General features: G+C 33.3%; 3 protein-coding genes and 1 non-coding gene across 4 annotated transcripts; 1 reads left to right on the forward strand and 3 right to left on the reverse strand.

The window, feature by feature from the left end:
* The first annotated feature begins 1,023 nt into the window (after positions 1-1,023).
* LOC129899200 (uncharacterized) lies at positions 1,024-5,704 on the forward strand. The gene is made up of 10 exons (XM_055974064.1): positions 1,024-1,109; positions 1,238-1,487; positions 2,160-2,364; positions 2,678-2,768; positions 2,857-3,002; positions 3,665-3,908; positions 4,010-4,114; positions 4,201-4,383; positions 4,470-4,674; positions 4,918-5,704. The coding sequence occupies exons 2-10, from the start codon at positions 1,265-1,267 to the stop codon at positions 5,403-5,405; spliced, it is 1,890 nt and encodes a 629-aa protein (XP_055830039.1). The 5' UTR covers positions 1,024-1,109; positions 1,238-1,264; the 3' UTR covers positions 5,406-5,704.
* Positions 5,705-6,247: 543 nt separating this feature from the next.
* Positions 6,248-30,725, reverse strand: LOC129900652 (structural maintenance of chromosomes protein 3). Its single transcript, XM_055975666.1, has 31 exons — positions 30,620-30,725; positions 30,329-30,352; positions 30,197-30,239; positions 29,993-30,068; positions 29,858-29,896; positions 29,710-29,777; positions 29,542-29,613; positions 27,362-27,441; positions 27,203-27,281; positions 27,021-27,138; positions 26,777-26,952; positions 25,798-26,043; positions 25,591-25,712; positions 25,037-25,181; positions 16,065-16,237; positions 15,859-15,958; positions 14,749-14,885; positions 14,417-14,618; positions 13,148-13,235; positions 12,913-13,063; positions 11,588-11,738; positions 11,317-11,508; positions 11,053-11,236; positions 10,905-10,975; positions 10,680-10,831; positions 9,118-9,286; positions 8,869-9,015; positions 7,364-7,456; positions 6,987-7,161; positions 6,703-6,892; positions 6,248-6,499 (listed from the first exon to the last, which is right to left on the reverse strand). The coding sequence occupies exons 3-30, from the start codon at positions 30,209-30,211 to the stop codon at positions 6,708-6,710; spliced, it is 3,606 nt and encodes a 1,201-aa protein (XP_055831641.1). The 5' UTR covers positions 30,212-30,239; positions 30,329-30,352; positions 30,620-30,725; the 3' UTR covers positions 6,248-6,499; positions 6,703-6,707.
* A 15,368-nt stretch (positions 30,726-46,093) lies between these two features.
* On the reverse strand, positions 46,094-46,165 carry TRNAK-UUU (transfer RNA lysine (anticodon UUU)). The gene has a single exon. It is a non-coding gene; the product is annotated as a tRNA-Lys (tRNA).
* A 1,143-nt stretch (positions 46,166-47,308) lies between these two features.
* On the reverse strand, positions 47,309-49,632 carry LOC129901480 (40S ribosomal protein S11). Its single transcript, XM_055976674.1, has 6 exons — positions 49,535-49,632; positions 49,412-49,452; positions 49,207-49,307; positions 47,871-48,015; positions 47,708-47,797; positions 47,309-47,624 (listed from the first exon to the last, which is right to left on the reverse strand). The coding sequence occupies exons 1-6, from the start codon at positions 49,544-49,546 to the stop codon at positions 47,534-47,536; spliced, it is 480 nt and encodes a 159-aa protein (XP_055832649.1). The 5' UTR covers positions 49,547-49,632; the 3' UTR covers positions 47,309-47,533.
* Between the last annotated feature and the right edge of the window lie 7,533 nt (positions 49,633-57,165).

Consider the following 57,165-nt stretch of genomic DNA (forward strand, 5'->3'; position numbering starts at 1 on the left):
AACCATTTTAATTTTGAAATACGTCTCAATAAATAAATAAAAATGCAATTACAATCTTTAACCATCATTAACAATGTAATATTTAAGAATATTTTTAACTTTAAATATTACATTATACAAACACGTTGTGCCATAAAAACCTCAACAACCTTAATATTAAGTCATTTGATTAGATTTAATTTATATTCTTTATCTCAAATTTGATTAGATTTAATCTATATTCTTTATCTCAAATTTGATCCATCCAAATATTATCTAATTTATTCTTTTTCTTTCTCCTTAAACTATACTCAATACTCACAAGGACAACATAAAATAAGTTTTCTCAAAGAATACATAAAAAATGACACTTTTGTTTTAATTATAAGTTTAACTTGTTTGTCAATTTACTAATTCTTAGGAGCTCTATTGCTCTTTACGAAAATTTAAAGGACTTATTTGCAATTTTCCAGTCACATGATTGTTTTTTTTTTCTAAAAATAGATGCCTACCACGTTCCAACAAAAGGATCCCAATGAAATTTCGTGACAGAAAATGTTACTTCGAAAAACGTTAGCCGAAAAGTCGCACAAACTTTAGCACAAACAAATTTCTATTCCAATTCCTTTTTTAAAGATAATTTTTAGTGAAAAATAATTAATAATTGACGTCAAATCTGTTCTCGTCAAATATAATAAATGTGTAATCCGTTAATAGATAGTCAGATAGTATTCTTGTTATAACTAAAATAAGCTTAAAATACAACAATATTACTATTGTGCAATTAAATATTTCATTTAAACAGAAAATAGATTTAAACTTTTCACACGGCGGAGGCACAACTAACGTTGTCTCTAATTACACCCTACAAACCTCGGATGTGATTCGACTGAATTCATTAACTTTTATTCAAATAATTTATTTGCGTTAAAAAAATTACTAATTGAATATACATAAATACTAAATTTAAAACTCAATTATTAACGCTTTATGGTCATTTTAAAAATTTCCGTGCCTCCAACCCACTACCCTGTCACTCAATGTGCATGTGTGTGTAATGTGCATATATACTCACCAACGGCCTACTTATTCTCAACAAAATTGCCTGTTTCAAAGTAGAAGCTCAACAAGTAAGTTATCCATTTCTTGTTTATAGATGTTTTCCTTTTTCATACTTCTAAACAAACTTGTTTCTTGTTTGTTCACATTTTTTGTTCTGCTTTTCAATTTGTGTGCTATTTCTTGTGAGTTTTACCAGACTGTCCAAGCAGAAGACACAAAAACAATGGGGAGATTTTCAATACCCATGAAGGGTTTGGTGTTGTTGTTGTGTCTATGGGCAGCGATTGCAGAAGCAGAGTACCTAAAATACAAGGACCCAAAACAGCCGATGGTAACAAGAATGAAGGACTTGATGAAAAGAATGACTCTTGAAGAAAAGATTGGTCAGATGACTCAGATTGAGAGGAAAGCTGCCTCAGCTGATGTAATGAAACAATATTTCATTGGTAAGTTTTGAAAAACTCATTCGTTATGTATATATAGAGCTGCTATATCATATATCATGCAGTTTACTGAAAAGTGATCTAAATCAGACATCTATCCTAAGATGATGGAATCTTTTGTAATAACATTGATGTTTAAATAGGTGGAAACTTGAAGCAATGGTAAAGTTATTTCTTTCAGTGGCGGGGCCAAGTGTCATTTGATACCCCTTCACCCGAACTTTGCATGAACACGAGATACTTAGAATGTCGGAATAGCCTGTGTTATACCAAAAGATTTTATCTTTTAATCCTATTTTTGAAGAAAAAGAAGAAGAAGAAGGTAATTAAAGAGAACATGGAAAAGGGGGTGGCCTACTTTCTTTATCCATTGGTTATCCTGCATATTGGAGTTCATTTTATCTCTAGATTGACATTACCATTCTTGAATGTTTGCTTGTATATTCACGAGAGATTCCAGAACTTTGCTCATTTGGTGTTAGAAAAATCACTTTTTTGTGTGCATATTTGACTACATGTGTTATCTCATACTGCTAACATCAGGGTGCTTTATTGTTAAAAGGGAAGATATTTTGTAATAACATATGCATTTAAAGGAAACAAGAAAAAGGGGGTTGATCTGCTTTTTACTGTAGTGTATATTGGAATTCATTTTTATAAAAGTTCTTCTGTCAGGGAGTGTATTGAGTGGTGGAGGGAGTGCTCCTGCACCTAAAGCCTCTGCTGAGGATTGGATCAATATGGTAAACGAGATTCAAAAGGGTGCTCTTTCAACCCGCCTTGGTATTCCAATGATTTATGGGATTGATGCAGTTCACGGTCACAACAATGTCTATAATGCTACTATTTTTCCTCACAATATTGGGCTTGGTGTCACCAGGCAAGTATATAGATTCTAAGAACAATGCATCTGGTTTTTGTTATAACTATCGGAAGGTACTAATATGGTTGCTTTTTAAATGTGATGAGAGCTCATCTTTTTAATCTGATTAATAAAGATGCATGATTTGTAGTTTTCACTTGTCAATCATTTGATACCTTAGGATAAAGATATGATCTTCGGCATTGAGGTCAATTATGTTCCAAAGAGAAAATGATCCTGTTATGTATTTCCAACTTCTCCTAATGCTCCATGTATCTCCTGATGCTTGTCTTTCACCTATTTAAGTTAAAATTTTGCCACTTTAATGCAGGGACCCTGATCTTGTGAAACGGATTGGTGCTGCAACTGCACTTGAAGTTAGAGCCACAGGAATCCCATATGTCTTTGCTCCCTGCATTGCAGTAAGTTGATATGATATGATATGAATGAATTTTTTGGTGAAGTTGCATTTCTATTTCTTTGTTATCTGAACAACTGATTTATGGTTAGGTATGCAGAGACCCTAGATGGGGCCGTTGTTATGAAAGCTACAGCGAAGATCACAATATTGTGCGAACCATGACAGAGATAATTCCTGGTTTACAAGGAGATCTGCCAGCTAATTCTCGCAAGGGTGTCCCCTTTGTTGACGGAAAGTATGAATCTCTATCAATCTTCACATCTACTACTTTCCTGTTCCTATTAAATGTTTACACCAGTCGCATTCGTAGATATAAAAATGAAGATTACTTCATCAAAAAAGAAAAAAACAAATGATGATTATCTTACTAGCTCCTTCTTAAGCATATGAGAAGGCAACATGACTGGTGGGACGTAGTGATCTTTATTAGTATCAAAGTCATTTATTCACTTCACATGGAAATTCTCTGCCATACTGGGCAAATTTTGATTTAATGATCTAAGAATTAATTCTATTGGCCAATGCTCGTTGGTTACAACATATAACTGGTCCTATCATGGTCCAGCATAGTATTTATCTTGACAATGACCTTTAGCAAATCTGTGTATTGTTGATATTTGAATCAAATATAATTGAACTGTTTAAGTATTGTTTAAGATGATGTTAAAGTGAGTTTAAGTATTGTTTAAGATGATGTTAAAGTGAGTTTAAGTATTGTTTAAGATGATGTTAAAGTGAGTTTAATATTGTTTAAGATAATGTTTTTGGTATTAGAATAATTCTCGACATTTTGATTATTACTACTCTGAATTGCTTCTAACCACCAAACCTGATGTTTCTATTTTTATCATCCTTGGTTGTGGAACATACGTTTGATTGAACTCTCAACTGGTTAAGGTCAAAGGTAGCAGCCTGCGCCAAGCATTTTGTGGGAGATGGTGGCACGCTGAGGGGAATCGATGAAAATAACACAGTAATTAACTCAAATGGTTTATTTGGCATCCACATGCCTGCATATTATGATTCAATCGTAAAGGGTGTTTCAACGGTGATGGTGTCTTACTCAAGCTGGAACGGGGAAAGGATGCACGCTAACAGAGATCTTGTCACTGGCTTCCTAAAGGACAGGCTCAACTTCAGGGTAAGAATGATTAGCTCAGCTCATTCAGAATCAGTAAGTTAAGGTCAAGTAGGGATATATATCCATGTACAACACCACTTTTGGCCTTGTGTCTTTGCCAGGGTTTTGTCATTTCCGATTGGCAAGGCATTGACCGGATTACAAGCCCACCTCATGCTAATTACACTTATTCAGTTCAAGCTGGAGTTACAGCAGGAATTGACATGGTTGGTTTGTTATGTTTGATCTTGAATCATTTTTATCAAAATGATAGTTTTAGTTACTCTATATGATTGTTTCGTCTATGCTGCAGGTTATGGTTCCAGAGAACTACAGAGAGTTTATTGATGCTCTGACTCTACTAGTGAAAGATAATATCATTCCCATGAGCAGAATTGATGATGCTGTGAAACGGATATTGAGAATTAAGTTCACCATGGGTCTCTTTGACAACCCACTGGCTGACCTTAGCTTGGTAAACCTACTCGGTAGCCGGGTAAGTTTGGTACTCAGAAATTGTTTCAACTCTTGGGATCTTAGTCTTTTACGTGTGATCTAACATGCTTCACTGCCTCTCTACAGGAACATCGAGAGTTGGCAAGGGAAGCAGTAAGGAAATCACTTGTCCTTTTGAAGAACGGAAAGAGCATTAGTCAGCCACTACTTCCCCTTCCAAAGAAGACGCCAAAGATACTTGTAGCTGGAACTCATGCAGACAATTTGGGTTACCAATGCGGAGGCTGGACAATAGAATGGCAGGGCGTCCCAGGCAATGATTTAACAGTTGGTATGCCTTCTCATATTCTAGTTTCCACTTTACCACAAGTGACACTTTTCAGCACTCTTTTGATAAGGGGAACTACACACAGATAGCAGAAACATGTGTTTTTTCTGGTTTTACTAATTCCACTTTTCGTGGGCGATTAAATGTTGGACCTGATAATATGAAAATCCATTTACATGTCAGCATACAGAAGTTAAACTCTTGTAGCATTATGGAGGGAAATTGATAGATTTCTATATATGACAGGAACCACCATTTTAACTGCTATCAAGAAAACTGTGGATCCTTCTACCCAGGTAGTGTACCAGCAGAATCCTGATGCAAACTTTGTGAAGTCAAACGAATTCAACTACGCCATTGTTGTAGTAGGTGAAGTTCCATATGCAGAGATGTTTGGTGACAGCACAAATCTTACAATAACAGAACCTGGTCCTAGCACTATTAACAATGTCTGTGGGGCTGTGAAATGTATTGTAGTTGTCGTCTCTGGTCGTCCAGTTGTGCTAGAACCTTATGTCGATAAAATAGATGCACTTGTCGCTGCTTGGCTTCCAGGGACTGAAGGGCAAGGTGTGGCAGATGTTTTATTTGGTGACTATGGTTTCACTGGTAAACTTGCTAGGACTTGGTTCAAGTCAGTGGACCAGCTTCCTATGAATGTCGGCGATCGCAACTACAATCCCCTCTTTCCCTTTGGATTCGGACTCACAACACAGCCAGTCAAATTGAATTAAAAGACAGCATTGATACTATAATTTGTGTGACATTCAGCCTTTGGATAGAGTTTCAGAGCTGGATTCAGAATACTAGTCAAACAGAAGATAAGGTACAAAAAGGAACTATTAAATTCCTTATAGAAGTTATGGGGTAAGCATATCCTTATGAACACAAGGGGTAGACAATTGCAAGAAAAGCTAGCAAGTTATTATTCATTATTGAAACTGGAAGAGCGAGCAGAAGGTAGAAAATTGTATCAAGGGCTTCCCTTTGAATATGTATTATTATTATTATTAATTGCTATTAATTATGATTATGATGGTTTGTTACTGCTACAAAAGCATTTGTAGAGTGGTCAATGTGTCTTTCAATTTGAGAGTACTTAAGACGGAAAATACAATGTTTAAAATGTCCACAAATGGGGATGAGTCTTTATGCTAAATCATCTTCCTTTATTTTGTAATCTACTGAAAACTAACCAGCATTAGTACTCAACATGTTGAAAACTATTTAGGCTAATTCACTTTTATAAACTAAACTGAATACATGAGAAATCCCCTAATGAATGTCGGTAGGAAATATAGATATTGACTACTATTAGTTCACCTGGGAACCCTTGAGGACTTGGTTCAAGGCTATCCATGACTCTTGTTGATCCACACACCCACCCCCAACAAAACCCCTCCCTTGAGATCACTACAATAAGCAGGGACCTATTGCCTCTAGATAGAGATGGATCTGAGACAACGACAACAATGATATGTATTTCCTAGTTCTTATTTCAATTCCATTTGGTTGACGTGTCTAAAAAAACGCATGCTCTTTCTGTAGCACCCAACAATTTTTGAATATGATGGAATAGATGAATAATCAAAGCCATCACTGTTCATATATATTACACAAGTGTGGTTGTATCATTGTATGAAGTAAACGTTACATCAATAAAGTCGACAACATTTACAGAAATGATCAACACCCATTACTCATTAAAGTTAGCATCAGTATTCCACAAAACCGACGATTCAGCATATCCCACAACAAAGTATCAGCAATTACAAGCAGCGCAGTAGCAGAAAAGCTTCCTCACCTGCCATCCACACCTCCTGTGCCACTTTACCAGAAAACAAATTAAAGCCAATTAAATGATTAATCAAAAAACAAATTCAATAGCTTAACTAAACACAAATAAAAACCACTCTTCTTACTTTTCAATTTCGTAGTACTAGTTTTTTTTTTCAGGAATTTGGAATGTTGTTGATTCTGGTCGGTCAACCTCAGAGTAGAGGGAAAACTGTGAAAAGGAATAATGCTCACCTCAATCAATTATGTGATTGATCCTGCTCAATAAAATCTAAGGCTCCTTCCCTGGACACAACAGTGACCTTGCTAACTCTATTTTTGTGGCTCACACTATATATCTTATCAGCCACTTTCACAAGCTCTGGGCGAAATGTTGTCGTGATAAATTGTGTGCTACCCCTGTCTGCCAAATCACGAACCATATCTAGCAAATTACAGTCAAAGGAAACTAGGAGGTATACATGGAGACAGTAGGGGGAGAAGAAGGAATACAGGAAATAATTTCAACTCTAGGATACTACCCACAGCCGTTCTGTACTGAGGATCTAGTGCTGCATCTATCTCATCAAAAAGATAAAATGGGGCAGGATCACATCTTTGTATGGCAAATATAAGTGCCAGCGCTACCACAGTTTTCTGGCCCCCTGATAACTGTTTCATTGACTGTGTTTCTCCTTGTCCGGTGAATGACACCTATTGTAAGAACATTAAATTCAATTAAAGTACCAATTGAAAATTAGCTCAAAAGATGCAATTTGAAAATAATTGTGTAAACAGCACAAAACTTCCATGACTATTTTTTTGTGCGATTATTAGAACTATTGCTCCAAAATAGAATTCAATAATCATGAGATGATCACAAACAGCAGAAGATAAAATGGTAAGAAATACATGCCTTCACTTTCACACCAATATATTTCTCAACTCTTCCCTCTACATCAGCACGCGGCTCATCATCATCAGGATCATTGTCATCTTCCTCACCATCCTAGAAGCAACAACACAAGACTCTAGTGATCCTCATCATTCAAGAAAGCCAACTTACACAGACCCATGCACTTCCAGAAGTTCATCCATACAAAAGAAAATGTGTAAACTACTATTTTATACATGTGCAGTCTGATGACGATAACTAGCCAAGTATGTATCAGCTTAGTATTGCTTAGGGACAATGATATATGCAATACTATTAAAGGACGCCTACAGGTTAATAATACACAGATGTTTCTGGGACCATCAATTGAGTTTTCTTGACTTTATCCTGCAATATTCTCAAAAATCAAGCACCTAACACTTTGAAAGAGGCATCAGGTTGTTCAAGTTATGTTTATATCATGTATAATCGTTTTAAAGTCTATTATTGAGATAAAGATTAAAAATGATCTAAGAACAGGTTCCTTGTTAATCAGAGGCCTAAGCAACTTTATTGATTGTCATTACACTGCCTTAGAAACCCTCATAATCTGTCTATAGAAATGTTATGTCATGTTTTTAGCTTTCAAACAAAACAGGAAATAAAGAGGCGGCAAACAAATATTCCATCACCCATTTTATAATGGTAGAACTTCAATGATTTTAAAAAGAAATTAGAAAGCGAGAACAAGAAATGCCATTAGCCCTAAAAAGTCATTGAAAATGAGGAATAAACAAGCCACAGGTACGTAATCCAAAAGCGTATATTGCACTGGCATAAATACTTAGAAATTACAGCAAGAAGGTTAAGAATCAGGAATACCAACACTCGTACAACTATTACACAATACAGTTATGTCTGTCACTGTGTTTAAGTGCTACTCTATTTATTATAGCCTCTTACTCTCTCCATTTTTCATTGGATAAATTATTGGATTCTTCCTTTGAAGTTTAAGTTCTTGCTATATGTAATTTACTGAAAATAATTTCACTTTCTTATATAGCCAATTCTATTAGTTTATTGTTTTTCAAGTTTTTCCTCTTCAAATAATTTATTGAGCACCGTCTATTGAGTTTCTGTTTCTTTAGCTCACTTACATCAGTCAAATTCTGTGACAAGTTTCAAAGAAAAAGCAAATGGTTGTCATTATACTCACAATATAATATACCTTCCACTGTGGAGAGGCAGTTGGCCATATGTAACCATATTGATTACTCTCACTAAGACATTTTTATTTCCAAAATTTAAAATTCTTAAAGTCTACATTTGCACTTTGTTTAAACATATCTACATGACTTTTAGAATAACTCATTTGTATAAAATATGGTTTAATTTCCATGAGACTTGTCATATGCACATGGGGGATCTGTTTATTGCTAGTGTACCATAATGAGAACTCCGAACAGAACAAGAGGAAGTACGAAAATGAGCAAGAGACAGCCCAATGGAATAGACACATAATATGCTATGTGACAAACAAAACAAACCTTTTTCTTCATCATAACTAAGAACCCATGACCTCCTTGTACAAGCTGAGAGAATACTTCACGGAAATGTTTAGCCACGCCCTTGAACGTGCGCTCAATAGATTCATCTTTCCTCATATCCAAAACAGATATAAGTTCCTTGATTTTCTGAGAAGATTAATGCAACACAAATGAAGGAAGCCAAACTCAAAATTGCTATCAAAACAAAAATACACAAGTTCAAATCCACGAAATACACGTTTTATATACCTCATCCCCAGCATCCAGTTCAGCTTGCCTTCTTTGGAGTTCTTCTCTTTGCTCGGTAAAATTTACATATTGATCAAGTGCCTTTTTGTTTACATGGCTGAACTGTTGTAGCTGCTCGTTACACTTGTGCAGCATCTTATATAATTCTTTTACGTTCCTTCTTTTGTACCTAGAATTTATATTAATCACCAAAATAATGGCGTTAATTTTACATTTACAAACACCCTCAACTAGCAATTAAGCAGTTCCAACCATTATGTCAGAAGAACAAAAGCAAATGCACCTGTCTAAGGTAATATTGCATGTATACATATCACCACCTCTTTTTTTTAAAAAAAAGAATTTGTTCCTAGTCTAAAATAAGATTTTAGAGGTCAAAAGGTTTATAATGTGCACATATTTAAACAACTGAACACTTGAACACAGGTTTATACTATAAGGCATGCTTTAGAGTATCTCCACCTTTTCCTTCCTAAACTTTTTAGAAGGGGTAGAAGGCAACAAGGAAAAGATACAGGTCTAGAAGTTATTCCTGTCATGAAGCATATACATTAAAAAGGACTAAAAGAAATGTAATTCTAACAAGCAGATATAGGATGATAGCTTACTGTCTTACTCTTGAGTAATGAAATGCAGCAACACACAAGTATGAACAAGACCAAACTACATAGAGAAAGAGATGGAAACAAATGTTATTCTCTGAATTTTAAGATAAGACAGCAACCTAGACATTTTCCTCAGTCATACGGATGCCAAATTATCGCCTCACTTTCAACAACCATCAATTTTACAAGATTCCCTATCTTCGTCAATTATATAGCTTCAAATGGCACTCAGATGTATCAAAATATGTATATACTTGAATTTCAACATTCTGCTGCAAGAATAAGAGAGAGTTCACTTCTATGACGTGAATTAATTAATGCATCATTTTAACCACATGCAAACACTTGAACAAGTTCAAACTGGACTCATATGACAGTTTACAATGTTTTGATGAACAATGATTTGAAGCACTCATGAGACAATACCTTCTAATTAAGTTATTTGTCTTAAAGGCTCTTCTACATGCAAAAAGAACATACGCGAATCTAGGTCCAGCCTCGCTTGCATTCAGTTATCAAGGGGGATGTCTACTATACTTAAACAAGGCAATTTAGTCATTAGGTCTTATTCTAAGTTTCTAACATCCCATGGAAGCTCACCCAAACAAACCAAACATATGGAACAACTTAAGCTCCAACCCATTTTCTAGAGAATATTAAAAGAAAATATTACTGTGTAATTTTTTCCAATATGTATCACTGTTCCTTCATTGATTAGATTTAGTTGAATACCTAACGGGCATACCGTCAAGGGTCCTCTTCACCTTACAATTTCACTGTTTAAACAGAGTTTATGATCATTATAGTCACTCACAGTTGTATTTTTATCTGCATGTTTGTGACTTCTAGCACAGAAAGTTCTACCAAGATAAACAACAAAAGAAAATGAAAGCAAAATAGAGTTCTCCATATTTAAATGCCGAAAAGGATATATGCATATTTAGGGAAGAGCAATACGTCTCAAAGGCATCAGAAGATAAAGGACCCAGTTCCCGAATTTTCTTAGAGTACTCTTCTTGCTTGGCAAGATAGGTGTTCCGTCTACTTAGTAGTTGTTCCAGTTCTCTTGCTTCATCCTGAAGTGTATTCTGATACTTATCTTCAAGAGCCTGTAACAAAATTATGTATTAGCACAAAACTAAACAGGCCATGTGAAGTTGAAATAGAATAAAGAATATTTGCCTTCAGATTATCCTTTTCCTGTTTGATCTGCTTGAGCCTCTTGTTTCGTTCATCTATACTTCGAGAAACCCCTGTGCAGGCCATCTTTTGTATTAAAAATGTTGAATGTATATGATACCAAAAGCTTCAAATTCAAATAATGACTCACTTGTAAGCTCTTTAGTCACATGGTCAACTAGTGAGTCCGCATCCTTAAGTTCCTGATTCTTGCTCTCAACTTCAGCCTGTAGCATATCAACATCAACAGAAGAATTCATTGCCATCAACTCTTGTTTTCGTCTTTCAAGATTTGTTGACAGATTCATCTCAAGCTCCTCTTTTCTAGTTTCAGTCTACAAAAGCCAATAGAAAGTGAGAAATAAATTTGTATCAATGTCATATACTGACTTAAGTAATCTTGACATCAACAAACCTCTATCCGATTTGCCCTGCACACAATCAGCTGCTCCTTCAGAGCCGTGATTTCAGGGTTCAAACGTGACAAAGAATCTCGTTCTTCCGGCGTTAAATGATCAACAAGGTCTGTTCCCATTTCATCTTGTTTCATAGCTATATTAGCTCTGAGCTGATCTATTTGACTCAGAATATTACCAAGCAGTTTCTCCTGCACATATTGACAGTCTCTAATTGTAGAAGAAACACAATAGTGGCAAGAGATCCAAAAGTTTTTCAACAGGAGGCACCTTCTTTTGAAGAGCTTTTATGATGGATTGTCTCTGTCTTTCAGCATTACCAATGTCTTGTTTAAGCTGTTCTAACTCAGACTTGTCGTGACCCAGGCCAGCATCATTTTTCTGCTGCTCAGCCACAAGTTCATTAATTTTCTGGTCTATCTGTGGGAAAAGCTAAGTGAAAGCATAAAAGGTGAAAGGTATATATTAAACATCCTTAGAACACTGGATAAATAAAGCCCATGACACCAAGAAAGGAGAAATTATATGACCTTGTTGTTGCCTGTAACTTTCTAATCCACACAAAAATTGTTGGCAATACTTTCAAGAGTGAAAGGAAATAAGCGATGCATGTTGAATAAAACACAGAAGGGAATTTTTACTCCAATTTATTATAAAAGAAAACCCCGGAATTGTATACTATTAGTTTTGTACATATTGAAGTTCCATAATCTCAGTGCCCCATTAATTGATTTAATACATTCAAAGCTCAAGTGAGTAGACTTGTGTTCAAATTGTATTAGTTAATAGAGATCATGCAACACGCAGGCTGCCTTGGATAAGTTTTTGCCATTTCAGATTTTCCAGCCTACCTCCCAGTCCTTAACTTTTTGTGGTGCCTTAAAAACCAGAAGACTGATTTGATTAACAAGGCAGACTGGATGCCAACCTGAAAGTATATTCACACTGTTAATCCAACTTATAAAGCACTAACTCTGGTATTTTGGAACGTCTGTCTGTATATTTCAAATAAATAGCATTCATAAGTTGTGTTCCACAGTCCACCTAGAAGCCCACAAGTAGGATATCTTAAAATTATTCAAACAATTTAACTAAATGCACGTAACTCATTTATACACAGAATCAAATTCACATGAAAGTGAATAGACAATGGCGCGACAGCAGAGTTGCTTCCTCGATGAACTTACAAGTTGGAGGTCACATGTTTGAGGCATGGAAACAGCCTCTCTTGCACAAAAGGAAGGGGAAGGCTGTACATATACTCCCACCTCTCACTAGACAAGGAGCACTTCGTGCACTGTAAGCCCCTTTAGCAAATTAAAATGATGAGGAAAAAACACACATGCAATTATAACATTAGCGAGTAAAAGTTTCACAGGGAGTACTAGTTAGCTAAAGTTTCACAGTTGCTAGAAACCACTGGTCTTGTAACGTAGTCAAAGATGCGTGATGTCCAGCACGAAATGAGTGAAGTGTGTTCGGAAGTCTAGGGAATTACCCTCAGCAATAGTATTAGCAAGGATCAAAAAGAATAGCACACCAAAGTAAAAAGGGTACTGGACAATGATAAGATACAAAGAAAGCCAGTAAGGATATCTTGAAGTTTATATCTAACTTCCTCAAGCTCCCGCTCCTTCAGGTTGATGGACACTGTATTCTGTTTGATGGTGCTCATAAACCTCAATTTTGAGCGTCTATGATCATAAAATCCACCAGTCATGCCACCTTTTTTACTAACTTGGTCACCTGCAAAAACAAGTCAGGTCAGATCAGGCTAATGCAACTAAAAACCAATCAAAGTTGTCAGAATAAAGTGGCTCAAGAACAAACCTTCCAGAGTGATACAGTCAAGCCCATCAGTACGAGCAACCCTAGTGGCAACATCCAGATTTCGACAAATTACAGTTCTTGCAAACACCTAGCAGAGATAAATATATAAACTCATGACTGGAATAATAGGCGTGAAAAGTAGTAACAGCTTTGCTGCATATACTAAACTAAAAGAACAAAAATACAAATTGAACCGAGATGGTTACTCCACAATCCAGTCAAACTTTCAGTTAAAAGAGTAGAGAAGAAAAAAGACAGCCACAACTTAATTTTTTCCTTTTTTCTGATCATAAATGAAGCATATAAAGATCTAACAGAAAACTATATGGGGTCGCGTTTGGTAGAGTGTGTTAGCAAAAATAATGCATGCATCAAGTCTGTGTATTAGTAGTACCTTGTTTGGTACACTTTTTCATTGCATGTATAACTAATGCTTAGTTATACACTCTATTGTGTATTAAAGCTTGCATTACTAATATCATGGATTTTTAGGTATTAGTAATGCAAGGCATTTTAACACTTGCATTAGATTAGCAAATGACAAAAATACCCTCAAAACCTTTTTAAAACATTTCCCAATACTCCACCGTGTTGACTATTGATAAACCTTTTTGTCTTCTCCATACTTTGTCAATGGAAAATCAAGAGTGAGTTGATTTTTTTTTTGTGGACCTAATTTCAACACAGTTTATTGATGATGATAGCGCAATCAAAATGTTTACTATTGTGACGATAAGTTTGATAAAAAAACTCTTTGCCAATTTTTCATAAAAATATTCTGAACCAATAGTAACAACTAAAATTTAATTTTATTTTGGGGAAAAAAAAAGAGCTTATAACATTTTAGCAAAGAACTCTATTGTGATGTCTTAGCAAAGAACCTTGTGAAAAAAAGTGTAGAAAGAAAAAGAGTGAAGGATATTTTTGTAAACAACCATTTTCTAATAAAAATTATGCAAGACTTGTTATTTCTAATACATCAAACCAAATGGTGTATAAGAAATAATGAAAGCATAACTAATGCTAGCATTACTAATGCAAGTATTACTAATACACTCTATTTAACATTATTTTTATACACTCTACCAAACGACCCCTATATCTGTAATCTGTGTATGAACAAAAATTTAAATTGTTCTGATTCTAAACAGATTAGGCAAGTGAAAATCTACAACGAAAGCCCCAATGGACCAGCCACAAAAGGCTGGTTAGGTCATGACTGAAGTGATTGAGAATATTGCAATACTAAGTGAAACTAAAATTACAGACCTGCTCAAATGCCCTACAATATGAATCAGAAAATCTCAATTTCTTCAGAAGTGGAATCACATCAGAGCCCTGTGGATAATTAACATGTGGTTTTTTAACCCTGTTCAATGGAATAAACGTAACTCGTCCACCTTTTTGTGCATTGAGGTGTCTAATAATTTTAGTTGATGTTTCATCATTATCAACCACCACATGGAATAAGCTGCAAAGACAGAGAGAGCAAGTCATGTCAATATAAGCACCGAACAGATGCAAAGCAGTGTTGTAGCTTGACAAGCTGCATAAGACAATAATCAACAGCTTCTTGTCCTTGGCATAACTTTGATCAGTACCTGTTTCCAGCAGTAACTTCAACAGCTGTAAAAAACTTATCGTCACATTCAAGCAACTCAAAAATTGGTCCAAATACTCCAGAGATTTCATACTCTCTGCAAATCCTCCTTACTGAATTCAGACCCCTTCTGATATCCTGAGAATTTCAAAAAAATAAGTAGAATGAGAAATCCAGCATATTTATTGTGCAGAAATACATGTCATTTCGGGTAAGTTAGAATATAGAAATGACATGTTAATCATCCATCCCAGTTTTGTCTTCTATTCCCTCTTCCCTCGGAATAAAGATCTAACAACCAGGGACAAACATGGGAATGCTGTCTCAGACAATATCATGATAGAAATAATTGTAAGATGCTTTGAAAATGAGAAGACCCCTAATTCTGAAAGTCAAAACTGAAACATCTCAAAAGGTTTAGTCTTTGAGTTCACTTAGAATAATATAGAAGAGACTTAAGAGCCTATCCATTTTCCGGGCTAATTTGGCCTATCACAGTTTTTTGTTCTTTTGTACATTCCCTATTTCTATGTTAACTCTTATTGTAGTTGTACATATGGTACCACATGGGTAAGTTCTTTCCGGTGATCTTATCTCTTAACCTAATAATAGACATTATATAATATTAGACTTAGCTCGTCTCCCATGAATAGGTCTTGTGGGTGTGACACAAAATACCAATATTTTACTTATACATCACAGTTCCTAGGATCTTTGATTTCTTTCGCTCCAGAAAATTTTAATTCTTCGACTACCTCAACTTGTGATAACAAGCATTTCGAACTGGTTTAGGCACAAGAGTCAAAAAACCAAGGGATTTCACTGGACCATACTCCCCGGTGAATACATAATGCCTATTACATGCATTTATGATAACACCTACTGATAACAGGAGCAATTCAAAGAACCAAAACTAACCAACAAAAAGTTGAATAAACAAAATCACATAGACTTCATACCAGGCCATTTGGCAATCAGTTGTTAAATATTAGAAGACCAGATTACTATCATTGATGAAATCAAGGGAAATAAGAAAAGTACCAAGCTGTTAAAGTTGGAACAATATAGCCCAGGAATGTTACATAGATGAAATGTTAAACCAGTTACTCACCCCAGGAGTTGCATGATCTAGGCTTTTCTCTGCCTTCACAACTTCAGCCTTGAGCCGTTCAATTTCAGTATTCAGCTCAGTCTCCTTTGTCCACAGAGACCTGGGATGAACACAAATACGAAATTGCAGAGTTCAGATATCTCTAGATAACTAATATTGCTCGAAAAACACTTATAGATGCCTAAGATAACTGAAAATAATCATACTTCCGCTCATCATGCAGCTTGTCTCTATCCACTTTATACTGATTATAAGCATTTCGATAACCAGATATGAGGGATTCTTTTTTGTCCACTTCAACTTTACGAACTTTGATTATATCATCTTGATCTCTCATGTCTTTTTTGAGCTGATCAATTTCATCTTGAAGCTTTTTCTCCTGGGATAGAAACAAAGGAATTAAGACAATCAAGTAGAGAACCATAGTGATGCTAAAGAGTACTTATCTCTTCCTCAGTTTTGTAGTTAACATGAAGATTCTAATTTAACGAGAAAACAGAGACAAACAAAAACATGACAAGTAAAAAGATGAAAGGGAACTTAGAAAAGCCGCCTGTTAGATATTAATACAACAACAACAACAACCCAGTGAAATCCCACAACATGGGGTCTGGGGAGGGTAAAATGTACGCAGACCTTACTCCTACCAAGGTAGGACGGCTGTTTCCTGGAGACCCTCGGCTCAGTAAAAGCATAAATGCATAAAAAAATGTTAGATAAGAATAGAAAATTAAAAGCTTTGTAAGAAAACCAACAAACAAATAACGAATAGATAACAAATAAATACAAATACATAAATACAAATAACAAATAACGATTAAATAAATAATGAAAGCGTCACAGGTAAAATAGAGTAATCAAAGCATAGAAAGTAATAAATAATAACAGAAATCAGAAGTCAAAGCGCAAGAGATCGTAATGCACTACTACGCCTATGAATAGAGAAGAATAACGAGACTATGAACTAGCCTGTTAGATTAATCTGAAAGAGATATCAGCCTATTATGAACAATTCCTAATTTTTGGCTAAAGAATTTGCTTTTTCCCCTTTTTAAGTAAAAGGCAAGAATATTTAGATATTTTGGAAGAAATCTATTGTGCTAAGCTTTTTATCAAGAACTACTATGCTAAGCATAAAAAGAAGATATCTAGAAATTGAATCTGCCTGAATTTATCATCTGCAGGTCTAGAACCAATAGATAGTCGAATGTCGCAGCTGTCAAGCAGAAAAAGAAGCCAAAAGCTGTTCCTGTGTAAAACTTGCATGGATAAATTTGTTACAGCAGCTCTTTGAATGGCAGATTCTACAATCACCTATATTATTCAGGTTATACATAAAGAACATTCTATGGTCTCTGTAGCTGATTCTAACAATGGTATCACAGAGACTTTATTCTCAACAAAAAAAAATATCATCTTTGTCTGCATATGCAGGAAACTTTGCCTGCTGAATCATGCCATTATGAGTCTCACTTCATGTGAAGTTCTTAAGCTCTTACAACAACAACATACCCAGTGTATTCCCACAAAGTGGGGTATGGGGAGGGTAAAGTGTACGCAAACCTTACTACCACCTTGGAGGTAGAGAGGTTGTTTCGGATATACCCTCAGCTCAAACAAAGAAAAGTTCAAAGCAATATAGAGAAAGAAATAACAGAAATGAAGAAAGTCGTGGAAGTTTATAAAGCTTTTATGGATGGAAAATAGTTACTTCAGCCAGCTCCTTAGTATATAAAATTCCTAGCAGCACATACTCTTGCTTTCAAAGACCAAGCATGTTAAATAATTAATTGTTGGTGGCATCTAACTTGAAGTTAAGACATCCACTTTTGCTATAACTAGTAAACTTCTCCGCACTTTGCGCAGTCACGAAAATCGAAAAAAACCTCATTAAATATGAAAAAAACTGATTATTGAATATTAAAAATAACTAAAAATTGGATTTTGGAAAATCAAAAGACATCCTTAAATTTTCATTGAACATCAAAACATGCAAATTTTTATTTTTTATTTATCTCAACATAAAAAAATTCAAGCATCCTCATTGAGAAACCAAGCGTTTCCAGAAACCTAAGATTTTATATCGATTAAAAAAAGGGAACAGAATAACTTGACGATATTGCATTGAAATTTTGAATCTACAAATTCACAAAAGAATCTTTATATGTCAGTCGTCGTTATTCACCATCTAGAGTAGTCTTCACTTTACGAAGAACACGCATATATCTCTTGATGTTTCTTATTATTTTTCTTCTTAATGTTCATGCTTCTTGCAAATTATTTTCCTTGGGATTGAATAAATCCGTAGATGTTATACGACTAAACTATTTTATTTATCTTCATAACTCCTGAGATCTTGAAGAAAAAAAATATATAATTGCTTTTAAGTATGATAAATTCACAAATTAAATATTAGGATATGGAAAGGGCTTGATGCTAAAAATAAAAAATTTAACATTTAATAGATATCACTCCTAACAATTATAGTGGAAGGTGGAAAGTCAAGTTGTTATATTTTAAATAATTGGGATTTGAAATTAATAAAATGAGAAAGTAAGAGTAAAGAAGAAAATAATATACGATCACGTGCTTCAATTTCTTACGATCAAAATTATATTATTCAATAGATAGATAGATAAATAGATTAGAGATAAGAAATGTGAGTTCCTAAATATTAGATAATTATGTAAAACTATAATGCATAAGAAATCACATTACAAGTGCATCCTCAATTTAGTGTTTTTTTTTGGGTACACATATCCTCAAGTAACCAAAAGACAACAAACAAATAATATGATATAAAAAAAATCAACAAAGCTTGATTCTCGAAACCTTTATTTAGCTCTAAATTACACCTAAAATACAATGAAATAAAAAGATGAAAGTGCTCTATAATATTTTTCTCTCTTAGGAACCTCATAATTAATATTTCCCAAATAAGAAATCACATTACAAGTGCATCCTCAATTTAGTGTTTTTTTTTAGGTACACATATCCTCAAGTAACCAAAAGACAACAAACAAATAATATGATATAAAATAAATCAACAAAGCTTGATTCTCGAAACCTTTATTTAGCTCTAAATTACACCTAAAATACAATGAAATAAAAAGATGAAAGTGCTCTATAATATTTTTTCTCTCTTAGGAACCTCATAATTAATATTTCCCAAATTCCAAGTAAAATAGAAGTTGCTCTCCAACAACATAATTGTGATTTAGATACAGATTAGGAAATTATTTTTCAATTAAAAATTTGATACATACAGAGCTTATTTATGGGTTACAAAATTTAGATAGAAATCACTAAAAAGGATAAACAGAGGATCGCATACAAAGCTAGCTCCCGGCTTCGCCATGCTAAGATATACCAAGCTCTATTGCCTCCATATTTAGATCATAAATATTTTAGGATATAATTTTCAAATTAATCACTCCACAAAAAATGCAATTAGAGCTTATCGAAACTCTACATTGTTGTCTCCATGTTTATATAAGATGTATTGTTGGCTATAATTCTTTTTTTTTATGACAAGAAAATCCCGTAGCCGCTATCATTTGGGTGCGCATAGGGTAAAATCCCCACTTCTATGCAATAGCTCGCAAACCACACAAGAGAGGTAACCCGCACTAGGCAAGCCCGATGCGACAAGCTCGACCCAGAAGGTAAACCTCTTGCTTTCACTGACAAGGGATTTCGAACTTGAAACCTCCAACATGGAAATCTCAAGCCCAAACCACTGGGCCAACCCCAAAGGGTACTGTTGGCTATAATTCTTTCTATGCACAAACCATTTATTAGAAGATAAAGACTCACATATAGGCATGTGTCAAGCTTTGTGTATCTTTGTTCGTTGAATCCATTCCAAATAAATACTTCAGTACTATGTGGGGAAAAATTGCAGTAATTTGTTGATGTTTTCTGATCAAGTAAATTGTGAAGGAAATGGTAGAAAAGTTACAAGCTCGCAAAAAGGCTCTGGATTCTTGATGGTTTATGATTTTGAAATAGTTAATATTCTTAAAGTGCCTTTCCTTTTTAATTGAGCAATGAATGTGGACAATTATGGATTCATTAGTATGGTTTTTCAGCTAATATTTAGAGAAATATTAGAATACCAATGATGAACTAAGAGAGGTCATAACCTATTCAAATGTCTAAATTTACTATATATATGAAAAATAAAAATAAAAAGCCAAAAATAAATAGAAAACATATGTATTATGCTTTTTGGGAGGAAAAAACATATACTTAATAAGAAAAATAAAATTCCAAAAATAAATAGAAAACATATACATTTTGCTTTTTAGAAGGAGAAAAAGTATACCTAATAAGAAATATAAAATGCCAAAAATAAATAATAGAAACACTTTCAATAGTCCACAATTATTTTCGTTAATAATTGTTATTGCCGTTTCATTATTATTTTGCTTTCATGACTTTGTGGCCTTTGAAGTAAGATTAATTGGAATAATAAATTGGAGTGAATTGAGTGAAAAAAGAAAGGATGAAAAAAGGCCAAAACAGAGAAAAACAATTCCAAATAATTATACCACATCATCATGATATAGACCACAATTATAATATATATTGATAGATTGTATATTTAAAAGGTATATATATATATATATATATATATATTCCAATAAGTTTTATCTTAGTAACAAAATAATCAGTTGAAGACCATGTTTTGTTGCCTTTAATACACAAAGTGTAAAACCTCTAAATATAGCTTTGTTCTTGGGGGTACGTATTTTGTATTCAAAGAAATAACTAATTGAAAATACTAAAATAAGCAATCTAATCTATTGTAAATCATTCAAACTTCTGGTTTATCAAACTAATCTAACCATCTCTCTTGATGAAACTTCCACCGCCATTAAAATTTCTTCTTCATCTTGACGATCTTGTACCAAACTAATCTGACATTGCCATCAAACTTTCTTCATCATCTTGATGAACTTGTGTTCGGCTATTATGATACAAGAAGAAGTTCTGTTAAATCTATCTATGATCTTCATCAAAGTGGTGGTCACATTTCCACATCACCTTTTCTATCTCCTCTCTTTTGGATATTAAACACATGATTGATTAAAAAGTTCTATAACAGAACTTTTACTATTTAATATAATCTAAACTAATTGATTAGATATTAAATAGTAAAATTTCAATAATATTTTTGTTTAAAAAGTAAAAACATCTCATAAATTGGGTCTTTTCTACTACTACCAACATCTTATAATAAATTGAGTTTTTTCAACTACTCATAACATACAACAACATGCCCAGTGAAATTCCACAAGTAGGGTCTAGGGAAGGCTGAATGAATGTAGACCTTACCACTATCTCGTGGAGGTGGAGAGGTTTTCAAAAGTCCCTCAGCTCAAGTGTACCAAATCCAGATACAAAGAAGGAGACAGTGAAAAAAATATAGTAGGTAAATAAGGAAACACTGCAAAGTCTACCAGAAGAAAGCAAAAATAACAACAAAATAGTGCGATAATCGAAACACAATCAACAACATGCTAGAATAGATCATTGAAAACAATGATAAATATTAAAAAACGAAAGCTACAATAATACAACAATTACAATGGCAAACGCCAACCAACCTAAGCAAGCCAACACTACACTAACTACTAACTTTCTACCCAAATATGTGTCCTCCCCGCACCTTCCTATTTAGGTAATGTTCTCTGTAACCTGAAGTTGTGTCATATCCTATCTTATCACCTCTTCACAAAACTTCTTCGGCCTATTTCTGCCTCGTCTTGTACCCTCTATAACCAACCTCTTGCACCTCGTCACTGGTGCGTCTACATATCTTCTCTGCACATATGTTCAAACCATCTCAGTCTCGCTTCCCTCAACTTGTCCACCACGAAGGCCACTCTCACCTCCATCTCACCTTCATCCGAATATCCTCATTTCTCATCTTATCACTCCTAGTATGACCACATATCCACCTCAACATTCTCATCTCCACAACATACATTTTCTAAACATGAGAGTTTTTGATTGGTCAGCACTCCACTTTGAGTTTAAGTGATACCTTTTTATCACACAAGACTCTAGAGGCAATAAAGTGAGTCTTTTCTACTACTCATAACATCTCACAATAAATTGAGTTTTTTCTAATACACCTAACATCTCATTATAAATAGTCATATTCCCTAATGGTTTACCGTTTGGATGGTACTTTTCAATAGATAAGTGAATTGTGCTCAAGTAGTGGTCCTAAGCGATCGCCTTCGCCGTTGGCAGAATACCTTGATGCGTGCGTCTAGTTTGTTGGGGCTGCTTTTAGTTAGTGCTCATTTTTGAGTGATCGTGATAATGCACATATCTTCCATACTTATTCAAGGAGGACGAAGCGAAGAAAGATAGGAGAAGATAATGATTTGCATCTTCTCAAATTCCTAAAGGTTTCACATGGGGGGATTGAGCAATTTCTTACTGTTATTAGGAGTTATGGCAGTTCTTTATGGTTACTAAAAGTTATTTGTCTTTATCCTAAGTAGTTATGAAGTAATTTTAGTTGTTTATTATATAATAATAGATCCAGTAATGTGTAGGGGGTAATATATCTTTTATATGCAGAAGATTGTTCTAAGAGATACGAGATACTTGTCTCTCTTTATATTTTCTATTGTTCTAAGAGATACGAGATACTTGTGTCTCTCTTTGTATTTTCTATTGCTTTTATCCAGTATAAACTTCAGTTTCTATCATTGGTATCACAGCAGTAAGATCTGCCACAGTTAACACACGAACCAACGCTTCCTACAGCGAACCTATCATGTCTACTCCTGATCAAATCGGCCAACAATTGACCACTATAGCAGCAAAATTGGGAGCCATAGACACTTTGGTTGTTGATGTGGTTGCTTTAAAAGCACAAAACAGCCAAAATCAGCATGGAAAATCTAAAATTTTACTGGAAGAGGGTGAGGTTGATAGCACTTGGAGGCATCAAGAAACATATCGGCGTTCGCACACAAAGATGGAATTTCTGAAGTATGAGGGAGGAGATCCTCGAGGTTGGATTCTAAAAGCAGAGAAGTACTTCCAATATTATAAAACACCTGATGATTGCAAGGTTAATGTGGCTTCAATGTCTTTAGAAGGAGATGCATTGGATCTTTTTGCTTGAATCAATAGTGAAAGAACCATTTATTATTGGGATGAGTTGGTGAAAGTACTGCAAGAAAATTACGGACCCGCTGAGTCTCAAAATCCAAAAGAACATCTATGTGGCATCCAACAGACTGGATTAGAGTTCGAGTATAGGCAGGGTTTTGCAAAACGAGCAGCACGTGTACAAAATTGGCCAGAGCACTGTTTGCTTGGAGTTTTCCTTAGTGGGCTCAAAGAAGACCTTCGTGTGGATGTGAGGATTCACAAGACTTGATCTGTGTATAAGGCAATGAGCCTGGCCTTAGAATATGAAGGAAAACAGGGACCAAATCAGTCCGGTAAGGTACCGCTTGGCCTTCAGTAACACAACCTTCATCAATTGGAAATTCTTCTCCAGCAACTCGAGAGTCCTTTAATTTTCAATCATCCTGTCAACCAGTTACACACCCTTTTCAACATCCATCACTTCCAAACACTCGCCCGCTGAATTCTGAACAACAAATTCGGCGAGAAAAAGGCCTATGTTATCATTGTGGAGACAGGTTTGCCCCTGGTCATCGCTGCAAACCTAGGATATTTGCACATTTGGAGTTAATGCAAGAGGAGAACGATGTGCAAAGTGTTGAAGGTAATCAAAATGAAGACATACCCCCTACTGATTTGGGGGAAAATCACTTTTCATGCAATTTTGGGCAAAGAATCTGCTTCAACTTTGAAGCTTCAAGGCACTCTTTGAGGACGTAAAGTGTTGATATTGGTGGACAGTGGTTCGACGCATAATTTTATAGCAGAAGAAATTGTCAAGAAACTTGGATTGGCAGTTCAATATATTCCTACGTTCGGTGTCCAGATAGGCAATGGTGAAATTATCAAATACAATAAAGTTTGTCATGACCTTTCAGAAGAGGTTTCTAACTTGGTCATAAAGCACGATTTCTTCCCTTTTTCCCTTGGTGGTGCAGACATGGTGTTGGGTATACAATGGCTAGCATCCCTGAACACAATACAAGCCAATCGGAATGAGATGTTCTTAATCTTTCAATTGAATGGGAAAACTTATAAACTGCAAGGTGTTCCTCAAAAAACACTCACAACGTCTTTCCAATCAGAACTTGAAGAACAGATGCTGACTAGAAATGCTATGCTGACAATTTTGAAGGCCCAATCAAGGATGAAAGCACAAGCAGATTATAAGCACATAGACCTTTCTTCTAATGTTGGTGATGCTGCCGTTTTACATCTTCAGTCATATGACCAAAAGTCTTTGTTAGCTGCACAATTTCCTAATATTCGCCTTAAGGACAAGTCGTCTTTCCGGGAGGGGTGTACTGATAAGGCACATATCTTTCATTCTTATTCAAGGAGGAAGAAGTGAAGAAAGATAGGAGAAGATAAGGATTTGCATCTTCTCAAATTCCTGAAGGTTTCACACATGAGGGATTGAGTAGTTTCTTACTGTTATTAGGAGTTATGGCAGTTCTTTTATGGTTACTAGAAGTTATCTGTCTTTATCCTAAGTAGTTATGAAGTAATTTTAGTTGTCTATTATATAATAATAGATCCAGTAATGTGTAGGGGGGGTAATATATCTTTTATATGCAGAAGATTGTTCTAAGAGATACGAGATACTTGTCTCTCTTTGTATTTTCTATTGTTCTAAGAGATACGAGATACTTGTGTCTCTCTTTGTATATTCTAATGCTTTTATCCCGTATAAACTTTAGTTTCTATCAGATCACTTGCTATCTGGCAGGAAAAGATGGACTGAAAGCTTCCTAGCGAGAGAATCTTATAGTCATTTTCATCAACATAGCTGCAAGTGGACTGGGTTGTTGGGTTTAGGTTATGAAAAGCTTATCGAAAGAGGAGGAAAGAGTGTAAACTTGACTGTGAAATTTTCCCTCTCTCTGCCCTATTGATGAACAGCCAAGCAAAAGACACTTAATATACAACATGTAACGGAGAGTCCTTAACCATTCATAAATCAAAAGCTTAGAGAGTACAAAACAACAAAATAGCTCCATTTAACAAGGAATATTACCTGCATTAAATTTGAAGATAAAACTCGCTCATACTCATCAATTTCTTTCTGGAGCCATTTGTCCCGAGCAGCTTTGCTCGCAAATTGGGTGGCGCGGCCTTGTTTCTGATAAAGAATGCTAAGTCTCTTTTCACGATCCATAATCCTATTCAAGACACCAGGATTGTCAAATCTATAATAACAACCAGTGTATAGGAAATAAGAAACCAGAAATAAAATACAAGACTAATCACAATCACACACTATGAAACAACTTGACCACATATCTTGCATCTCTGGTTCACATATAGCTATATGAAAATTAACATCAGCCATTAAGCCAGAAAGGTACAAAGTTATGTATCAGAAGAAACCAGAAAGAAATAAGCAAACGGGCATTGGTTATTTTTCTTTTTATCCTAGATGAAATAGTTTAAGGAACACACAACACATAAAACATGTCTTTCTTAAAATCTCATATGCTCGGGGAAGGAAACTCTTTTTGGTGGCGAAAATAAAAGGTCAGTGTTTTTTCTGAAATTTGATCAAAAGTGTGCCTCATACAATTGGCATACCCTCTAGTGATGTCCTCCTCCTCTTTTACTTGTTTCTCATGCAAAGGCTTGATATCATTGAGTGCATTCTTTGTTTCTTGAACTTCTCTCTCCAGAATCATGAGTTGTTTCTGTGCATCATCCTGAATCAAAGAATCCTTATAGCTAATTTGACATTATATCTTGCAATTGGGAAGAACAATTATTTTTCATGCAATAAAAGACTACTTTAGCTTTAATATTTGTGGACATCTTCTCTTGAAGGTCTTTGTAATCAAGATCAAGCTTGGCTCGCTTTCTAATAGCCTCTGTCCGCTGTTTCTCTACTGCTTCTTTCTCCTTGCTTAAAATTTGAATTTCTTTAGTCAGATCTTTGGACAACTTCTCCAGCTCCTTGGACTTTTCATGAGCCTCCAGCACACTCTCATACATCTTAGTAGAGTTCTCGGCAACTTTGTTCCGAGCCTCTTCTACCTGCAATTGATGAAAGTAATTGTACATTAAGCTATATTTCTGCATAGCCAAGTAGGCAGATAGATCACAACCAATCAAAGTCCTGCATTAACCTATGACTGGTAACAAAGTAAATGCAGCCAAGAAACTGTGTCAGAAGACGGTCACATCAAAATAAAAAGACCCATAATAGGCCATTGCATGTATCACAATTATCTAGAATATGATCTGTTATTACTGACAAGAGCATTCACCATCATGGGACACTCAGGTTCCCCTTGACGAGATATAATAGAGAGCAGTTCTCCCAAGCCACGTTAATAGCATCAAATAAACTGACAAATTTGTGTCCTATTGAAAGGAGCTTCAAAAGCATCTAAAAGAAAAAGATTATGGGTGACCTCGCATTTAGAATAAAATGATAGGAGGAATACTTAAAGAACAGTTTCAACAATGATTAGGTTTATGAACACCTAATAAAAGGTGTAATGAAAAAGTCCATGAAATTAATGAGATTAAACCACAGCCTTAGCTCACTCTCATCATACGTGCACTAGAAGCAATATTTAATATCTCGGATTCTAAGTGTAACATTTTCAAAACTATGACACAATTTTTTTAAATTTTATTTTATTAATAGGTAATTAAGATTCACAATTAAAACACAGTCAAGGAAAACTCAAAGAACACTAACGTTAGAACTCTAAGAGCATTTTTTTGCGTTATCTTTCAACTCTGTTATTGGAGTACTTACCTCATTCAATTTCTGGCGTGCATCATGAAGTTCTTTGTCATAAATCGTGTATTCCAGAGATTTACGCTGCTTGTCAAGCTGTTGATATTGTTTCAGTTCCTCCTTCTCTTGTTCAAGCTCATTCAATCTCTCGTCCAAGTATTGTACAACTTGAATAATTTGCTTTCTCTTGTTACCTGATTATCAAAAATGTTAGCAACACAACATTGATATTCAAGAAGCATAAATTTCGACAATAACGTGCCAGTTTCCTGCATGATTTTTAAACTTTCTCGACGCCTCTCCTCATAAACACGTGTCCCTCCAATTTCCTTCAGCAGATCAAGTCGTTCCGAATCCTTCATTAATGTCAATGATGCTATCTGCAAGAGAAAATGAGGAGAATATAAGACATGAACAAGAAGCAGAAAAACAATATTAACGTACCTTTCCCTGCTGCACAACATAATAGGGATTAGACCGAGAGAACCCAGCACTTTCCAGCAAATTCTGGACCTCTGTCTTCCTGCAACATAAAAAGAGATTCTATCACGCAGCTGACAGTGGAGGCAAAGGAGTGATGAACAACACTCTTAAAATACTTACGTGATATGTTTTCCATCCAAGAAGTACTCATCCTTCTTGAGACCGATTGTTCTTCTCAGCCGCACTTCCTCCTTATCAACCTGTCAAAAAGTATACTGTTTCAACATCCACAAGTAGTGGAATAATGAAGCAATCATAACATGCCTTTCATCCCTGTTCCATTAAAGGAAAATCACGGGAACTATAGAGTTTCAAGACATAACAGAAATTATCCAATCTTCTCATTATTTTACACAAATATGGGCCCATTAACAGATCAATAATACCGCCTATAACAAATAAGAGAACTCCAACAAAACAATTAGCATTTGGCAAGCATAAAATATGGACTAAAGATTCCAATATGCATAGCATGGAGGATATGGTTGGCAAGAAATAGAAAATGCTTTCAGGAAAGTTGGGGGGGTAACTGTTGTTAAATTCAAATGTATAAAAAGAATAGTTTATTGGCACAAAGGAATATTTGCCACTGAGTTGTCTAATGACATGGACTTGTTGGAATCTCTTGCTCTGTAATCTATACAAGAACAGACTTACGAACCTGTCAGCACCAACTTGGTACCGAAAGTTGAATAAATATATTCTATACCATTATTAAAAAAAAAAAAAAAGAGGCTTACATAACCTCCATCCAACGGGCAGGTCATTTGAACCTGAGCTGCTAAAGGACAATGGAGGAGCAGACGCTTTATTTTCCAATTCCTTTAGCTACAACGATTCAAATAATTCATTTAATATAAATTAAGGGGGTAAAATTTAGTACCAAGCTGTTCCAATAACCATAGAAACGTTTTATGCTTCTTTCTACACCAAAGACATGATCCTAAATTACTCAAAAGTGGAAACCGGTCCTCATTTTTTAGAGGTGAGAACATAAGAGACCTTCCATGTAGCTCTTTTTGAGTAATTATTACTCAAGAGTATGTTTCTTTAATGTTCAGAAGTAACTAATTTACAAAAATTACAACTCCAACATTTGACAATAAATTATCCTTTCAATTTAACAGGGAAGAAACAGTTTCCCCTTCTTGTTCTTCTATCATAGCCGAAGTGTAAAGCCGCTAGAAACAGTTCCCGTGTTTCCCTTTTCCGATGGGACTGAAGGTTGCAGCATTCAATCTCCAAAACTTCCAAATCCAAGGCTATTCCATGCATAATCCTTTATATAGGAAACAAACCACATAATAATCATCCAAAATTCAATTTTTTGGGAACTGGTAACTGTAATCTTCCAAAATCAAATTTCCAACTGACAATTTACGAGGACCTAGCTCACGGAAATAGAGTCTAAGATAAGGGCCAAATTATTCATCACCGGATATTATTTCTAAAACAGAGCCCAGCTCCAATGTGAATACAAGGCATATCACTTTTTGGTTGGGCATCATATATAATTTCTTAAAAAGATTTTTCTGTTTTTTATCTACCAGTGTCTAATTATCTTAAATGGAGGAAAATACATTGATGAGGTAAAACGAACTTAGTCATTTATGAGTATGCATTATCTTATAAAACTCGCTTTACCAATATTTACTTGCATGTGGTCCTATCAATGCGTAAACATTGTGGCCACTTTTAATAAAACATTTATTAAGCCACATATTCATAACACCCCCCCCCCCAACCACACATTTTAGGAACCAAATGAGGAATCACATGCTCAACCACAAACATGTCTTCAATGTCCACCACCCATTAGAATCACAATCAAACACCAAACATTGTTCAAGAGATATGTTCTCCTTTACGGGAAAATATATTTCAATTTAAAAAAAATTGGCTAACCATCGGAGCTTAAGTTAATAGTAGTGTTTTTTGAATATTAGAGAATACAAGATCATATTCATACATTGTGTACTTTACCCTTTCTTTTCTATATGATAGGCAAGCGAACTGTGAGTCACAAAGAAGGGCTCACTGAGAGAATTGACCAAGCAAGTAAAAACAGTTCAAGAACCAACAGAATCCATCACATCTTAAGTTCACAGGCTATTCCTGCACACAAATGATTTTACATACTTTAGCCGAAGGAATGCAACAGAAAGTGGCCAAAATTATACTCCATATATCAGCCAACTACTGCAGATTAGAAACTAATGACAGCAAATATGGCGAGGCCAGAACTGTTTGTCCAGAACAAATGACATAAAGGTGTATGTATACCAAGTTCAACACTTTACCGGCATTCGATTGTCTGAATTATCAAATACAATTTCCACAAAAGCAGACAACACTTGATGACCTGCTCCTTCCTGTATGGAAAAAAGGGGAGATATCACAAACATTGTATACGTATTAAAGGACATGAACTACTTCAATTTCTAAAGATTATTAAATGTTGAACATACATGAAGCAAAGCCTGTCTTTCTTCACTGCGCAGGTTGTGAAAGAGGTCGCTTACGACAAAACGGATTGCTGCAGAATATAATAAATAAATAAACAAAAGTAGTGCGTACTCATCAAATTATGAGCCAGGAAACTTCAGGTTAACTCACCATGGAAAAAGTTAGACTTGCCAGATCCATTTGCACCAACTGCACATCAGAAAATTTTAAACATCTCTAAGTTGAAAAAAAAAATGCAACACAACTAAACTTCATGAATAATACCAAGGGCGTAGGTGACATTACCAACACAGTTAACTTTCGGACTGAAATCTTCAGTGGCTACTTGTTCCCGATAACTCTTATACCCTTCAATGATGACCTACAACAGAAGAAATGCCCCAATACGAAAATCACTAAGAAAAACCCTAGCAGAGTCAGCATCCAGAGAACATGAGTACATATACACAACTGTTGACATATAATTTAGGATCATAGACTTCTACTTACCTGTTTTATATACATGTTGAAAGAGTCCCTGACTACTCTATCTCTGCAGAAGCAAACAGCAACCAGGAAAAAAAAATTAAGAAAATAAAATTTAACAATCACCTAATCAGAGCTGAAGGTTACCCGTATTACTTCTAAGAAGAAAGCATGCATCACCTGACAAAGGGTTTCACATACGAAACTATGAGAAGCAGCAAAAAATTGATAAAATGAAATTCCTAAACTAGAATTCCCTTGATATAAACTCGTTCTGAAGTGATTTCAAGCGCGTATCTCTTCCTGGTTTGACAAAACAGAGATTCGAACTAGTAGTAGTTATTAAGCAGAAATTCGATGCTAGGGTTTTTGAAACGAAAGCGAATTTGAGTAATTGAAGCAAATTGAACATGGAAAATGAGAAGGAAGAAACTTCACAAAACTTACCGAGAGCGAGCGAGCAAGTCGTTAATGGAGGTTCTGCAACTGCGTATGGTTGGGACGACGGGGGTATATAAGTGAATTGGACTTTGGAGGGAATGGGAAGAGAATTGTATTTGACAAAGCTATCATGAGCCGTTTGTATAGGTTTAAAAAAAAGTATTTTTTTTTATTTACGAAGTGCTTTTAGAATTTTGAAATGTTGAAAGTTATTTTTATAAATAAGGAGTTGATGTTTAGATAAAAGTGTTTAAATGAGGAAAATGATGTGAATTTTAGGATTTAAAAGAATAAAAAGGGTATTTTGGGAATTTACTTAAAATATAAGGGATATAAAAGTAATTTATATTGTCAAAGAAAATGACTTTAAGTACTTAGAAAAAAAAAATTAGGAATCCTAACTTTTCATTTTTGACTGAAGAACTTTATTGCTTAAAATTAGCATTAGGCAAACACGTCCAAAACCTAAAAAGGGGCTTTAAGTTGGTTTTGACCAACTTAAAGCCCATTCAAACGGGCTCTATAAAATAAATTAACTTGTATTTGTGTCTATGTCTCCTTGTTTTCGTTGCCAAAGTTGGCATTATATAGGTAAGAAAAGGTGGGCAATTTGCCCAAGTAGACATACACTTGCGTAATAACCCCCCCCCCCCGAATGTTCAAGTGTAATTAAAAAAAATTACAAGAAATAATATACATAGTAATTTTGAACACCCATAGATGTTGTGCCTCGTTAAAATCTTACGAGAAAAACCCAGTGAAAAAAAGCTTAATGAAGAAAAAATAGTACACATATGGCAATACGACTTGATTGCTGCCTCATTAAAAAACTTACAAGGAAATACCAGTGGGACAAAACCTTAGTTACGGGAAAAAGAATGCAGCGCGTATTTTACTACCTTGATGGAAACTTTATTTGATATTTTTTGTGAATAAATCTGCATGATTATCGCTAGAACGAACTTGTTGTACATCAATATCACCATTCTTCTGGAGATCATGTGTGAAGAATAATTTTGGTGAAATATATTTCGTTCTGTCTCCTTTTATGAAGTCACCTTTCAATTGAGCTATGCACGCGGCATTGTCTTCAAATATAATTGTAGGTACTTTGACATCATTTTCCAGGCCATATCTCTCTTTGATGAACTGTATCATCGATCTCAACCACACACATTCTATATTTGCTTCATGAATTGATATTACTTCACTATGATTTGAAGAAGTTACAACAATAGTCTGTTTGAAATCTAGCTTTATATGGGTCTGATAAATAACTTGCATCTGCATAACCAATAAAGTTTGCACAACCTTTGTTAGTATAAAACAAACTCATATCAATGGTACCTTTTAGGTATCGCAAAATATGTTTGATATCGTTTCAATGTCTTCGCGTTGGGTATGAACTATACCTTGCTAGCAAATAAACAGAAAATGTTATATCAAGCCTAATTGCGTTAGCAAGGTACATAAGTACACCAATAGCACTGAGATATGGTACATTAGGACTAAGAAGTTCTCCATCCTCTTCTAGAGATCGAAATGAATCTTTTTCCACTTCAAGTGATCGAACAACCATTGAAGTACTTAATGGATGTGCTTTGTCCATGTAAAATCTTTTTAAGTTTTTCTCAGTGTAGGCAGATTGATGAACAAAAACTCCGTCTGCTAAATGTTCAATTTGCAGACCTAGACAAAGTTTTGTCTTTCCAAGGTCTTTCATTTCAAATTCTTTGTTTAGATATTCAATCGCCTTTTGGACCTCTTGATGGGTTCCAATGAGATTTTTATGTCATCAACATAAATGGCGAGTATAACAAACTTTGATTCTATTTTTTTAATAAAAACACATGGACAAATGACATCATTTATATAATCTTCATTTATCAAGTACTCACTAAGGCGATTATACCACATACGCCCTGATTGTTTCAGATCATATAATGATCTTTTCAGTTTCATTGAATACATTTTCCGAGACTCAGTACATGTTTCGGCAATTTTAATCCTTCTGAATTTTCATATAAATTTCATTATCAAGTAAATCATAAAGGTAAGCTGTAACTACATCCATTAGATGTATTTCAAGATTTTTATGTACAGTTAGACTGATGAGATATCGAAATGTTATTTCATCCATAACAGGTGAATATGTTTCTTCATAGTTGACCCCTGGTCTTTGAGAGAATCCTTGTGCAACAAGGCGTGCCTTGTATCTTACAATTTCATTTCTCTCATTTCGTTTTCGCACAAAAACTCATTTATAGCCAACTGGTTTTACACCTTCAGGGTTTGTACTACAGGTCCAAAAATCTCACGTTTAGTAAGTGAGTCTAATTCTAATTGAATTGCCTTTTGTCATTCTGGCCAGCCATATCTACGTCGACATTCTTCGACGAAATTAGACTCAAGACTTTCACTATCTTGTATGAGGTTAATTACAACATTATATGTAAAAATATTATCCACCGTAATTTTTGATCGATCTAAATACATCTCATCACCAGTAGAAATTATTGAAAGTTCTTCATTGATTCTCGGGTTCACTAATTTCTTTAGGAATATCAGGATTACTCAAATCTTGACCTTCTTCAAGAGGTTCTTGTATAGTATCATCTTTATTAATCTTGACGCTTCTCTTTTTAGGATTTTTATCCTTTGAACCCAATGATTTACCACGCTTCAGGCATGTTTGAGATTCAGAAGTTATGATACTAGTAAATGGTCCTTTTGGGACATCAATTCGGATAGACACATTCACTACAGGGATATGTGACTTAGTTATCTGTTTCAATTCAGTAAATGCATCTGGCATTTTTTTGCTATTTTCTGTAAGTGGATGAACTTCTGGACCTCTACTCACAGGTGCGGGTATGGGGATCAAAATGAGATAGTGATGAAACCTTCCACGCATTTTCTCTTGCGGGGTCCTTTTTCTCTCCTCCTAATATCGGGAAAGTTGTTTCATCAAACCAACAATCTGCAAATCGAGCAGTGAATAAATCTCCAATCAACGATTCAAGGTATTGAATTATGGAGGGTGAGTCAAACCCAACATAAATGTCCAACCTTCGTTAAGAGCCCATCTTTATAAGTTGTGGTGGTGATATAGGCACGTATACCGCACAACCAAAAATTCGTAGATGAGCTATATTTGGCTCATGATCAAATACTAACTGTGATGGAGAATATTTATTATAATGTGTCGGTCGGAGACGTATAAGTGTTGCTGTGATGAGTTGTTGTTCCTGGGATTTATCGTTGGTTTGGTGAAGAAAATGAATATGGGTGTGTGAGCGTGAGGTGAGAGTAAAAAAGATGAAAAGAAAGAAAATTAGTATTGTTGTGAGTAAAAGAGATGAAAAGAAAGGAAATTAGTATTGTTGTGAGGTGTAAAGTTGTGTGGGGTGATGTAGTGTAAAGTATAGGAAAACGAAAAGTGATGTAAAGTAAAGGAGAAAGGGGACGTGGGATCAATTGTAATGCGGGTGTTAGAATAACGAATATTGTGGTGTAATATTGTATGAATATTAAGGACTTGGGTCATTTAGTTAGATAGAAATTATAAGTGGGGTTGGTGGGGTTATATGGCATTGTCATGTGTTGTCTTGTTGTAGTTGTATGATTGGGTAGGTTAGTATTATATAAGTAATGTTGCAATGTAGTAGTAGAAAATTGTAGGCATTATGAATTGGATATTGGGAAAATGGGAATTGGATATGGGATTTTGGGCCGTTGCTTGTTGAATGGGCTATGAGTTTTAAGTTAATGGGTTAAAATGGATTTTGTAATATAGGTGTAGGTAATTGGGTTGGGATTTGGGTAGGAAAAAATGGGTATTTTACTTAAATTTTATAGTGAAAAAACTCAATTATAATTTATCCCGATTTTTTTTGTAATTACCCGAATTTTCTCTTTTTTCAGATTTTTGATACATACGAATGACGCTGATACATCGCAATTTGATATATAAGTCCTTTTAATTATACATCGCTAGTTGATACAAATCAAATTTTGTAATATCAATAAAACTTATGAATCAGCTTATAACACCTAATATATAATGAACACAACAAAAATAGCAGTAAAACTTATGTTTTACTGATAGATTTTGTGTTTGGATTGTATCAACTAGCGATGTATCATGAAAATGACTTATGCACCAAAACGCGATGTATCAACATCATTCTTATGTATCAAAAGAGGAATTTTTGAAATTTTTACAAATGGTATAGAATAATTAAAAATATAGAAATATAAGGTGTGTAATTTGATAATTTTTCCAAAAAAAATTGATTAGGATTACAATTTAATTAATGGCCACATGAATTTCAATTATGACCAATTGAATTAAGAAATTAACCACATCGAATTAAGAATTTAGCCAGGTTGAATAGTGAATTCGGCTAAAAATTAAATAAAATGAATTAACATTAATTAATTAACGAGCTTCTTAATGCTAACAAAGTAAAATAATTACTTAAAATATAAATCTATTAATTAAGCCAAACCAATTAACAAAATATTTAACTAAAAACAAAATGTTTTTTAGACAATTTTTGAATAATGATAAAAGGTAATAGTTATATAAAGAATTATATAAAAATATATATATTGTTCAAGAATTATAAAATGTCAAAATTATTTTAAATAACTTTGAAATAACTTTAAAATATTTTGGATTTTTTCAAGCAAATTATTTTAAAATTGTTTAAAATTGAAGAAGCTCGATAACTAATATACGTTTGTTGATGGTCAAAATTGGGTGTCAACACTAGCAAACCTTAATACATATTTAAATTAAATATCAATAATTTACTTTTTAAAAATTATATGGATACACTTATAATATAAATAGCAAAACTAATTAATATTCCATAATAACTTTTTATTTTAATATTATTTATTGAGAATTAAATATTTAAAAAATGAAGATAGTGACACGCCTACTAATTGATGCTGCCTTTTACATGCCTGAAATTATGTTTATTCCCTATGTTTTTCCTAGAGAAACTAAGTTGGATATACTCACTTCAAAACTCTCTCTCACCTTTCACTACAGAATAAAGAAGCCTGATTTAGGTTGACTTTTTCCCAAATCTACAGAATTTTCTTGCACAAATTAAGAAGTGATTTCAGTGATTTATATTCATCAGGTATCTTCTAAATATGTAGATATATTCTAATTCTGATTTTTGCTATTTTTTCAAGTATTCATCGTATATATATATATATATATATATATATATATATATATATATATATATATATATATATGTTTCTTCTAGTTTCATAGGATTTGGGTTTTTTTTATTCAACCACTGTGTAGCCATAAGAATGGCGGAAATAAACTCTTCTAAGAGAGTTACAAGAGATATACATTTATTTGATGATCTGTTGAACGAAATTCCATCATTTAATTTGGATATTACTCAAATTTAGGTCGAATTTTCAGGCTTTATTGCTACATTGGAGAATGAAAGAAGATCAAAGAAGGTTACCTATACCACTAAATCTCATGGATGAAACTGAATCGGCAAAATCCACAAAGTGGAAAGAAGATTCAATTTCATTATACATGCAAAATATCCTCGAAAAATAAAAAAAGAAAGGTCAACAATGTTGATCCAGGTAGTAATGAAAAAATTGATGGCGAGGAGCAAGAAGCGGAGGATGAAGATACCAAGGTTTTTCTAGCAAACTTGATTTGTTTATACGTTTAGATACTTTAATTTTTATTTTTATTTTTTTAGAGTGATATATATATATATATATATATATATATATATATACACACACACACACTTTTGAATACAATTTTAGTGTTATCATTTGTGCCATGCTTATAGTTTGCATTTTGTGTCATGTATGATTATTGGTTGTCAATTTGAGGATTATCATTTGTGCCTTGTATAACTAAAATTTTAATTATCCTTAAATATAATAGCTACACCATTTTTTTTCAAAAGTGGAATCTACTTGAAAGAAGTCATACTTGTGTTCATTTGACTAAAAAGGTAGACATGTTAACGTAGTCATGTTAAAGTATAAGTTAGTATCCTTGAATACAACAGTGAGCCTCATTCATATTCAATAAATGTAGAAGTAATAATCTCATATACTTATACATATACTTTAACATGCTTCTTAATTATTTGTTATACTAAAACTTTAACATGCTTGATACTCTAATACTTTTGCATGCTTTATATTCTGATACTTTAACATTCTTGGATTTTTGATACTTTACCTTTGTTCAATATACTTTATACTTATAATTTCAAATGTCTACTTTAAAATATTTGTTTTATTAATTAACTTGTTTGGTTAACTAATACGTTTATCATGTTTGATATTCTTATACTTTAACTAATTTGTTATATTGATAGTTATACTTTATATGCATAGTAGTATCCATAAGTATAATTATAGTTTATATGTATAGTAGTATCCACGTATATTATCCTCATTATAATTTGTTTACATGTATAGTAGTATCCACAAGTGTAATTCATTAAATTTTTGTAATGATTTGTATCTTTGCTATATTAATAGAATTAGTTATATTACTACCCGTATTCATTAAGTTTTGTAATAATTTGTACCCTTGCTAGTTACTATATTAATAGATTTGTATCCCCGTATGTAGGAAATCAGATTTCATGTAGTGAATCGACCAATTGAAGCACTGCATGTGCTGATAAATGCAAATCACAACAGAGTTCAAGATTTGAAGGTGTAACGACCCATTAGGTCGTTTTGAGTACTAGAGATTTTTATTTCATAAAAGACTCACCCCGTAAATTTTTAATGGGTACTTTGGACTAATCGATAACTATGATTATTTAATTAAGGGGTGAATTTAGATAACTTAATTTAATTAGTGGACTAAATTGATAATTTAGTTAATACACTATACCACTTGTTCAATACATATAAAAATATATTAATATGATTTAGCTTTTATTTATTTATTAATTCATGATTAATTACCCTAAATTATAAAAGAAAACAAACAAAGAGAAAACCGTACCTGGGCGCCGACGAAGGGAATTCAACTGCTGCAAGTGAAGTTTCCATTGCATAAGTCTTTTATCAAGAATGTTGATAGCTATATTATTTTATTATATTATTAACTTCTGAAAGAGTTAGAAAATTGAATGTGCATATTGCTATGCACAGTGGGTTATGGATGGTAAAAAAAAGAAAGGGAGGAATTTGAAAGTTGCAAGGTGCTAGTTGTTAGTTGTTGCAGCGTTTGGTTATTGGGGATTTGGTGGGGGTGGGGGGCAAACAATTAATGACAATCATTGGCTAATGATTCAATGTTTGAAAATTGATGAAATGGGCATTAGTTATTATATTATATTTACATATTTATGGAATATATTATAAAAAGGATAATGTCTAGCATGCAATTGGCAGCAAGTTTACTGGGCATATTCTTGATTTTGGGTATACAAATTTTCTATGATATTGCGTTAAAATTCAAGGTTTTGACATATCAAAATAGGTAGTTAGATATTAGGTGTATTGTATTATATGGATATCATTAGAGTTATGTTATTTGAAGAAATTGAGGCTTAACCCTAGATTTAAAATTTAGGAATTTGATTATAGATTTGGATGGGTTATTGAGTCTAGGTTAAACATATATATAAGATTGGTGTCTACGGGTTCGTTTGCTTACGAATATTGTATACTTGATAGATTGGAAACGTGAGGCATTGAAGAAAGGGAAATCACCGGTGAATTAGCTTGCTTTACTTTGATTCTTCGGTTGAGGTAGGTTATGGTTTTTATTCTATATCATAATTAGACTCTTAATAGTAATTAATATTCATTGAGTAATGTGTGAAGTTTACTACACATTTAATTATTGTGGTTTGGATGGTTGATATATTGTTGTGATTGGTCTAAAATCTCGAGGCCATGAAATCCATAATCTTGAACTTGCCGTATCAAAAATGGTTCCTTGAATAAAAAGGCTGGATGAAATATTATTAATGAAGTGAAATATGATAATAAAGAATGATAAATTAATCATAGTTGGATCGGGTGTCACGTTCCGACATGTTATAGTTGGATCGGATGTCACGATCTGACACAGTATATTTGGATCGAGTGTCATATTCTGGCACAGTAATATTAAGGGAAAACAAATTTAAATGACTTAATACTATCCAATCTCCAATAATTCATTTTCCAAAAGAGTGTGATGTGGAGACTTGAGTCCTCATATGTGATCTTAATATTATTGACTGGTTATGAAATTGTTCATTGGTTGCCACCTGTTAGTGTTATTGTTGATTTCCCGCTATTTTTTTATGTATGTTGATTTCTATTCTGACTCGGCCGATAATACCTACTCAGTACATGTTGTCCTGTACTGATCCCTACTTGTATCTTTCTTTGTTTTATTTTGTGGAGTGCAGCAAGTCTTCCATCGGCTTCGACTCGACCTTAGCTCTAGTCCGTCTCAAGATCATCGGATTTCAGGGTGAGCTATCATTCTAGCTCGTGATGGATTCTCTCAGTTATGGCATGGTGTCTTTAGTTTTCGGATACATTTTGTTAATTGTTTATTCTGGTGTTTGATATTTCCAGACTTAGTTTTAGAATTTAGATGTCCTTCATATGATGACTTTCAGGTTTTGGGAAAACGTATTTATTTGAGATTTCGCGTTATTATTATACTTTATAAGTTGGGGTTCACATCGTTGGTTCTCCCACCTAGGAGGTTAAGTGTGGGTGCGAGTCATGACCCATTTTGGGTCGTGATAGAAGGACAAGCTTACCACTGTCTAGTTGAATTAATTCAAGAATACATGCTTTGGCGTATATACACGCATGCATAGGCCCCCTTTTTTTTTGGTTTGAAAACAGCAGTTCTATTTTTTATATTATACTTTGGTAATTTTTTGTTTTAAGGTACAGTATGCAAAAAGTTAATTTTATTTTGGGGTAAATTCTTATTAATGGAGTTCTCAACAAATAAAGTAGCTTTGATAAGCCATTTTAGTTTCTAAACTAAGAAATTTGTCTGCGCTTCATGCGGTATAATAGTAATTCAAAATAATTTTTTATAAATTAAAGAGAAATAAAGAGAGAAATTCTATTTTGATTAGAGTCGTGACTTGTTTTTCCCTCTTAAATAAAATAAAAAATTAATTTTGTTATCTGACACGAAAGTATCAACGATTTTCACTTCATACTTAGATCTAATTTAGTCATGTTGTATGCAAACACGCAAAAATATTTAGTATGCAAGTTTTTAAAAAATCAATAAGCTTAGTAAGAATGAGTAGCATAGATGTTTGTCCCAGGAATAATACTGGAATTAAAAGTTTTTCGATCCTTGTATTTTTAGATACGAATGTATTCATGTCTATTGAGAATTTTTAATTTAATAAACAAGAAAATAATACAAGAGATTTCTAACAGAAAATCGCTTCTTATTCAATCATTCAACATTATCAAAAGTAAGTAACAAACAATAGTGTATTATAAATAAATGACATTCTGGAATTAATGTGGTGCAGTTCTACATGAACGCCTATTGTGACCACGGTTTCCACACGTACTACAAGACTTGCTACCATTTCTTTTACTCAACTCTCTAAATAACTTATCCCGAAGTTTCTTTGGCCTTGTTGGAGGTCTCTTGTATCTCGATGGCAAAACAACTTCTTCAGCAATATGATCAGGTACATTCCATTCACTTTTATCAGAAAGAGGATATACAGGAACCTCGTATGTTTTCAATATTGTTTTGGGCTTGTAAAATTCTAAACAATATTTGCCATGTTTTTCACCACTTTCTGAAATGCCTTATCAATACAGTTATACTTGCCATATTTTTTACCTTTTCCAAAAATGAATCAAAAAGACAATTTGATGAATACATTGAACTAATCAAATACAATCATAACAAAAAAAATTATATACAATAATATGTTAATACCTACTCAAACTTAACGAGTAACACTCTTTTAGGTAAACCTCACGCAGACTGAAGAAAAAAAATGGAGAAGAAGATAAGTGTCCCAATGTTTTTCGCTATTCTGATATAATTCCAATTGAATTTCCATATATTTCTATAATAGTAGTAGTTATTAACTATGGGAAGTTGAGAGATTTAGGAACATAATTATAGGAAATCAGTTATTATAACTGATATTGTCTTATTTAATGCATAATATATAGATTTTGTATGTCTGTATAAATTTTAATATATATATATATATATATATAGATATAGATATAAATACATTTAGCTAATTTTTGATAGAAAAAATCTAGTCATTATTAGTAACTATGATACTTATAGCTATTCAAATTCTATAACCCATAAAATGTAGTTATTTATGTAAGTTACTCTTAATATAATTGGGTTAATTATTTAAATTCAATAAATATGAATTTGATTAAAAATCCAAATCCACTGATTTGGGCCTCAAGTCATAAGCCCACTTTGTCAAAAGCCCAATGTCATCTCATGCTAGAGGTCCAGTTTGGTGTCACGTGTTAAATGACGCAGAATGCCAAGCCAAACAAATAAGCTAATAAGATCATGTCATGTGCCAAAACAAGCTCACTTCGCTAAAACCCATTATGTCATGTCACTTAAATCTGATTAATCGGAAGTAAGTTTGTTCTTATCACAACTCCTTTATTCCACAACTATAAATAGGGGGTCTTATAATTCAGAAAAGACACCAGAATTTTAACAAGAAGCCACAAAGAGCTCATTGATCAAACGCCGCAGATTTCTCTGCAAGCTACGAGTTCAAAAATCAAGCATTCAAGTTCAAAAACAACTCAAGATCAAGATCACCACATTCAAGAACAAGCTCAAAAACTCATGAATTCAAGTACAAGTCAAGATCAAGTTTAAGAACAAATTCATATCAAGTTCATCAAATCCACAAATCAAGATCAAGACCACAAGATTCAAGATCAAGCCTAAAAGCCTTCGAATTAAAGTACAAGTCAAGACAAATCTATCAAGTTCAATAAGATTCAAGATTAAGCTTACAAGCGGTTATATTTATATTTGAAAAGACGAATCAGAGGATTCATAGAATTGTAACACTCATATTTTGAAATCAAATACTATGATAGTTGCAATATCTTTCAGACTTGATTATTATTTTTTCGACGCAAATTTTATTGTCTATAAATTCTAGCACGACCAATGGGACCTGATTTGCCTTTCATGTCTCACAAATCAAATATGCAAATCTGAAGCAACAAAATCGCAAGGATAGAAGAAAGAGTACTTCAAGCCGTGTCTTTCAGCTTCATCAAGTCTACAGTCCGACAAGTCATGAAGTAGGGGCATTTGTAGACATTGAAATTTTGTAGGACTCTACAAGATGAGTCTTATTTCAGTTAGGATTTCTTAAAGGTTATTCTACCCTAAAACCTAATTCATGCTTATATAAAGGGTTATATTACCTTACAAAAGCATCTTGAAAATTTTACAAATTCATAAAAAGATCAAAATATGTCAAACTTTTCTTGATAATCACGTATTTCAAGAAGTTCCACAAATCATTTCATGGAGATCAAGTTCAAATCATACTATCTAGTTCGAAAATACGTCACTAACGACCCTCGAATCATGATGAAGATCAAAATCCAAATTATCCTAGTTCGATAAATACGCCACTAACGACCTCGAATCACGGAGAAATCTTAGGAGAGGAGAGTCAAGAGAACAAACAGATTTGTACCCGTATTGTTTATCAATAAATATTCTTGTTTCTTCATATTTTATTTGTGATTGCAATTTATTTTTCATCACTTAAAATTTATTGCAAACAATGACGTTAGTACTAATGAATATTCAAAATGATCATTAGTTTATTTTTTCCTAGTCAATTCTTTTAGTATATATGATTAAAAATAAATATCTACAATTTGATTTGTTAAAAGAATATTAAGATTAAAAAAATGTTTGGATTAATCGGTATCTCCTTGAAAGATGATCTATAAACTAAAAAGATTAATAAATATTTTGATCTATAAACGCAAGTTTAATCACATGCTCTACCACTGAGCTAAGATAACTTCTTGCTTTTGTTTCACTACATACATAATTATTAAGTTACAAACTTAATCTGATACACATTAGATTATCATCTCAGTAGCCGGAAAAAAAAAAGAATAGATAATTGAGAATGATTCTTTCTTTTCAAATCTCCTACATCATGGTCTACATGTGAAAGCCTAAATTACTACAATAATTTTATGCAACTCATTGTTAACAGGACTCTAAAAACACACATAAATCTAAAAAAGATGTTTTGAAAATTGCAACATTTTCAGCCAAATAACAAGTGAAATTTTTTATCAGAAACAACTTCCCTACTTTCCAAGATAGAATATGCGTACACTTTATTCTTTTTAAACCCTATTTATGAAACTACCTTGAATGTATTCTTGTTGTTATAACAAGAAGTGAAAAAATCTCAGTGGATTAAAAGCAATAGCAAACTAACCACATTAAGATTCACAAGTGGGAATTAAGTTTTTTTTTATTGATAAAAGGAATGATTACGTGTACATAAATTTTTATTTTATTTTTTAAAATCTGATAATGTTATACTCTTCTGCAATTAAAAATATATTGAGAACTTTTTCTGTTGTTCCTCAGTAGCTCAGTGATAGATAAATAGAGAGAAAAAGAAAGAAAACTACTTATATTTATATAAATTAATCTTTATTGCTTTAGAAATGCCTACAATTCTAAAAAAATAAAAAGCAACACAATGGATGAAACACAATTAAAATTTAATATAATATAATTGATATTAAAATGCTCACAAACTCAACAAAATCTGTAATCATAACATATTGGGGAGGGTGGGGTTGGGGGCGGGGGGGGGGGGGGGATAGACTTGATAATTAATCAAAGAAAAAAGTAACTTAATAATAAATAGAGCATATTAAATCAAAACATCAATAACTTTCCGCTTTAAAACAAGACGTCTCGTTCTTTTCTTTAAAAGAAAATCAAATAAAAAAACATTAAACAAAATATTTTCACAAGTTAAATATCGGAAACTATCAAATTTAAAATGAATATGCTTACAAGCATTCAACAAACTAAATTAAGGATAATAAATTTTAAATATCATATCTAATAACACTAAGAAAATCGCACAATAATTTATAGTTTGAGAATAATACTCTTTAACAAAATGTCTTAAATTTAAGCTTATTAGTCATAAAGACTCAAAGAGCATGTGTGTTTATACATAGCAGGGGCTCAATCATATTGAACTCAAACCTAAGGACACTAAATCAATTACTTTAACCCTCAAAATTGAATATCCCGTATGGATCGAGGCATTTTGGTTTGTTGTAAAAGATTTCAGATCAGTAGAAGATAAAAAGTTGAAGATAAAAAAATATATCTGGATCTACTTCTATTTTCAACCTCATAATAAATTTAAATTATTCAAATCGTAGGGTATTATTTATATTATTTCACTTACATTAGCAATAATAAATTTAGTATCATTTTATAAATAAGTATGAGAAGAATAAAATGTACACAAGCTTTATCATTATTTGAAAAAGCATATAGATAATAAGAAAAATTAAAAAACATTACATTAACTTTGAATATTTTCTAAAACATTACATAGATATTTTTTAAGGATAGAGATATATGTAGAATGACATAAACATCACCATTATAAATAAGTTGGTCTAACTATATATATGAATCTTAATTTGTAATTCAAACTACTTAATAACAAAAATGTTTCAACTATAGCATTTAAAGTTAATAAAGGGTATCTAATATTATTTTTTTTGGTCAAAATTTCATTCAGTAAAGTTGAAATTTCAAAATGGACTATTAAAATGGATTAAAATAACTTTAACTTTGAATTTATCGCTAAATCAAAATGAAGGACATGTTCTGCAATTCAGACTTATTCATTAGAATCTCAAAAAACAATTCATTAATTCTTTATGATAAAACAGAATTTATTATTTTCGTGATCAAATCATGACCATGTAGTTAAAAGCCACGCTCTCTATCATTAAGCTAAGACGGCTTTTTACATTTACTCTACATATGTACTTTAGTTATTAAGAGTTTTCATATTTAATCTAATATATGTTAAGTTACTATCTTAAAAGTGAAAAAATAAATAAGAAACACGGTTTGATATCGACACTTACAAATTAAGAGTAGAAGAGAAAAAAAATGCACATCTTTTATATGTTATTTTCATATATCTTACGCATAAAACTAATTTTTTTCTTAAAAAATTACTTAAATATATAAATAATCATGGAATTGATTGATCCAAAAAAAAAAAAAGTTATCATGGATGATAGCATATGTGGTTATCAGAACAAATAATGGCATTTAGCTGTTTACATATTCCTAACGTAAATGATGTTTGTCTTTCTCACAACAACAATAACCCAATGAAATCTCACAACGTGGGTCTGGGGAGGGTAAAGTGTACGCAGACCTTACTCCTATCAAGGTAGGACGACTGTTTTCGAGAGACCCTCGGCTCAAAAAAAGCATAAAAAGAGGTCAGATAAGGCTAAGAAGTTCAAAGCGTTATGGAAAAGTAAATAACGAATAACGCAAATAACGAAAGCGACACAGATAAAATAGAGTAATCAAAGTACAGAAAATATAAAAAAAGATAATAACAGAAGTCAGAGCACAAGAAATTATAGTGCGCTAATGCGCCTACTAATACGGAAGAATAACGAGATTATGTACTAGCCTTCTACCCTAATATGGGTCCTCCACACCCTCCTATCTAAGGTCATGTCCTCGGTAAGTTGTAACTGCGCCATATCCTGTCTAATCACCTCTCTCCAATATTTCTTCGACCTACCCCTAACTCTTTTGAAACCATCCATGGCTAATCTCTCACACCTCCACACTGGGGCATCTGTGTCTCTCTTCTTCACATACTCAAACCATCTCAGTAGCATTTCCCGCATCTTGTCTTCCACCGAGACCACTCCTACCTTGTCCCGAATGACCTCATTTCTAATCTTGTCGCTCCTGGTATGCCCACACATCCATCTCAACATTCTCATCTTGGCTACTTTCATCTTTTGAACGTGAGAGACCTTAACTGACACACTATTTACATAATACTTAAATTTGCTAAGGTATATATGCTTGCCCTTCTAAGCCGTTTAGCATATATGAATGATATGCTAAAACTTTGTTTTTATTCATGTTACTTGATCCATTTTTTTTGAAACATTCACGATATAATGGAAAAAATCATAAATATTGCAAAACACAAGGGTCTAATGAAGTAATATCTTCTTATTTCTTAGATAGAATGGAAAATGAATACAATATTGTATACAAGGAGTAAGAAGGGGAAATAAAAGATGGGGATTACAAAATGCTAAATCAAAGAGAAAAAAACAAAATTTATGTAAAATAAGCTTCCGAGTAAAATCAAAACAAAAAACCGCCGTCTGTGGGGATCGAACCCACGACCACGTGGTTAAAAGCCACGCGCTCTACCACTGAGCTAAGACGGCTTCTTGTTTTTATAATCCACATGTGTAAATTAAACTTAAAATGATACATGCTCTATCATCTTCTTTGTAGGAGAAAAAGGAGATGGTTTGCTATCACCAGTTACAATCTGAGAGCAAAAGAGAATGCTTAATTGTTTGCTATCACCAGTTACAATTTGAGAGTAGAAGAGTGATTAATTTTTTCCAGATATCTTATGTATTTTTTTAATATATTTCTCTGTGTTGTGAGAAAATCTCTTACAAAAAAGACTTAAAAATAAATGTATAAAGAACTACTATAAAGTTCTCAAAGAAAACAAAGAATGTGCTTGAAGAATTGAAAGTAATGTCAATCAATAAAAGGAAACTGATTCCAAACTGTAGTTGATATGATTATTTTCTCCCACATTGCTTTCTTAGGACACACTTTTTCTTAGGACACACTTTAGTTAGTTGCCACCCTACCATATCATTATTCGGGTTTAGGACCATTAATATAAGCAAGTTCACACATGCAAAGCTTTTTATCTTATCATAAAAATTGTATGTCAATTAAAATAAAAATAACTCATGCTACTAGTTTTTTTTTACTATTATATATAAAAACAATATATATTTTATATAAGAGTATATTTTTATTACATATAAAGACGAAATAGATGGATTGAGTAGAAAGACATAGTCGGTTATATAAACAATAAATCTAATTAACACTGAATCATAGTTGTAATCAAAGATAACCAACCATTGGTCACATTATTCGAATAGTGTTTCTGCATATATATATGTCTTACTCCTCCCTGTTGATTTTCTTTGTTTTGTCACCTCCCACAAATAAGATTTTGTCCATTTCTTCTGCCTCTGTTGATGATGCTGAAGCGGACATAAAAAAGAATGAAATTGATAGAATAAAGGAAGATTAATGTGCAGCTGATTCTATACTAGCCGATTCCATTGTTCAGCTACTTCAAAAAAACGGACTATTATGGCTATGTAAGGGGACCGGCTTCCCCTTTTTCAATCACTGTACCAGCCTTCTACAGTTAACACAAGTGTGGTAGCTTATGGTCACACACTTTTAGAACAAAGAAAATCAGCTGATATTAAAGTGTTCATTGTGGGAAATGGCAATGTCTAAACTGACAGAAAACTAGAAAAGTACTGTTAATTCAATCGCCAAACATCATTTTTGGGGAAAAAAGGTCCAATCACCAAACCTCTTATAAGATGAGAGAGTACACAGGCTTAATAGGAAAGAAAACTTGTTGCTAGCATTAAGTTTCAAAATTTGAAGATCAAAGGAATATCAATTAAGACTAGAATTCAGCAAATGCAGAATAGCCTTGCCATCATTCCTATATGTAAACATTAAAATAGAAGCACTCAAGCTCACATTCCAGTAAAAGCTTTTTTCCCGCCACCACCAGAACCGGCTGGAATCACCTTCAAGACATTGAACCTCACGGTTTTGGATAAAGGCCTGTGAAGCACAAAATGTTATAACCTACAATAACAGTATATGATGAAATTCACTATAGAAAAATCAAATAAGGTGGTCCTAACCTGCACTGTCCAATAGTAACATGGTCTCCCTCTTTCACACGGAAGCATGGTGATATGTGAGCTGGAATATTGGAGTGCCTCTTCTCATATCTGAAATAATTTACTTGTTAAAACAAAAGAAGGAAGTGAAGAAGCCAACATAGTATAAGTGACAAGCTCTTGCCTCTGATACTTCTTGACATAGTGTAGGTAATTGCGTCGAACGATAATGGTTCTGTTCATCTTAGCGCTGTGGCATGTACCAGCAAGGATACGACCTCGGATAGAAACATTGCCAGTGAATGGGCATTTCTTGTCAATATATGTACCTAAGTTGGAATAGGCCAAGCATAAGGTTAGACCACAAAACAAGGTGAAATTAAGGAAATCCATGAAATAATCAAATGATATATGGCGCAACAGATGTAAAAGATGACTTGAAATACGAGGAAATCTCTGTTCTTAAAGTTAGTCTTAACTATCCAATGTCTAGAAATAGCTATTTAGGAAGTATCTTTTATTTACTATAACTTAAATGTAAGTAAATGCAGTCTCTTGGAATGCCCACATAAGTGATTTATCGAGTGCTCTTGATCTTAGTCTAGTTATGTTGAAGTGGGAAATAAAAAGGAATAAATAAGCTCATTCCAATCCACTGTTGTTCTCCTCCGAAGTTATACCGTTGTGATTCAGTACTACTTCAGTATATTAAGGTCATCCACATCATAAATATCATAATCACAAACTATTGAGACCCATACCTATCACCAAATGACAGTAATGTGAAGGTTTTTATTCACAGTATCATATTCTATGTGCGCTCCATAACTGTAAAGAAATGCTAGCAAAGTGAAGATTTATTCTGTTTGAAATTGAGACAGCTAAAGTCCTTCTAGTAAAAAAAGTTTCAACTTGGCCTGTATTGCCGTAATCCCAGAAGCCTAATTCTGTCAAAGGTTTATTATTAGAAGAACCAGCATCCAGTTTATGTGAAACAAACAACGGAAGTGCTTCAATCCTAAATGCTTTGGTTTTGACGGAAATACTGTAGAAGATTTACAAGAAAATCAAGAAAAAGCCACATGACTGGTCAAAGCAAAACAGTACCACACGGAAGGATAGCTCGCACCTCACGTCATCTTAATAACCCAAGCCCCCAGCTAATAAGAAGTTCTACAATAAATGTATCGTGTTTGCCCTTGTGTACTCAAATTGCATTAAACCATATTTCATGCATTTCAGACGCATCGCAAATAACTTCATAATAGAACGTTTTACCAAATGGCAACGACAATGAAAAAGATATAACTTCTCAATACAAAGATTTATCAAGAGCCAACTAAGTTGCAGAAATGTAATGCAAGCGAGTTTTGGCAATTCGCAGCAAGTAGGCCCATTGCTTAAGGCGTGAACGATATGTATAACTGTACTAATTAGAAAACATATCATCTAACATAAATCAGTAATACAGAGGCCAGACAGAAACAAATGAAATACAATAAGAGTAAATGAATATATACCTTCAGTAGCCTCACGAGGAGTCTTGAATCCTAAACCGATACTCTTAAAGTATCGATTTCCTCCCTTTCCTGGTCTCTTTCCCTTACCGGTCTTCTTAGAGCTGCCGAGATCAGATAAACAAACAAAACGCAAATCTTAGGCTCAAATTCCTTCAACTTAGGGACTAGAACAGTAAATGGATATAGGATTGGTCAGGATGCTCACCTTAGAAAAACACCTGGCTGCTTCAAAAACGCCTTCTCTGTCTGCGGCAAAAAGTAAATCCATTAGATTTTCTCTATAATAGCTACTAAAGTACAGGAGAAATGAGAGAGAGGAAAAAAAAACCTGCTCCGCCATGACTGAGTGTTACTAAGGACGCAGAACTCAACGAGGATAAATTCTCTGAAGCAAAAACCCTAATTCGCAGAAAAGAATTTAGCGTTGGCTTAGAGAAAGTTATATACTCTAGGCAGGTTAGGTTAGAAACTGTGGACTGGACTTGCGAAATGGGCCAACTTACGGATGGGCTCAAAATCCAACCAACTAAAATTTTAAAAATTTCATGGTGTTCTATTTGGACACTGCTATTTAATTGTAAAAATTACTTAAATCCCATACTGAAAAAATCCAATTATAATTTATTAATTTATCTTGATTTTTTTGATAATTATCCAAAAAAATTTCTTTTTTTTCAGATTTCTGATACATACAAATGACATTGATACATCATGATTTGATACATAAGTCTTTTTCATTATACATCGTTAGTTGATACAAACTAAACATTGTAATATCAATAAAACTTATGAATCAGCTTATAACACTTAATATATCATGAACACAACAAAAATAGTAGTAAAACTTATGTTTTACTGATACATTGTGTATTTGGTTTGTATCAATTAGCGATATATCATGAAAAGGACTTATGTATCAAATTGCGATGTATCAACATCATTCGTATGTATCAAAAGAGGGATTTTTGAAATTTTTACAAGTGGTAGAGAATAATTGAAAATATAGGAATATAAGGTGTGTAATTTGATAATTTTTCCTATTTAATTTGCACTTATTCTTAATTATTTTTTAACATATTTACTATTTTCGAATAACTCGGGCCATATAACGTCTAAACTTGAATAACTCAACTAAACGGTCAAAATATAAAGTAAAAAATAGTTTGGCACTAATAAGTGTTTTATTCAATGAAGAATATGGGTGTCAATTTTGACGATAAAATGTAAGACCAAACTTCGGCCACTAATGTTGGAAATATATTCATCAGCACATCAATTGGGGCACAACCCAATTCAAACAATCTAAAAATTGGGATCAAAATTTGAGTCATATTAACAAAAGAAGAACATTCAACCAATCTAAAATTGGGATCAAAATTTGAGCCATATTAACAAAAGGAGAACTAGTCATAAGACGAAGGTTTTTTTTAAAGGTTTTTCAAGTTAGATATAACACCATGATGAAAAGAATAAAAAATATTAAGTTTTATTTTAGTAATTAATCAAATTATAATATACAAATAAGTAAATTTAAAAAGATTTTTGAGTATTTTCAACCCGAATTGACTCAAGTCTTCTTAATTTGAGGCCGAGTATGACCCAATCCATTTACCAGTCAACTCATTTAAATTTGTCCAAATTTAGCCAACTAAAATTTGGGCAAAATGGGCTAATTTACAAACTGGCTCAAAATCTAACCAACTAAAATTGTAAAAAAATTGAGAGGTATTTTATTTGAACATTATTATTTAATTTGTGCACGTAACTACTTCTTAACAACTTTAGATATACGAAATTCAGATAAAAATGTATTACTAATAGTTATAGGTATCAAAACTTCAACTATACGGAACTCTACCATGCATATGTGAAGTTATTCTGAAATGGATTGATTTGTAATTTTTGTGAACTATATATTTTTCTGAAATGGATTGATTTGTAATTTTTGTGAACTATATATATGACTTAAATGGTGATTACAAAATTGAGATTTATGCATGCTAAACACTAAAATTGTCATGTGATTCTGTCACACTTTTGAGTTTCAATAACGTGACATGGCTAATTTTATAGTATAACTATGATCAAATCTCTTTACGATGGTTATTCAATCTTTTTTGCCCATTAAACTGATTGATTGTCGTTATGCATCTATAATAGCATTTGACATTTGAATATGAACATTTATATTTTAATATTATAAAAAAAAATAAAAAAATTTAAAGACCTCAAAAGTAATTATGCGATGTTTAGATTCCATATGTCATGAGTTATATTTATGAATGAATCAATAATTGGAAGGCCATTGCTAGAAACTCGTTATCGAAGGAGTTCAAGTGTCTCTCTCTTGCAGAGAACTAGTAAGATTAATGTGTTATAATTTAAGAGAAACACTTAATTGAATTTTTTATAAAAGTTTTTTTGGAAATTGGGGTCTAGGGAAAGGGGAAATAGCGGGGATCACAAGATTGGAAATAAAATCTTTATCAATAATATAAAAATTCAAATAGTCAACCAACTATCCTAACTCTCATTCAAATTTACTATTTTAAGATACTTTTTAGGTAGCTATCACGTAGAAATTCATCGTGAATAGTGTAGTTTTAATAGTTACCGACTTAGAATACCATTATTCAAGTCAGGGATGATCAATGTGAGCAAGTTCACATACACAAAGGTTGTGTTTGGACTTCAATATGAAGGAAACTACTTTTTTTTTAAATGAATAAATGATTTTCTCATATTTGATTAGTTAAATTTTTTAAAAATATTTTCTTTAAAAATGAAAAAAAAAGCTTTTCTGAAAAAAATCACAAGTGAAATTACACATGAATCCTTCCACCCTCCAACCCAACTTATTTCCACCCCCACCCTGATAGCCCCCAACTCCACTACCTCACTTTTTATTGTATTGTCTAGATTATATATAAATAATTTTACAATAATACTTTTTAACTTACATACCAAATACTAATAAATAAATAAAGACTTATTTTCCAAAGAAAAATATTTTATTTTAAGCTTAACACACCCAGAGTCCTCTAACCTTGTCATAATTCCATATCTCGGTAAAAATACAGAAAGTATTGTAAAATGTATACACTTTATATGTTCTTACACAAAATGTAATTAACTTCCACTTATCTCAATAATAAATACTTCCCTCCATTGTGAAGATAACCTCCGCCATTTTATTATTGAGAATCTACTGTATGCCTCTATGACCACTATTTATAGAGGCATAAGAATTCATATAGTATACACTTCCGATCCATATTTGGGAAAAGGAGAAAAATTACTTGTTCCCTATATACTTTTCCTTGTAATGAATTAACTAACTTGACAATTTTATAAAGGAAGAAGAACAAGAGAATACGTATATAGAAAGTATTAATAGAGAGAGTAGTAATATAGAGAGAGTAATAGTAATTCTTTCTTTTATGTGTTTGTGTGTTTTTACATTGAAGTTTAAGGCTATATTTATAGCCATATTTACAAGTGGAGGAAAATATTAATGGGCATTTTACCCACTTAAAAAGTAAATGGACTATCCACCATTTTAAGTGGACAACCATTTTACTTGGTTGATATTACTTGGTTGATAATACTCCCCCTTGGATGTCCACGAGAAATGTGCCTCGTTAAAACCTTATTAGGAAAAACCCAGTGGGAAAAAGCCTAATGAAGGAAAAAGAGTACACATATCTGATAATACGCCTTGAGTGCTGCCTCATTAAAAACCTTATCAGGAAAACCCAGTGGGACAAAACCTTGACTAAGGGAAAAAGAGTACAGTGCGTATTTTGCTCCCCCTGATGAAAATATCACTTAATATCTCGAAGACGACGCATTCCAATTTTGTATCTCATTTTCTCAAAGGTTGATGTTGGCAATGCTTTGGTGAACATATCCGCCAAATTGTCACTTGAACGAATTTGTTGGACATCTATTTCACCCTTCTTTTGAAGATCATGAGTGAAAAAGAATTTTGGTGAAATATGTTTTGTTCTGTCTCCTTTGATGTATCCTCCCTTCAGTTGAGCTATACATGCAGCATTGTCTTCATACAATATTGTTGGAGCGTCTTTTGTCAAAGAAAGACCACATGTTTCTTGAATGTGTTCAGTTATTGATCTTAACCAAACACATTCTCGACTTGCTTCATGAATGGCTATTATCTCTGCATGATTTGAGGAAGTGGCAACCATAGTTTGCTTTGTTGAACGCCATGATATAGCTGTACCACCACATGTAAATAAATAGCCTGTTTGCGATCGACCTTTATGGGGATCAGATAAATATCCCGCATCTGCATAACCAATCAATTGTGACGTGGAATCATTTGAGTAAAACAATCCCATATCAATGGTACCTCGAAGGTATCTGAATATATGCTTAATTCCATTCCAGTGTCTGCGTGTTGGTAAAGAACTAAATCTTGCTAACAAGTTTACTGAGAAAGCTATATCTGGTCTAGAATTGTTGGCAAGATACATTAATGCACCAATTGCACTAAGGTATGGTATTTCAGCACCAATAAGTTCTTCATCATTTTCATAAGGCCGAAACGGATCTGTATTAATATCAAGAGATCTCACAACCATTGGAGTACTCAATGGGTGTGCTTTATCCATATAAAATCTCTTTAAAATATTTTCAGTATATGTTGACTGATGGACAAATATTCCATTTGTAAAATGTTCAATTTGTAGACCAAGACAAAATTTTGTCTTTCCAAGATCTTTCATTTCAAACTCCTTTTTCAGGCATTTTACTGCCTTTGAAAGTTCTTCTGGAGTTCCAATAATATTTAAATCATCAACATATACTGCTATTATGACAAATTCAGATCCAGACCTTCTCATAAAGACACAAGGGCAAATTGGATCATTTTTATATCCTTCTTTTAGCAAATATTCGCTAAGACGATTGTACCACATTCGCCCTGATTGTTTCAACCCGTACAAGGATTTTTGAAGTTTTATTGAGCAATTTTCTCGAGAATCCTTGTATGCTTCAGGCACTTTGAACCCTTCGGGAATTTTCATAAAAATATCGTGGTCCAATGAGCCATATAAATAGGCAGTGACCACGTCCATTAACTGCATTTCAAGCTTTTCATGAACTGCCAAATTCATTAGATACCTAAAAGTAATTGCATCCACCACTGGGGAATATGTTTCCATATAGTCAATGCCAGGTCTTTGCGAAAAACCTTGGGCTACAAGTCGTGCTTTATATCTTACGACTTCACCCTTTTCATTTCGTTTACGCACAAAAACCCATTTGTGCCCTACTTGCTTGACACCTTCAGGTGTTCGAACTATTGATCCGAAAACTTCACGTTTTTCAAGTGAAGTTAACTCTGCTTGAATTGCATCCTTCCATCTTGGCCAATCATTTCTCTGTCTGCATTCATCGACAGATTTTGGTTCAAGATCCTTATCTTGTTGCATTATTTCAATGGCAACATTATAAGCAAAAATATTATCGACCACAATATTATTTCGGCTCCACCGTTTTTCTGTCGAGACATAACTTATTGAGATTTCTTCATTCTCATTATTTTCAGGTACTTGGACCTCCTCGGTGGTATCACCATTTGTTGTGTCTCTGGGCTCTTCTTGAGCACTCGCCTCCAAATTATGATCATTTTGATCATTTATTCCTTTCCTTTTCCGAGGATTTTTATCTTTGGAACCAAATGGTCTTCCACGTTTTAAGCGTGGTCTAGACTCATTTGCCTGAACAAGTTGTCCTACCGGGACATCAACTCGAACTTGAGCATTAGCAGCTGGGATATGCGATTTAGTAACCCGTGGAAGGTTAGTAAATGCATCCGGCAGTTGATTTGCAATATTCTGCAAATAAATCATCTTTTGAACTTCTTGCTCACATTGATTTGTTCGAGGATCTAAATGAGATAGTGACAATGAATTCCAATCTATCTCATTTTTCATCTGCTTATGTTCTCCCCCTAATGTTGGGTATACTGATTCATCAAAATGACAATCAGCAAATCTTGCCGTAAATAAATCTCCAGTCATAGGTTCCAGATATTTTATAATAGAAGGAGATTCATACCCAACATATATTCCCAACCTTCTTTGGGGACCCATCTTTGTGCGATGCGGTGGAGCAATTGGGACATATACCGCACACCCAAATATTCTAAGATGGGATATATTTGGCTCCCTTCCAAACGCCAACTGTAATGGGGAAAATTCATGATAATTTGTTGGCCTTACGCGCACAAGTGCTGCTGCATGCAAAATAGCATGCCCCCATACTGAAATAGGAAGTTTTGTCCTCATTAGCAATGATCTAGCTATCCATTGGAGGCGTTTAATCAATGATTCTGTTAGACCATTTTGTGTATGTACATGAGCGACCGGATGCTCAACTTTTATTCCAATCGACATACAATAATCATTAAATGATTGAGATGTGAATTCACCAGCATTATCAAGACGAATTGTCTTTATTGCATAATCTGGAAATTGTGCTCTTAACCTTATAATTTGAGCTAACAATCTCGCAAAAGCCATGTTGCGAGTTGATAATAAGCACACATGTGACCATCTTGTAGATGCATCTATCAAGACCATATAATATTTGAATGGTCCACATGAAGGGTGAATTGGCCCACATATATCACCCTGTATACGTTCCAGAAACGCAGGGGATTCAATCCCAACCTTAGTTGCTGATGGTTTGATAATCAGTTTTCCTTGGGAACAAGCAACACAAGAGAATTCCTTAGATTGAAGAATTTTCTGATTCTTCAAAGTGTGTCCATGTGAATTCTCAATAATTCTGCGCATCATATTATAACCGGGATGGCCCAACCGGTCATGCCAAATGATAAAATCATTAGAATCAGTAAACCTTTTGTTTACAATGGCATGTGATTCAACAGTACCAATATTTGTATGGTACAACCCAGAAGAAAGTGCAGGTAATTTTTCGTGCACAATTTTCTTCTCCATATTTATTGTAGTAATATAAAGGTATTCAACATTTCCTTCATTTGCAGTCTCAATATGATAGCCATTTTGGCGAATAACCTTGAAACTTAACAAGTTTCTTTGAGACTTACTACAATATAATGCATTATCAATTACCAATATCGTTCCTCTAGGTAGTAATAAGACTGCTTTTCCAGAGCCTTCAATTAATTTTGTACTACCAGATATTGTATTGACATAGGCCTTTTTCATAATCAAATGACAAAAATATTTCTTTTCTTTTAATATCGTATGAGTTGTGGCACTATCCAAAATGCACATATCTCCATTATTCATCTTGAATTCAATTGAAGACTGATAAATTTATTTATCTTCATAAAATAAAAATGCATTGTAAGAAATAAAATAAGTAACAATTTTGCTAGAAAAACATAAGTCCTTTTTTTTAAAGTTAAATTATGGTAATTTATAATTAAAAAAAAATTATATGATTCAATTATGATGAATGTTACAATAATTTAGTTTATGGAATTGTATACTTATTAACCTTAAATAAATATTATACACAAGTATTAAAAACAAATATAAAATATTATAAAACATTAATATAATATTATTCATCATGTATAGATAATTTGTTTATTGACAAAAATAATACAATCATTATATATTATTAATGTCTAAAACATTAACAAGAATAAATAGTTATTATAATGACATTAAATAAGGCGAATATTATTTTTAGTAACAATATGATATTAAGATTAAATAATAGCACACTAATAGTAATTAATTACAACATTGTAAAATAGCACAATGTAATAAATAATATACAATTATCATAAAAATGTAACCTTGATTATTATTTTTTTTTTCTTCAAATACATAAACGTAAAAACACAATAATTCAAAGTACATGATAACATATTGAAAAACATGAAATTAAACATCAATTAAGATCCTTAAAAAAATCTTCAACCTCCAAATGAGT

The sequence above is a fragment of the Solanum dulcamara genome, chromosome 8, assembly GCF_947179165.1.
Source record: "Solanum dulcamara chromosome 8, daSolDulc1.2, whole genome shotgun sequence".
NCBI classification, from domain to species: domain Eukaryota; kingdom Viridiplantae; phylum Streptophyta; class Magnoliopsida; order Solanales; family Solanaceae; genus Solanum; species Solanum dulcamara.

Coding starts and splice junctions, on each gene's coding strand:
- LOC129899200 (XM_055974064.1), top strand. CDS start 1,265: ATGGGGAGATTTTCAATACCCATGAAGGGTTTGGTGTTGTTGTTGTGT. Junction 1,488..2,159: donor AATGAAACAATATTTCATTG/GTAAGTTTTGAA, acceptor TTCTTCTGTCAG/GGAGTGTATTGAGTGGTGGA. Junction 4,115..4,200: donor TTACAGCAGGAATTGACATG/GTTGGTTTGTTA, acceptor TCTATGCTGCAG/GTTATGGTTCCAGAGAACTA.
- LOC129900652 (XM_055975666.1), bottom strand. Junction 29,614..29,709: donor AAAGACAGGCTTTGCTTCAT/GTATGTTCAACA, acceptor TTTTCCATACAG/GAAGGAGCAGGTCATCAAGT. Junction 26,953..27,020: donor AAAAATCATGCAGGAAACTG/GCACGTTATTGT, acceptor TTTGATAATCAG/GTAACAAGAGAAAGCAAATT.
- LOC129901480 (XM_055976674.1), bottom strand. Junction 48,016..49,206: donor TCCTCGTGAGGCTACTGAAG/GTATATATTCAT, acceptor ATTCCAACTTAG/GTACATATATTGACAAGAAA. Junction 47,798..47,870: donor TATGTCAAGAAGTATCAGAG/GCAAGAGCTTGT, acceptor AAATTATTTCAG/ATATGAGAAGAGGCACTCCA.